Source organism: Arachis hypogaea, chromosome 10 (genome assembly GCF_003086295.3).
Source record: "Arachis hypogaea cultivar Tifrunner chromosome 10, arahy.Tifrunner.gnm2.J5K5, whole genome shotgun sequence".
Lineage (NCBI taxonomy): Eukaryota > Viridiplantae > Streptophyta > Magnoliopsida > Fabales > Fabaceae > Arachis > Arachis hypogaea.
The window spans coordinates 108,995,743-109,067,831 of NC_092045.1; the positions used below are offsets into that span (position 1 = coordinate 108,995,743).

The window sequence follows — 72,089 nt, forward strand, 5'->3', positions numbered from 1 at the left end:
ATTTAAAATATATTTATTCTGTTTCAAAAATTATTATTCATATTTAACTTAGAATTCCAACAAATATGACAAAAAATATTATATTTTTTAGTTAAAAAAATTAAAGTAAAATATCTATAAATATATTTTTGTGCTTTAGCTTTAGATTTTTCAAAAAAAATTGGCAAGTTAATGGAATCAAATCATATTTCTATAACATATATAAGAATGTATATTACACAAAAATAAAAAATATTAGGTATAGTAAGAACAAATACATAAATTAAAATAAAATTTAGAAAAATAAGAACTAATAAAATATTGAAGGAAAGTAATATAAATAGAAGAAAAACAAAGTTATTAGACGGAAGAGAAATAATTTAATAAATTTTATGTGTATATAAAAGAAGAATAAAAGGAAGATATACAGTATCTTATTTAATTTAGCAAGATTTATGGGAATAAATACATAGAATAAGAGAATAAAAAATAATAATAAAAAAAGCTAAACATCTGAATTAATATCAAAAAGAAAAAAATAATAAAATAATAATAATCTATCATAATATTAATCTTTTAATATAATTAATTAATAACAGTATAATTAATCTACCATAATCTTAATCTAATCTTTTAATATAATTAATTTTAATTAAATAATTAAATAAATTAAATATAAATATGTCTAATCTAATCATATAAAAAAATAGTAAATTTTCTACAATTAGACATATTATATATATATTGGGAATAAAATATAATTTTAAAATGAGATTATTATTATTATTAATGACATATAAATATTAAAATTATATTAATACATTAATAGAAATACAATATTATAATAAAAAGTTGTAAGAATTAAAATAATTGAAATTTATTAACTTTAATTAGTTATATTAGCATAAAATAAGAAAGAGATGATTAATCAGATTAAATAAATTAAAAAATATTACTGAACAAAGTAAATGTCACAATAATTATATTACTAATGAAAAAAATCAATTTAATCAATTCAAATTTTTATTGATAATAGATAATTAAAGATTATAATGAATAAAAATAAATAGGATATATTACATTAAAGAATAATTTTAGTAGTATAAATAATAAAATTAAATTATTATATACAATTTTTACTTTTTATCTTATTATGATTGAAGTTAATATTACTGGTAAAAAACTAGTTTTAAATAGTCCAAATTTGTATTTTACAACATAATTAAAGCACAATTCATAATTTTTTATTTTGGGATTAATCAACATTTTTTAAATTTTTTGATTAAGTCTTCTATATTTTATGATTGATAAATTTTTTCTACAAAACACAAATTTATGATGAATTATTACAATCATAATTAATTAAAAGAATCAAGAAAAAATTATAAAAAATCAAATAAAAGATAAAAAATAGAGTAAACATTTATTTTGAAACTAAAAATTTGTTAAATGTGCTAGAAATTCTAAAAGTTTGTATCTTATTATATAATCAATTTTGTTACTCACTTTAACTTTATTATTTATTTATTGTATCTAAATAAGTATATAATGTCGCACTTATTTTAAAAAAGATGAAACTCTTCAAATACACGGTATAATATATAATTTAAGAACAATAAAATAGAAATATCTAGAATTTTATAATAGTATTTGAAATTTTCAATGACGATAATACAAAGTATTTAAATCGACCAAATGAATTCAATAGTTATCCTTTACACATCTTATTTAAATTTGAATTTTAAAATTTAATTTGTATTTTTTTTCTAATATAAATTATTTTTGACAAAAAATAGAGAAAAATATTTATTAGACCAAAAAAATATCCTATCAAAAAATTATTATAAGGAGATTTATAATTAGAGATGAAAAGTATTAATAATAATTAAGAAAAAGAAACGAAGCTTGTATTAAAGAATGTTAGAAAAGAAATAATAAAGTTCATATTAATAATAATAATAATGCTGAGAAATGATGTTGCTGTTTTAGACTTCTAACTTTCGTCTATGGCCATCTTTTTTTCTTTTCTTTGTTTTTTTTTAAATTATCAAGTCATAAAAAAATAAAGAATAATTCAAGAAAACGAAAACAGCAAGATCGAAAACAGTAAGATCAATATAACTATATAAATCAAAATACATAGGAGAAAAGCAAACTATTATATGATAGAATTAACATACATGAGTATATTTCATCATTAAATAAACAAAGTTAATGCACAACAAAATTACATATAAAGAGAAAAAAAGGAAAAAAGAGTTAAAATATCCAAAATAATAAAAAGATTAATTTATAGAAGACTATAAAATAATGAACTTCTAACTAAATTAAATTGCATTTATTATTATTCGAAGGAGTAAGAGAGAGCAGTAGAGAAAAGGTTTGTGTGTATTCAAGTTGCATATAATGATACAATATAGAAGGGTATTTATAGGTGCTAAGATAAATAAAATAATAAAGACATAATATCCTATAATAAATATTCAGATATGTTAAATAATGCTAATTGATCTAATTGATTATAATTATACTCTAACAATTATATTCAATTAATTGATATACATAATATTAAATTGTGTGATACTTAAATATCTAATCAAATCAATTAGTTGATATAATTAATTCACCGTAATGAATTGTATTTAATGAGTTAAAAGAAATAAATCAATAAACATTCTAAGAAGCATGCTACATCAACTTTATCATTAAGTGCAAAAAATTGATTTTTATATAATGAATGATATCTCATTATTCGTTATTTTAACATATCTATTATATATTTTTTTATATTTACCACTCAATATATTAAAATATAATTTATATCTAGATAGAAATTACATAGATATTTAATTAAAAGAGCATTTAATTTTTTAAAATATAATAACAGTTTTAATTTCTTTGATTTTCTTTTTTACATTTTTTTGTGTTTTTTAAATAAAAGACAAGCATATAGCAAAAATAGGAAGAGATGGTAGTATTTATTGAAGAGGAAAAAACAAATATAACAAAAGAATGTGTTTGAACTTTGAAAAATGAGATGAAACATGAGAACACACATACACTTGGCTTCAATGAATCTTTACACCATTTAACTCAATATTCTTTAACTTTTTATTTTTTTCTCTTCTATTTCATATGAATTAATATCAGTGTCAAACATGCATAACATAGAGTGTTTTTTAACTCCATCATAATCCATATATTATCTTTGCTAAACAAAATATAAAAAAAAGACAATAAATAAATTAAATTTATTATTATTTAAAGAGAAAATGATAGATTAGTATTTTTTATTTTAAATTAATTAAGATCTAAATGAAAGATAACGTTAATTTAAAAAAAATTAAATTAAAATTAACTCAAAAATTTATATTTAAATTATAAAAAATTGATTTTCATATTTTATAAAATATCATACTCGCGATAATTGTAAATATGACATTACTTAAAATTAAATAAAGTAACATAGATAAAACAAATAAAAAATAAAAAATAACTTAATCTTGTATAAAATTTATCTATAAAATTCTATACCAAAAATGAATTTAATTTTAGTATATTAATAATATAAAATATTTTATATAATCATTCAATTTAATTAGATTTATCTATTTAGATCATTATTGAAAAATAAATGAGTAAAGTATCGTTTTTGTCCCTAACGTTTAGGGTAAATCCTATTTGTGTCCCTAACGTTTAAATCGTCCTATTTGTGTCCCTAACGTTTATAAAAGTGATTCAATGTTATCCTGCCGTCAATTACTCATCATAAACGCTTTAGTTTGAGTTTTAAAAATCTCTTCTTGAAGTTAGAATACAAATATCTGAGATAGAATCGACGATCCACTTCGAAAAATAACTCATCAAAAGTTGAAACTAATTCCTGCAACATTTACATAATTCACTTTTTTAGGGACATAATTGAATCCAAACACAAATAGTGGGTATAATATTAAAATTGAACACATTCAAGTGAGACCTAATTGAGAATGAATACATCCAAGTAAAAATAATTGAAAAATATAATCTGATTTGTTAGTATAATTGATAGTAGGATAACATTGAATCACTTTTATAAACGTTAGGGATACAAATAGGACGATTTAAACGTTAGGAACACAAATAGGACTTAGCCCAAACGTTGAGAACAAAAAGATACTTTACTCAAAATAAATTTAAGATACCCACATACAGTTACTTTAAATTAAGCAACAATTACCAATACTATACAAGAGACACACTATTCCATATAAATAGTGATTGGCATAAAGAATAATTTTTTAATTTTCTATACTAATATTGGAAAGTTATATAATACTATATAATAATATTTTCATTATCAATATTATATGATATCAAAACAAAAAAAAATCACCATATTAATATAATATTATCATTATATTATATAAATCATCTTTATATTTATTTTTTGTGCGTATATAATATTTAATTAACACATTAAGATATATATAATATTTCGTTAATACATATATAATATAAAGTGATTTAAAAATTACTTTATTGAATATTATAAATTAGAGTGATTTATAAATTATTATTAATTCGTATATAATGTATAATTAAATTTAATGAATTCAATTAGAATAAAAAATAAATTATTTATTTTATTTTAGATCAGACTTTATAAATGAATAAATTAATTAACTAATATAACAAATTACAATTAATGTAGTAAAATTAATTAAATAATATATATTATAATAAATTATATTAATATTTAAATATCTAATCAAATCAATTAGCTGATATAATTAAGTCATGGTAATAAATTGTATTGAATGAGTTAAAATAATTAAATCGAGAAACACTCTCTGGAGCATACCACGTCAGTTCTATCATTAAATGTAGAAATCCAATTTTTATATAATAGAATAGATAGATAAATTAAAAAATTGTACAAGATTATCTTTATTAAATATTTTTATCTTATAATATTTTTCTGTTGTCGCTTATTACGTTGTATTTCTTTAATAAAGTTATTAGTAAAAAATATAACTAATGTTACTTAATTTTCTTAATAAAAACTTATTTTGAATCAAATTAAATTTAAAAAATAGACATTATTTTTCTGTCCGAGATATTTTTACTAAGAAGTAATCTCTTTATTCAAAAAACGTAAATCTTTTTTTTTTTTGCAAAAAGTTAAGTTATACATATTTAAACATTACCAAATCCAAAGTTCAACAATTTTTATGCTAAATAAACCTTTAACTTTCTCACCTCCATTTGGTGCCCATATTAGGTGTACGTGTACTCTAACTAACAAAGAGGGTATACTTAACCAAGTTGGGTTGGTCTAATGGTTAGCTCATTAGTCCGTTTAAGCAAGGTCGGAGGTTCGAATTCTGCCTTATGCATACAGCAACTTATTGGCCAGCGACAAACCCTTAAATAGAACTCAGTACCGCGACGGATTAGTCCTTAGCCTGTCGGGCTGAGGGATACCGTGAAAAACCAAAAAAAAAAGAGGGTATACTTGAAAATATTAAAATATCTTTTAAATCAACTTCAAACAATTTACATTATTTAGAGTTTTAGACACCAAAAAGAAACTTATATTATTTGAAATTAATTTTGAATAAAAAATTAATGAGGTTTTTTTTAGCAGTGCTACGATGATGAACGCAAGTCTCTTTTTCATGTGATGAAAGTGACGTGGCTGCTCCTGCTTCGAGACGCGTGTGAGTTTGGTTGGAAGGAGTACGAACAATATATCTACCATGCTAAAAAGTTAATGTTTGCTTTTTTTTAATTTTAGTGGTACTTAACATTAATATTATGGTGATAATGATAATTAGTTGATTGGGCCGTTTTTAGTAATATTAGCTATTTGTACCGTTTTCTGATTCTAATGTTGGGTTTAAATTTCAACTCTCTATTTGAATCCACCCAGACCAATATTTTTAGAAGAAAGACGTAGTTTTAAGGCAAATAATATATGTTTTGAATCAGGAAAAAATAATAATTATATTTATAGTTAAAAAAGAAAACAATATTAATGAGAAGAATAATATTAAAATGAAATGTAAAAAAAAAAAAAAACACACTTGCTACTTGTTAGTGTTTGAAACAGTGTTGTGAAGATTGAAGAGATAGTTTAGCGTTCTAAGCTTTAAGGTACGTTCTGCATCTTTTTTGGCCAGTAAAATCCAAAAGCAATTAGGTCGTTTGGAAAGCTTTAAAAATAAATTTTTTGAGTTTTTAACTTATGAAAAGTAGTAGTATTAATATTTGGTATAATTATCAAAATTAAATTACAGTTTTCTAAGAAATTATTTAGGAGCTTATAGAGAAGTTAAAAAAATAATTATCTCTTATAATACTACTCATTTTTATCACATATCTATAAAATAAACACTTTTAGAACTAAAAATTCAAACACAAAATAACTTATTTATAAACTACTTTTAATATAATCATTTATTATTCTTAATTAAACTGTTTACCCAAACTGAATCTTAGCCGTCCTTATATTTTTCTTTTTTCTTTTTGCATTAATTTGTATTAATAATATTTATATGTACCAAAATAATTAGAAAAAATATTTATAGTAAAAAAATAATCTGCCCTTTCAAAACACACTCTGGTTTGAATTTATTAAATTATTTATAAATTCTTGAACTTTATGTACTAAAATTTTATTTAACTGATGTTGGTTTAAAATTTTTTAAAGTTGATCTTAGCTTGTGTCCAACTTAATAAAAAATAAAAAATACTTCTTTGAACATGCTTAAAAATACTTAAATATCATCAGGTATCTGTGTGTGATCCTACGCATGCCATACGCTGTGCAACAGCGTACTCCATGCCACTTCTTGACCAGATAAATTTTTTTTAATATTTTTATTTTGAAATTTATAAAATAACGTAAAAATAATAAAATTATAAAATTATATTTTTCATGACTTTTATGTTGTTAATAAAATTTTTAAAATAAAAATATTTTCATAAAATCATACTAAATTATAAACCCTAATCCCTAAATCTTACATCGTAAATCCTAAATTCTCAAGAACATACCCTAGACTCTAACTCCAAATCTAAAATGCATCAATCCTAACTTAATCATAAACCATAAACTCCTAAAATACAAATTCTAAACACTCAATCTATAATAATAATAATAATAATAATAATAATAATAATAATAATAATAATAATAATAATGGTCGTCATATTATAATATCATCGTATTATATTTATATATTATATATTATATAATTTATTTATTTATTTATTGGGTATATTTTTCACTGAATATATAATATTATATTTATTTCTAATTTTTAAATGAATTAATGAAGCATCCTTTAATAAACACTTAGGCGGTCATTGTTTTAGTTTTCAAAATTTTCGTCGAAAATTGGGAAGAGTTGAAAATCTGAAAAGGTGCTTTCTCCATCTCTCGGCTTTTCAAATTCCTAAAAAATTTAACCTGTAAAATCTCTTTCGTGAATGGATCTTCACCTCCGAAAGGGAGTCTTTCCCAATCAATATGAGTTCTCCGACCTCGAAGGTCGGATTCAAGTTTCTCAATTTGTCCTTCTGAATCCCATCATCGTTGTACCTTCCTTTTAGAACTCGTTCGGACTCTCATTGTCGCTCCAGTTCAATCTTGAGCTGCTCCAACCGTCCATGGTGTCCGTGCACCAAGCACATGAGTTTTATTGTAATCTGGTTCACCATGTCCTCAGGTGGGTGGATTTTCGAATTTATCCTTTTGGGTTGAGGATTTCATGAAGTCCTCTTCCATTATGACCGTCTGTTCTATCTTGCGTGGAGGGACTACAAGCGCATGATCGTCATTGTGATATTCTGGCTCAGATTCGGATGCCGTATGTTCGTCTTTAGGATTATCATCCACCATGATTGGGTGTACACTTATGGGTCCCAGGAAGCAGTGCTAACGTTCTGAGGGTTACCTAAAACGGATGGAATGAGCTTCAACGTGAGGTCCAGACTTCTTTGGGGTAGCGTCCGATGTCTTCTGGTGTCGAGGTGCCGCTGTTGGAGTTACTCGTGCAGAGGTTGAAAGTGTTACCTGCAAGGGACTCCGATACTTAAGTTAGCAAGGATTTTTAGGCAGATTTTTAGTAGATTAGGTTTTAAGCATACCTGATGAGGGTGTCAAGATATTTATAAGTGTAAAGGTAGAGTCAGTAACCACCTTTTGAATAGTCCTTTTTGGTAGGGACGTTGTTAAGATCTCCTTTTTAAATGAATAGGAGAGATAATACGGGTTGGTTACTTATTTAGATAAGTAGGACCAAACTCATGTCGGTGTGTTCGATCTTTGAGGTTGGATAGGTGTTGGTCCGGCTGATACCTGTTGATTGGGATTTAGTCATTTTGGGCTTGGTTGAATTATGAGCCAGTGTATGAACACAAAGTATTATGAAAAAATTATTCATCGTATACAAAAAAAATTATTTCTTTCATAAACTGTTAATATTCACTACAACATTTTCAGGTTGAGGCAACATTTAAAAAGTGTTGTCTAAAGACTGACAAAAAGTTACTTTTGATCTATGGCAATATTTTTGGGCCTAAGGCAACATTTTTGGGCCTAAGGCAACGTTTTTTGTCGGCGTCGCATATGCAGCCGTTGCCTTAGATCAAGGCAACACTTTGTTGTTTCAAAAACAACGCTTTTGAGAGCAACACTTGGTAAGTGTTGCCTTTAGTTGAAAAACAATAACACTTTAAAGGTGTGTTTGAGACAACACTTTTGTAGTGTTGTCTCTTCTCTCGTATTTTGGTCACTACTAAAAAGTGTTGCCTATTTGCAATAAAATTCAACCCTTTTATGTGTTGCTTATAAGTTTGAATTTACAATACTTTAAAGTGTTGCCTATTAGTTTTGAATATGAAACTATTTAAAGCATTGCTTTTTCTTTTGAATATGCAACCTATACAAGCGTTGTCTTTTCTTTTGGATATACAACCTATACAAGTGTTGCTTTTTCTTTTGTATATGCAACCATACAAGTGTTGTCTAATATTCAAAATATGCAACTAATAAAAGGGTTGCGTTTTTTATAAAAATAAAAATTACTTTTATAATAAAAATACAAAAAAATAAAATTTATAATAAAATTTTTTGTTCATACATGTGTAATTATTTTAATTAATAAATAAATTTATGCATAATAAAAAAAATTATAAAAAAATTATAAAAGAGACAAAATAACTAATAATAAAATTTTAATTAAAATAGATATTAAAAAATTCAATTAGTATTTCAAATACATGTTCATCAATAATTCTCAACAAAATAATAAAATTATTGTCTAACAATAATTGTCATAACAAAATAGTAATTAATATTTATCAAAAAGATGTCCTAGATTGATCAAATACAAGCTGAAACTAATTAATATCTTGCGATTTCGGATTGATCGCTAAACTTCAATGGCAAGGTGATTTTCATCAATATACGAGATATTAGGGGAAGAATGGTAAGAGAGGTATCTGCAGGTGGCTTCTGTTAATACAACATAGTAACATCAGGAAGGATCAAAGCAGACAAAGGAACAAGCTGAAGCTGACCACAACAAATGCTTCAAATTGCAGTTATGATTATTGTGCAATGTGGCACCTGTACGATGCAGTCCACAATTTAAAACCTTGAATCAAATCACAATCCAGTAAATGTAGGTTTTGGCATAGAAGAGGTAAAAGATAATAGAGAGCACTATAATTAACTAACAACAATAGAGGATACAAACATTTATTCCACCAAATTATTCATAGTGATATTACTATTAAACTAAAAACGATTATCGTCTTAAACATAAGCTAAAAACGATTTTCATTTATCAAAATGGAATCTGAAACTTGCTATATATGCACGGTTGCTTAATATAAAATATATAAAAAAGTACAAAAGAATAACATAAACATATATCAATTAGTATAATAAAAGAATAAAGATATACAACATACTTTAAGAGTGTCGATTAAGCTCTTTATTTATAATATTTGAAAGATAAATTTAAGGAATTCGAATACATATAGAATTCTCCTTAATTTGAATATAATTTATAATCTACATTGAACCGTAATAATTTTAAAATGGGGTCTCTTCATTCTTATTAAAATATAAGAATGAGACCAAAATTAAAAAAAAAACCAATTAAATACAAACTAATCATAATTCTTTTATTATTCTAAAAGAAATATTAATAATTACTTTTGAAAAGATATATTTTAAAATTAAAATGTTTTTATATTTTAATTGTTTAATTAAACAATCAGTATTTTGTTACATAAAGAAGAGGAAAGATGAAAGCACGCCATATATACCTCTTAAAACTAGGAGCTCAGCAAAGAATGAGTAGAGAGGTTCCTTGACTGAAGTTGATCTAAGAGATTTCAAATGAGTTGTAAAATATAATTAAAAATTTAAATAATGAAAAATAAGTATATTCACTTTTTTACCACGCTAAAAAAGTATATGACCGTATATAAAAATTTATTGACTTCTCTGTGGACTAATTCTTAATATATTGAATTATTGATGCATCAAGAACAGCAAGTGGCATATATGTATATATTTATTTGTTTGATTCATCTTGTGATTCTAGAATGAAAAAAATTGGACAATACCTAGAAAATATTTGAAAAAGCTATAACAAAAAGTGATTCACTGACATGGAAAATTTCTCAACTATCCATATAGTACATATTTCCTTAATAGAATCAGTATCATTATCAAGATCGGAAAAAGAATCAAACTTACTTTATGGCCTTTGATGTTCACTACTAACCTGTGAGGCAAGTAAAGTTGATACTGAATTGACAGGATAAACACAGGGATATTCTTCAAAGTTTTCATACCAAATTTGAATTCCTGATTTTTTTAGACAGTATCTGTGTCTAAAAGAAAAATTGTTAACACAAATCTTTCTACTTGATAAAATAAAATATGCATATAGAATAAATTGTGAAATTCCCACTAGCCATTCATGAATGTCAATTCAGAGATTAGGTGCATTTCATTTGAATTCTAATCAGAAGATGACTCATGACTGTATATGACCTTTATGTTTGTGGATTAATCTGCACTCACAATTGAAAATACTTTGTGAGCGCAATCTAGTTCACAGGTCAAAACAAGGGTGTATAATTCCCTTGCATGACAACTTACAAACTTCAGAATCTAATTTAGAGATTTCAACCATAAGAAAATAAAGAGATATCTTTTGGCATGGTAAGATGTGAAGTTTATTGAACTTACTATTGATGAAGTTATTGTTCTCCATGTTGCAGCAAATTAGTTCCATGAGACTGAGCAGCTAAGAGGTCTTCCTTCATTTAACTTGGAACTGCAAATAAAAATGGGTTGTATTTTTTAATATTTATAAAGATATGATAAATGGTGAATATGTTTCTGACCCACTTGTGACAGAGACAAAGGCGATTTACCAATACACGGCATTCAATAGTTATAAAACAATCTTCCCAAGGCTATGACCGATTGCTAGCATAACAAAGTAACCAGCATCTGGTTTGAATCAAGTTTACCCTAAAATTCCAACAGGTTAACCCATTTCTTTCAAGACTAGTTATCTTGGACATACCTAAAGGCATTTCCATATTCCCTCTAACAATAGCACATCCAACCACAAGAGAAAACAACGAGATTTTTTTTTATTTAAATAAAAACCGAAAACAAAGGTAAACACGACATTTATCTAAGCTACATCCCAACACAGAAAGCTAGCAGGGTATACCAAAGGATCTAGAAACAACAGCTATCAGCTGATTAGGCCATAATTCTCAAGTTTTAAGACCCTTCCATAGAAATGGATCTCAAGCAGTTTTAGAAAGTTGACACACACTTAGTATTACAAGTATAAGTATTAGGATTCAAAACTATTGCACACAGTGACAGTATAGTTGCCTCAACACTAATGCACACAACAACAAGTTTCATATAACCAAATAGGATTCAGAACACAAAAATAGAAAAGAAAAACAGAGGAAAAATCATGAGTACCTGCAGAACAATGATCAGCGGTGATGAACCCTAGCTGAAGAACGCTGGCAAATTGGAAGAGATCAGAGATAAACGGCAAGCAAAACCTAGAGAAGCTCAAAACAGCAACATTATTACTAAAAATCCTATAATAGCAACATCAACATTATTAAAATTAGGATTCAAAATGAAAAAGGAAAAGGAATAGGCAGAATCATAGGATTCAAAACAAAGTCACATTTCTCACTATTTTTGCATAAGTAGCTACTTCTCCCAATTTAGAATACGGACGAGTAAAGCAGAACTCAGCGCGAGAGAACGAAGAACAAGGTGCGAGCAAAAGAACATAGCGGAGCAGAGAAAACCTCGGCGTGAGCAGAAGTACATGGCGGAGCAGAGTAGAACTCGACTCGAACAGAAGAACACGGCGGAGCAGAGCAGAACTAGGCGCGAGTAGAAGAACACGACAGAGCAGAGCTAGCAGAATAACACGGCACGAGCAGAAGAACATGGCGGAGCAGAAGAACACGGCGGAGTAGAGCAGAACTCGGCAGAGCAGAGAGAAACGCAGAATGCACGCATCAGTGTTGTGAAATTGGGAAAATTGTGTTAGGGTTGGGGTTAGGGATTTAGGGTTATTCATGATTTTGATTCTGAACGCCGTCTAAGCATTCGTCTGGGAGAGATCGGCGACCAACACGCCTCCGCAATCAACCATGAAACTCACACGCGCCGCCCGAGCAAGCCTCCATGGAGCTAGCGCATCTGCTTGAAAGAACCTTCTAGGACAAACTCGAAGGCTCGATCCCTAAAGGCGGTGAAGAAATCGCTGAATTCGGTAACAAACGAGGTGAATCAAAGCGAGGCACAACATGAGCAAAGCGTATGAGATCGAATTTCGCTCCTCGAACCATAGTAACAACAGCAGCAGTAAAAAGAGAAAACAACAACAACGATAACGGAGAAGAAGACGCTTACCGTGATTTTGATTACGCGCAGGAAGACGAAGACTATCACGATTTAGTAACAGGAGTGAATAAGGTGATGAATATATGCTTTGCTGCTTAAAATATTTAGAGGAAAGAGTAAAATTTTAATAGAAAATATTGAATTATTTTAGGCAACGATTATAATGAGAAGTCTATTTAAAAACTTAAAAGCATCCTTCGTAAAGGGTAATATATGAAACCATAAGCCTTGCTTGATTAATTTACTAAAGTAACGCTTTTTACATGTTTTCTAATTGATCAAAGACAATGCTTATGACACGTTAGTTAATGAAGAGTTACAATAGCCTTATTCTTTTGCAATAAATTTTGAATGTTGTTTTTGATCATTTTAAACAACATTTTTTGAGTATTATCTGTATTACATGTTGCAATAGTTTAAAAATGTTGTAGTGATTAATAAATCCTAACAACAGTAACAAATTTAAAAAATTTTGACAATAGGAGCAAAATATATATAATATAATAATAATTTTTATAATAATAATCTTATGTGTATATAAAAGTCAGCTGTCAAATTATCCATTAATCATTATGTATTTATGTATAAACATATATTGTTTAACTTATTTTTAATGTATATTTTATATTTCAATATATATTTTGTATAGGTAGTTATTTTTTATGTATATATAATATGATTATTGTGATAATTATATTTTGTTATTATAAAATATTATTAGCCTTCAAATGTGTATTTTATAAATTAAAACACTAAAATAGTAATTTAAATAATAACATATATTTTAGAATTCTATTTGTTAGGTTTTATATTTTGAAAAAATTGAGTAATTTTTTTTCAACAATACAATCAAATTATTCCTTTTCTATATATATATATATATATATATATATATATATATATATATATATATATATATATATATATATATATATATATATATATATATATTAGTAAATAATTATTTAGAAATTCACTTCTCATATAATTAAAAACCAATTTTTATTGATATTCATAGTTAAAATAATTTTTTTAATTAATATCGTTGCTACTGGAAAAGCTCAAGCTAATTTTAAAAGAAGTTTTTTTTTCGAGTCAATTTATAACAAACAATACCAATCTCATTTAAACTGAGAATTGATCATTTTAATAAATACCTAATATAAAATTCTTAAATTGATTATTAAGTACCAAAAATTGAGTAACAAATTATTATGAGGTCAAATTCAATAATTTAATGAGAACAAATTAATATTATTATCATATACTACTCAAAAAATTTGAAATTTTAGTAAGAACACTTGTCTCCACAAATTAGTACATAGATATAACCCTGCTTAATAGCATTTATTTAATTTTTTTTCTAAAGTCATCCAACAAAAATCTGTTCCTCCACAAAAATTATCACACTTAAAATACACTCTAAATCTTAAACCAAAAAGCTGAACAATTTGTGATGTTCCTTAAACCTTAAACATAATTCTCTAATTATTATTATTATTATTATTATTATTATTATTATTATTATTATTATTATTATTATTATTATTATTAGTAGTGTTACTCTTCGGAAATTTAATTTGAATATGAAAGTAAAGGAAGGGTTGGACTCGTGTATGGAGAAGAGGGGTGCTTCACCTTGTTGTGGGATCAGAAGAAGCAGAACTCGGACCCTGCGAGTTGTGTCTCTCAAGATGTAAAAAAAAATTACGCTAATAAAAGAAAACGGAGGGTCCGAATTCCACTTTTAGATTTCAAATTCCATTAGCTGCAAATCGGACCATGCGATTTGTGAAGCCAAATTTCATTACCAAAGAACTCGCATGGTCCGAGTTGTGTACTCTGAGTTTTTTCAATTTTTTAACACAAATCGGACCCTCCGATTTGTGTACTCTGAATTGTTTTCAACTTTTTAAACACAAATCGGAGGGTCCGATTTGTGTACTCCCATATTTTTAAAAAACACCAAAAATTACCATGTTAAAGTGTATCACTCATGTTACTTCCATATCAAAATTTTTTAGCCTTACTCTTCCTATAAATGCCACTTTTTTCTAACTCATGTAATTATTGTTATTTTCATCATTATGGTTATTTTTTGGGGACAAGAACACGGGTTTTTTATTTTATTTTTCAGCAACATATTTTTTTTCTTTATTTTTTGTTATCCATAATCTTCTTTTTTGGATTAAAAACTCTACTCATAATACTTTTAATTTTGGATTTAAAAGAAAAAATGAGATCCATAACCACTTTATACAAAAAATTTAGGCCCACCCAAAATGGCCCAAGAATTACATTAATATTAGCATTAACTTCTGCTAATTATTAACGCCCGAAACGACAATTTCATCGTGCCTCTATCTTGGATTTAGTAATTGTCCCCAATTCAGTCAGCTACGCGTATAGAAGCAGTTTCAGCCACGTACGTTCATCACTTATAGAAAATAAAGGCCTTCATCACCGCAATTATTAATGATGTATTACAGGTAGGGAAAAATACTCCGGTGTTTGGAAAATAAATCCTTTCAATTGTTTAAAAAAAATTAAGAGGATAAAGTATGATTTTTAATTTTTTATTATTTTTTTTTATATTTATTTTTGGTTTCACTTATAAAATTAATAGTAAAAGATCACATTTTACTTCTTCAATTGTTAAAAAAATTGAGAAAATCTATTTTTTTTAGTGTTTAACGAGAGTGAATCCTCTCCAATAAAAAAAATTAAATAGTATCAACTATTTAATTTTATTTTTTATTATTTTTTTATATTTATTTTTAGTCCTACTTATAAAATTAATAATAAAATATCACACTTTCTTTTTTTAAGTGTTAAAAAAATTAAAAATATCAATTGTCGTGTTTGACATAATTTGTGTCGACGATTTGATGATGATATGACATGATGTACCTCTCAATTTGGGTGTTTGACATAAATTGTGTCGAATGATTTGATATGATATGACATGATGTTAACAGGTTACTTTTTCTTCAAAAGTTTGAAGGAAAAAATAGAACATGCTATTCCGTACAGAGCTTTTATTCTAATTTGTTTTAAGTTAAATTTTATCAAACAAAAATTGAATTTTCGATTTTTTTATTATAAAATTTGATACCATATTAAAATTATTTTTATTAAAAATTTAAATTAATAAAAATACATAAGTATTTATATTTGTTTGTTTCAATGTGGCATATTATCAATCTTCAAGTCATTAATTAGTATACAATGAAATGCCATCATAATCTTTTTTTCAGGTGTCTAAAATCTAAATGCCATTATAATAATTGAAACATGAAACAGTGGCTGTTGAATAAAATTCTAGTGATCTAAAAGATTGCAACACGCATAGTCGCCGATGTCATTAATGTAGAATGACAGAATTTTTCATATAAAAGAAAATTTCTTTTTGGGGGGACAATTTCCATAAATAATAAATCCTTTCACTTTTAAATGCTTTCAATATTTCCTTTTATTTCAATCATTGATGAAGATATTACCAATAATAGGCTGAAAATTTTTATAAAATTTAGAAAAAATACCTAAATTCCTAAGAAATTTTAGATTTGACACTTGCTTATTAACAAATTTTGATGAGTAAACTATCATTTCTAAACATGAAAGTTGAAAATACTGACATATCTATTCATAGAAGACAAAAATTATCATTTATATCCATAAAAAATTACTTTTGCAAGCAAAATTATTCAAATTCTAAAAAATTAAATAAAATTCTTAAACTACCAGTTTCTCCACCACTACTACCATCGTCTCTTCTCTCTGTCTCAATGTTCTCAGCCACCCAATACCAACATCGATCACATTACCGCTCAGTATCACCGCCTCGCCCTCCTTCAATCGTCACCCTAACCCTTCCGCTTTCCGGGATTTGCCGCCGAAACTTTTGGAAGATAAACACCCTGAGAAAAATCACTAAAGGCAAACAAATTCAACTCAAGGAATCAAAACGAAGCAAAAGAGAAAAGAGGCGAAGTTAGTGTACCCGACGCGGCCGGTCTTCCAAGCTTGGTTGTGCTTGTTGCTGCCTCCAATCTTGGAGATGCTGACGAAATCCTACTCGGTGAAAACAACGTCGTTATAGGCGAGGAGGGCGCGACCCTACCACTGGGCGAGGGTGTCAGAGAGAAGTGAATTGCAGCAGTAGGAGCAGCAGTCGAGGCAAAGGGAGTCAGTAGCGACACCAGCATCATCGGCATTCTGGATTAGCTCCTTGAGGATGGTGTTCCCTTGGAGAAGTTCACAAACACCTCTTTGATTCAGCGCGTGAGATTCACCATATGGCCGAAATCTTCTAGAAAGATGGAATCAGAAGACGTCGTTGCGAGAATCAAATCACACTTCTCCGCCACCCCAACCAACCAAACCTTCCCTCCACCTCCACCACCACCACCACCACCACCACCACCGAGTCAAGATTTCAGAGAAAGATAGGGGGCGGGTAGCGCGTTCTTGAGAAGATTCTAGAAGAAAGCGGAGGGTTAGGAGGATGGGAGGCGGTCGGCGGTGGAGGAGGTCGACATCGGAGATCCGTTGTCGTCAGCAGTGAAGGAGGTCGATGAGTGTTTGAAGGAGGGGAGGCAGTCGAGGCACACGCCGATAGAGAGTTTTAGGACGCGCAACTGGAGGCGCGAGAGATGATTACGGCTGCGGCTACGGCAGTGACGGCGATGCGCAATCGGGTGATTGCGTCGTGGAGGGAGGAGGAAGGGAGGGCTAAGAGAGCGGAGACTGCGTGGATGGATTACGTCTGGAATTTGGGTGGTGGTGGGATTTGAGATTAGAAAAGTGGTGGTGAAAATAAGGGTAACTTAGGGATTTTAGGTGATCTTTTAGTGTTTGGATAATTTTGTTGTACGAAACTCATCTTTTATGAATACAAATGATAATTTACGTTTCTATGAATAGATATGCTAGCGTTTTCAACTTTTATAGGTAGAAATAGTAGTTTACTTAATTTTTATTGTTTAGAAGTTTTTGAAAATAACTTATGCAAAAAGATTGGACTTTTTTGTTTTGAAAGGGATTAATTTATTCTAGAATATATTTTTTAAGACTTAGTTATCTTATAATAAAATTTGTTAAGAATTTATTTATTTAATAATCCTATTAAAAATTTGATTAAAAGTGATAAAAGCACTAATTTATATGACACGAGTAATTTTTGAAAGTAAAATTTTTGTTACATGTTCACTATGAAATTTTTTAAAATCAATTTAAATGTTATTATAAAATTTATAAAACTAATATTATAGAAATCAAAATTATAATTTTTTTAAAATTATGTAGACTTAGTTTTGGCATCGTAAATTAATGTGTATATTTTTATATCTAATTAGATATTATTCTATTAGGTCTATTTTATAAATAAAAATAATTAATTTTTATATTTATTATTTAAATATAATATTTTTTATATATAAAAAATATAGTTAGATATCAATATGAAAAATTTATATTAATAACTATAAAATTAACTTAAAATTATTATTTTATTTTAAAACAAGAATATAATTCTGATAATAGTATGAGGAGAGGTACTGAACTACTGATGGTAAACAAGGAAGAAGGACAGCAGTGGTTCGATTGTAGAGAATTTGAGATTTTCGCGAGATGGAGAGAAAAGAAAAATTGAAATATAATGAAGGTTAAAATTGAAAAGAAAAAAAAATAATTGATAATAAGAATAAAATTGAAATTATTTCTAACGTAAGTACAGCGGTGAAGATACATACATTAGAAGGGGGCAATGAAAACCCCCCAAATTATTAATTCTTAGTTTCTTACTTATTAAGTCTTTAATTTACTACTTTAGCCCTCTTAATTTTATTTTTCTCCCTCCTCTTAACTTATGTTTTTTAAGTTGTTTCTTTCCATGTCAAGTTTTTAGCTCTGCCTTTCAAAATATTAGGAATAAAAAATATATTTTATTTGTAAGTTAATTATTTAAATAATTTAAGTTAATTTTTTTAGAGTCAAATATTTTTTTAAAATTTATTAAAAATTATAAAAATATCTTTAAATTTTATTTTATTTTAATTTTATTCTAAAATTTTTTTTATTTGCATCAACTATATTTTCAGCAGTTAATTTTTCAAAAAATTCAAAACTAATTTAACAATAATTTTATAAGAATAATCTTTAATGTAAAATAAATTAAATATTATTATCATACATTATTATTGAATTAATTCTAAATTTTTTTTAAAAATTTAGTTGTCATTGATATATTTAATGCAAATTCGATACTTTAAAAATAAAATTAAATAAAATACAAAATATTTTTTATATTTTTATTAATCTTTTTTGGATAAATCACACCCAACTAAAATTTGAATCTAGTTTTTCAAGTAAGGAATATTATATATAAGAAAAGTTTTTAAATATATTAGTACATTGGTATTTCAGTAAATCTTAATTATTAATTTTAATTATATATATTTTTTATAATTAAGATCATAATTAAAAATTATTTTTTATATCAATATATCAATATACTTAAAAATGTTCTTTTTAATTTTATAATATATTTTCCTTTTTTTAACAAGAAAATAAAAATAAGAAAGCAATCCTAAAAAACAAAGGTTTCAACAATCTAGAGAGAAGGGCCCAAAATAAGGGGGAAAGTGGTCTCACCTAGCCCAATACCAATAAGAGATAACGAATGTCAAATTTTGAGACTCTGCTCTGCTCTATCTCCAAGTTGCTGCTTCCTCACTCCCATAATCCGATGAAACCTATAATGAAGATTAAGGTGAACCCATATTGGATATGACCAAAATTTTTATTCGATTCATAATAAAATTATTGAGTTGAATCTAATATTCGTATTTTTTAGTTTGGATCCGATCTGATCCGCAAATTTGCGGATTGGATCGGATATTGGATATATTTGCAAAATACAAAAATATTTTTAAAAACTTATTTTTATTAAAAAAATTAATAAAATTTATTTTTATATTCTTTTAAATATGTTTATTCTTAAAATAATATTAAGCATATTTTTAATAATAAATTAAAATAATACAATATATATGATAATTATTAGTTGAAATAAAATATAAAAAAAATAATTACTTATTTATTTTTTTATTTTTGCGGATACGCGGATATACGGATACCAACACAATATCCGCAATCCGATCCGATTAGTATGCGGATCCGATAGCCTTACAGATCAAATTCATATCCACAATTTTTCGATCGGATTCAGATAAACACCGCAGATATGCGGATCGGATCCGATTTATAAACAGCCCTACTGAAGATTGCAACTTGCAACGGGTATCAACTCTATAAATAATTAAATAGAGGAGCTTTACAATAACAACATAATTTACAAAAATATTAGGGGTATATTAAAAATCACCTATTAAATTAATTATTATGTATTTTTATATAAATATATCTATCATTTAATTTATTTTTAATATAAATTTTATATTTTAATAAATATTGTATACTAATGATTAATATTTTTTTAAATATTACGACTAAAATAAATTATATAATATAAATTCAAAAAACAATTCGTGTCATTTTTAATAATAACAATATTCTGAAAACCAGTTCGAATCAGAAACCATTAACAACATGGTTTGGACAGAAAACAAAACTGTCAAATCCAAAAATTAGATTTGGACCGCCGAACCGGTCCAAAATCGATCAATCGAATCGAACCGTGACTCGGCCGATTTTTTGAATTTTGCCAAAAAAGTGAAAAAATGCTACGTTTTGACTTGGCACCAAAAAGGAGCCCTACTCTTTGGCTTTCACCCAGACACCTATAGCACATTCTCGAGCCTCCAGCCCTCCACGCTCACCGGTCACCTCTCGTTCTCTGTTTTCACGTCTCCGGTCTCCACTCCTTATCTCGAGCTTCCGACGCAATCTCTGTCCAACCACCGTCGCCGTCGCAAGGTCCGTGAAAATCACTCACTGTCGCAAGTTCCTTTCAGCCAGCTTTCCGTTCGCGCAACTGGTTTTTCTTTCAGCCGCCGAAATCGTAGCCACCGACAGCGCTAGTTCCATCGCTGCAAGGAGTGGGCTACAGTCGCTGCCCGTCGCACTCAGGGGCTTCTCTCTTCGTCCTTTCGGCGTTCTCCCAGTCCCCAAATCTTGTTCCCTCTCACGCAAGGGGGCAGCTTTTTCCTCGAAGACAATAGCGTAATTTTTTAATTTTCGTTCTCTGTTCTTCATTTTTTTCTCAGAACAATTTTTTTGGGGGGTTGGGGGGAATTTTGCTAGTGCTAGTGCGCTACTCATTTTGAAATCTGTCTCATTGAATGATTAGTTACGCGCATGTGTTTTATTGTTCTCTGCTTTGGATTGAATCATTGATTTGATTGATCAGTTGATTTTAGTTTTTTGGTGAATATTTGTTAAAATTCTGCTAAAAATTTTGTTAATGGCTTCATTATTTTTTTAATTTTCGTTCTCTTTCTTCATTTTTTTTGGATTGTAAAGGAGAATAACTCTTTTGTTTTAAATAATCAAAATGATCAAGAACAAATTTGAGAGAAGTGTAATCAGTTGTATTAGTTGACCTTGTGTAATCTTTAATTTATTCCTCTGTATAATACTCATCTCTTTTATTTTCCTGCAGCATAACTTTCTTTTTTAGTGTTGCTGTCATCCTTTCAGGGATTACTAGTACTAATGTGCTACCCATATTGAAATTTACCTTATGAAATGATTAATTATGCTCATGTGCTGTATTATTCTATGTTTTGAATTGAATCATTGATTTGAATAATTAGTTAATTTTAGTTTACTTGGTTAATATTGGTTAAAATTGTGCTGAAATTTTTGTTAAGTTTTATTAAAATTAAGCTAAAAATTTGTTAAAAAGTTTATTAAAAAAGAAGTAAATTATGCAAAATATGTATTAAAATTATGATCAACCTTTGTTAGGAAAGAAATAAATTGATCATGACTAGCCTTTTAGTTCAATAAAAAAAATATTTAAATTGAATTAGCTCAATTAAATTAATCCGTCTTTTAATTTAATGAGTTTTTATTTAAATTGATGAGCTCAAAGATTTTTAATATATTTTATGATTTAAAACAATTAGCTTGGTTATAATAATGCATATATAGGTAATAATTTGATTGATGTTTTTACATGTAATTAAATTTAAAAGATATTTTATAATTTATATTAAATTATAATTATGTTGTATAGTATGTTTATTTATAATTTTTTATTATTTTATTATAAAACAAATTTTTCAGTTAAACCTAAGTTGAACTGGTTAGATTAATAAACTAATGAACCAATGACTAAAATGATTTGATAACCAATTCGATTTTTAGAATCTTGATAATAACATGTTAGATGATTCATACGAGAAATTATATTATAATTATAAATGACACTAAGTTGACATGCTAAAAAACTGTTTTGACAGTCATCATCAATATTCATGTTGACATGTCACTAATTAATATGTCACCATTTTATTATTTTTGGTCAAATATATAACACTCCGAATTTTTAAAAAAATTAAATAATTAGTTATTCATAATTTATTATTGTATTTAAAAAAAATTATTTTTCTAAAAGTAATTAAATAAATCTTATAATACTTTAAGTTTAAAATCTATTAAAATTTTTAAATAATTTTTATTAATATGAGATATTTCAAAAAAAAAAATTATTATTATTATTATTATTATTATTATTATTATTATTATTATTATTATTATTATTATTATTATTATTATTATTATTATTATTATTATTATTATTATTATTATTATCCGTTGGCCGAAGCTTAAGGAAATTAAAGATTAAGAAAGTAAAAATAAAGAAAGCAAACGTGGTTTGCATGTAAACTTATATATATATAATCATGACACATATTCATATCATTGTATTCATTAATCATCTTTACTTCATTTGCTTCATTGTATCACCGAATCAATACGAGGGAATAAGAGAAAGAAAATTGACCGAGAGAGAAAGAAAGAGAACCGAAGCTCCTTTGATCTTCCGGCCTTGAATTTTTGTTATTTCGTAACTCCAATAAAAAATCTAATCTAATAAAAGTGTTCGTATTCTTCTCTTTTACGTATTTGCGTTATTTTTTATCGATGAAAATTGACGGTGACGTAGCTCTCTTGTCCCTTGAGTTCGGTCAACTGGAGTTCTAAGAGACACAGATGATTTCTGACGCTTTCCTCTTCAGCAGCTCGATCAGAAAGTTTTTCGGAATTTTCATTGATTTTGATTTCATACGGAGGTAGGGAATTTTGTTTTGAAATTAACCGTTTCTTTAAACTATGAATGCCATGGAAGTCTAGTAGGTATTTGTAAATAATTTATGATTGTTTGAAATGACTGAATGATGAATTTGAGTTGTGTTTGTGATTGTATTGTTTGTCTTGTTGTGACTTACTTGTACATTGAATTGAATCTCTTGCTTGCACTATTTGTTTGTGAGTGTATTAAAGTGATTACGAGTTGACATTTGACTGAGGATTAACTATGTGGCTGAGAGACAGAAAATGTGACTAGTTTTATATTTAAAATTTGTTTTGAGTTTAGAAATTTAAAGAAAAGTAATTATTTATCTAAAGTAGAAATAAAAGTATTTCCAAAGGGTTAACAAAATAGTTTTACTAAGTAAGTTAATTATTTGCATTAAATTCATTACTTTTACGGCATTTCCATTCCCTACTGAGAACGTGTGGTTTGTTCTCACCCCAAAATCTTCCACCCTTTCAGTGACACAGGTTCGAAGATTCAGTTAGAAGATGCAGACGACTAGTAGATTTACTTGTGATTCCTGTTTTTATAGAGTTCCCTCGCCCTTGTTGCTTTAAGTTTTATTTTATCCAGAGGGATAGGTATTGTGTTTGAGTTTTATATTGAATTCATTTGTATAGCATTTATTATTATTAATAATTATGTGATTTGAATTACTACAAATAATTTTCTGGTATTTTCTTATAAACTGAAATGCGATATCGACCTAAAGGCTCAATATTAAATAGTAAATAAGGAGAACAGGTTAGTAACTCCTTACTTTTGGTACGATCATGACGTGCTAAAAGTTAGGGTGTTACATTATGGTATCAGAGCAGTTCGTTGCTGTTAGAGTCTTGGGAATGGACTGACTATGCTTCACTGCATACTCTGAGTGTCTATCATGCAGTAGGACTTGTCCTAGTGACAAAAATTTGAGTTTCAGATGCATGATTGTCTATTGACTAATGCTGATTAGTCGACCGTTGCATCTCTCATGGTATTAGGTCTAGCCAACTTAATACTAATGATTTATGTATATGAAAACACTAATGGATTAACATAGACAAAATAGAAATAAATGGTTATGCGAATTACAAGGTTTGGGAATGTTAGAAGTTGCGTTCTAGGGGTTGGATTCGTTTACTCTTTATTCGTGCCATGTGACTTGGTGTCATCTTTTCTTTCACTGTTTATTCATTTATTCTTCATCTCCTCCATCCCTTGTTTTAATTCTTTTCAAAATCAGATTTGATTATCCATCTTTATCATTATTTGTATACTTCTTCGTAAATCCTTACCCTTCGATCTGATTTTGAGTTTGTTTCAATGTAATGCACTCAGTATCTACCTTTGTTTTGTATTCCATTGATTAAACATGAGCTTGTTTATGCCATGAGCAATTTCTAGATGTGACAAGCAAATACGATAGTTTTATGGGATACGGTTGTCACGAAAAATAGACTGTTCTTTTCGTTAAAATGGCCTAAAGGAGATAGATCACTTGCAGATGGATCCTTTCTGAACTTTTATCCTTGGCATTGCTTATATTCTTCTTCAAGCATCTTGTACCCTTTGATCTTGAGCTAGATTTGGAACAATAATCAATCTTTAATTCTTCAAAAACATTGTCATGAACCTTGGTTATTTATATTTGTGAACCTGGTAATCCAGCTTAAATCTGCTTTGATTTATTCTGCTACCTTTTTTTATTGTTTCTGTCCAAGTTCTTTCTCAGATTTCTCCTTAGGGTACAATTTAGTTCTCTTTCTAACGGATTTTTTTTATTTTATGCACTCATGTTTGATTTTGATTCTACTCATCTTTTCAAATTCTTGTAACCATTATCTGTGATGTTCAACCATTTTCTTTCTGGATTTTGAATTTCTTTGTTCACACTTGAGCTTATTTATTAAAATTGCAAGTCTTCGGATTCTAAGTTTAACTTGCATTAAACCTCTCATACAACTTCTGCACCACACTACACTTTTTCAATCATTTTTATGAGAAATTATTTTTCTTATGTTTGAAAACTGAACATGTTAAATTTTTCTGTTTTTCTTTGACATGTTTAAAAAGAAAGATAGTATGAATCTCTTCTATCTTATATCAATTTTCAAGGACGAAAATTTTTATAAGGTGGATAGGATATAACAACCCGAATTTTTAAAAAAATTAAATAATTAATTATTCATAATTTATTATTGTATTTAAAAAAAAATTATTTTTCTAAAAATAATTAAATAAATCTTATAATACTTTAAATTTAAAATCTATTAAAATTTTTAAATAATTTTTATTAATATGAGATATTTCAAAAAAAAAGAAAAAAAGAAAAATTATTATTATTATTATTATTATTATTATTATTATTATCCCTTGGCCGAAGCTTAAGGAAATTAAAGATTAAGAAAGTAAAGATAAAGAAAGCAAACGTGGCTTGCATGTAAACTTATATATATATATATATATATATATATATATATAATCATGACACATATTCATATTATTGTATTCATTAATCATCTTTACTTCATTTGCTTCGTTGTTTCACCGAATCAATATGAGGGAATAAGAGAAAGAAAATTGACCGAGAGAGAAAGAAAGAGAACCGAAGCTCCTTTGATATTCCGGCCTTGAAATTTTGTGATTTCGTAACTCCAATAAAAGATCTAATCCGATAAAAGTGTTTGTATTCTCCTCTTTTACGTATTGGCGTTATTTTTGATCGGTGGAAATCGACGGTGACGTAACTCTCTTGCCCCTTGAGTTCGATCAACTGAAGTTCTAGAAGGCACAGATGATTTCTGACGCTTTCCTCTTCAGCAGCTCGGTCAGAAAGTTTTCCAGAACTTTCGTTGATTTTGATTTCATACGGAGGTATGGGATTTTATTTTGAAATTAACTGTTTTTTTAAACTATGAATTGTTTGTCTTGTTGTGACTTGCTTGTACATTGAATTGAATCTCTTACTTGCACTATTTGTTTGTGAGTGTATTAAAGTGATTACGAGTTGACATTTGACTGAGGATTAACTATGTGGCTGAAAGACAGAAAATGTGACTAGTTTTATATTTAAAATTTGTTTTGAGTTTAGAAATTTAAAGAAAAGTAATTATTTATCTAAAGTAGAAATAAAAGTATTTCCAAAGGGTTAACAAAATAGTTTTACTAAGTAAGTTAATTTTTTTTATTAAATTCATTATTTTTACGGCATTTTCATTCCCTACTGAGAACGTGTGGTTTGTTCTCACCCCAAAATCTTCCACCCTTTCAGTGACACAGGTTCGAAGATTCAGTTAAAAGATGCAGACGACTAGTAGATTTATTTGTGATTCCTGTTATTTTTATAGAGTTCTCTCGCCCTTGTTGCTTTAAGTTTTATTTTATCCAGAGGGATAGGTATTGTATTTGAGTTTTATATTGAATTCATTTGTATAGCATTTATTATTATTAATAATTGTGTGATTTGAATTACTACAAATAATTTTTTGGTATTTTCTTATAAACTGAAACGCGATATCGACCTAAAGGCTCAATATTAAATAGTAAATAAGGAGAACAGATTAGTAACTCTTACTTTTGGTACGATCATGACATACTAAAAGTTAACGTGTTACAAAATATACTAAAAATTATTTTTGATATTAAATTGAAATTAGTATTTTTTTTATTATTATGGACTGCTGAAATATTATGCTTAACACTATGTTTGGTTTAAAAAGAATAGAAAGAAAATTTCATTTTTTTTTATTTGGATGCTAAAAAACACGGGAGGAAAAAAAATTTTTGTGTGGGTTTCACCAAAAAAATTTTCATCCATTACAAACAAAAAATTAAGGAGAGAAAATTTATTTTTTGTGTATTTATAATATTATCCATAGTTATATTATTATTATTAATAATTATTAATATAAATTTAGTTTTAATAATTTTAATATATTATTATAATAGAGATTTATATTTAAAAATTATATATGTATTAGATAAAATTATAATATTTTAAATATTTATGAAATATAAATAAAAATATTTATAATTTATTTAATTATAAGGATATTAATGTAATTTTATATTATTATGATTTTTTTTATTTTTCTTTTCATTCAAATAAAAAAAATTTTTCTCTCTATTTTTTTCCATCCATTTTTTCTTCAATCAAACAACACACAAATAATTCTACTTTTTTTTTGTTTTCTATTTTATTTCTTCTTATTTTTTTTTCCTTCTATTTTCTTTTTTATATTCAAATAAAGCCTAAGTGTGACATAGTTTAAGAATAGAAATGGAATCATTGGATTTGATAAAACAAAATAAACTATGAGATTTAAGAGAACTAAAATTGAAGAGCTTGATTTGTATCAAATTAAAATTTTAAATCTTAAATCCAATTGTTTGATTTACTTTGAAATAATATTTTATTATGAAAAGGCAAAATCTTACCATACAATTTCAATGCGATGAATTTAAAAGAAAATGATAAAATATATCTTTTGTTTTTAAAATTTATTAAAAATTTTAAAAATATTTTTAAATTTTATTTTCTTTTAGTTTTGTCTTAAAAATTTTGTATTTTAATCAAATTTATTCCTAACGATTAATTTGTCAAAAAATGATGACCAATTCAAAAAAAATTCATAGAAATAACTTTTAATACAAGCAAATCAAACATATTTATCATGTATTATTGTTAGATTAATTTTAAATTTTTTTAAAATTTAATTATTAAGAATATATTTAATATAAATAAAAAAATTTTAGAATAAAATCAAAATAAAATAAAACATAAAAATATTTTTAAAATTTTTGACAAATTTTAAAAGCAAAAAATATACCTTATGAAAAAAAAATTAAAATATGCAAATAGAAACTTCAATTAATCTTCGCTCATGTTTTTGTGAAAGTAAAACTCTTTATTGGACAAGATATCTATCATTGGGATTTTTTCTGAAAAAAAAAATTTTTTAAAATTTTATTTTTTAATTTTAATTTTTTAAATACGTTTTTTTAAGATTTAAGGCAAGTTCGCCCACTTGACGAACTCTATAATTTTTATAGAATTTGCTTAATTTCCGCCAAACTTCACCTCAATCTTTTTCAAAACCAAAACTTGCTCTAAATTAAAAAAAAAACATATTTAAAAAATTAAAATTAAAAAATAAAATTTTAAAAAATAATATTTTTTTATTTTATTTCAAAAAAATCCATCTATCATTCTCTCACTTCAACGCTATAAGAAAAAAATTAACCCAAATATGCTCCTGATTATGAAATAAAGGTTTAGAAATTAATTTTAATTAGGGTGTAATTTTAATATATTAATAATATAAAATTATTTAAATAAATTTATATTTAGATAATTTTTTAAATAATAAATTACAAATTAATTATTTTCATCCTATAATAACACATGATTAATTATTTATATAACTTTTTATTCATGATACCATATGAAAATCAACAGTGCTTTTGGTTTATATTTTTATTTTTAATATTTTTTAATTTTTAGAATTTATAAAAAAATAAAAAAATTATTTTTTATAAAATTAAATAACAAAAAATATTAAAAATAAAATAAAATAAAAATATAAACCAAATACAAGCTAATTTTTTTATCAATGATCGAGTGAAAATTTAACAAGCATTTTTAATAAAATAGCACGAATAGCAAGAAGGCAACATCAATCACGCACAGCAGCAAACAGATATTATTTAGCAACACATATCGCATGAAATAGCAACCCGAAACCAACATACAGTACCCAAGGGAGCAAGCAGCAAATATGCACATACGGAGCAATTATCAAGCCTAGAATCCTCTATCCAGCCCTAACTACCTAACCGCAATTATTTCTAACTAACCTAACATACAAAGTTCTAATTCTAACTAACTACGAGCAATTAACAGTAAGTAATAGAAACGGAAAATCAAAACAAGCAGAGTTGGCGCAAAAACCTGGGAGCAGGGGAACGAATAAAGGAAGGAAAAATGGGGGTAGGGCAATAGGACCAGAAGTTGCGCCGCCGTAAACTGCGGCGGTGGTGGCAGAAGAGTAGCGGCGGTGGGGGCTGCTACGGTGGTTGTGACGGACAGCTGTGAGGGTGAGAGGCTGCGAGACGGAGAGAGAGAGTGGATGAAAGAGAGAGAATGGCGAGTGGGTGGAGGAAGAGAGTCGCCGGCGGTGATGATGGAACCGCGGCGGAGCAGAGGTGGCTGCTGCGAACTAGATGGGTGAGACAGAGAGAGATAGGGATTAGTGGTGGTGAGAGATAGGGATTGAGGAAGGTATGGTCGTCCGGTGATGGCCGCCGGCGGAGCTGTGGCGGTTATGGCAGAAGATAGGAGGAAGAAGGAAATGGGGGTTGGGAAAATAGTGTGCGCGACTGTGCAGTGTGCGTCGCGCATTAGGGTTATCTCATTTTTGAATCGACGCGTACGCGTACCTTGCGCGTCCACGTACCTTGCGCGTCCGCGTCCATTAAGAAAACTTGGGACCTACGCGTGCGCGTACAACGCGCTGAAGCGTGGATGAGCAAAATGGGCAAGGACGCGTGCGCGTACTGTGTGCGCACGCGTGCATGGAGTTGGGCTAGGGGCTTAGAGTTGGCCCAACTCAGGCCTAACTTTCTGAAAAATGGCCTGGAAGTTGCGCCACCAGACCTGCGCGCGCGCGGCATGTACGCGTCCGCGCAGTTTGAGTTGGGCCAGGGGCTTAAAGATGGCCCAGAACTGGCTCAACTCTCTGAGGCTTGGCCTAAAAAACTGGCATCAGCGAATCGACGCGGACGCGGCTAGTGCGCGTCCGCGCAAACATCCATGTCCTCATAATTGGCGCGCACGCACGTAGTACGCGTCCGCGTGGGTCATGTTGGGCTCAGGGCATAAGGTTTGCCCAAGAGAGGCCCAACTCTCGGGTATGTGTATGGTGGTGGATCCTCTCAGGGACGCGTGCGCGTACATGTTGCGCGCGCGTCCACCCCCTCTTCTTCTTCTTCTTTTTTTTTTTTTAGAAAAATTTTGCTGGGTGCTCCTCATACTGTTCACAACTCCTTATTGAATCAATCATCAAACAGTTCACAAAAATGCAATTTGATGTTATTCATCTACTACTAAACACAACATACATGTGACTAAGCTAACAATTAAGTTGTACAAACAAATTTATGTGAAACATCTACCTACAATGGTAACTCAAATCACTTATTGAGCAATTTAAAAGAGAGTGGAAAGAGTTTACCATGGTGGGGTATCTCCCACCTAGCACTTTTAGTTTAAGTCCTTAAGTTGGACATTTTGAGATGTTTGTTGTCATGGTGGCTTATGTTTGTACTCATCCTTGAATCTCCAAGGATCTTTGCTCCTCAATTGGTTGACAGAATTTCCAACCGTCTTCATCCAGCTTGGGCAGAGTTCTACCCAAGATATGAGTCCCCATAGTTGGTCTTCACCTAGCGAACCGGGATCCCATATCTTATCCTCACACCCGTCTTCAATTTGCTCTTCACACTTTTGCTTTCCGGGTGGTTGACATATAGAATTCTCTTTAACATACCAAGTCTTCCTTCGACACCCTTGTAAAGTGACATTCTTCCAATCATCGTTCCTATACTTTGAAGCTTTGACCTTAATGAGCTTAATTCCTAACTTGCAACCACTACATAACTCATTTTTGCTTTTAGTTCCACAAAGAGCTCTAAGTTGACCATCATTTTCAATTAAACCATATTCAAGTGAGAAAGTAAAGCTTAGGGATAGAAATTTTACCCACTTGAATGTTGTGTTGTATGGTGACTTGGGAAGGAAGACTTCCCCACACTTAGACAATGCAAGGTCTACTTCTTTAGGCTCTTCTTTAGTTGTTTCCACCTCTTCACAAGCTTCTTCAATTTTAACCTTTTTCCCTTTTTCACTTGGCTTAGTGTTGTCTTCAAGAACTTTGATTTCTTGCCTAATGGGAGGTGATTCAATTTTGGATAGAAATTCATTGATGAATGAATCCATCTCTTGATCAGCCTCTTCATATTCTTCAATTTCAATGTACACCATGCCAATGTTCTCTCCTTGGTAGATCTCTTTTGATTCACTCTCTTCTTCATTGTTCACCAAGGGTATGGGAGGTTGTGCACATTCTTTTATAATTTCAACTTCATGTCCGATGGGAGAGGTTTCCATTGTAAAGAGAAATTCATCCATGATTGAATCCATCTCTTGATAAGCCTCTTCCAAGTCTCCAACGATGACATGCTTTGGAGGTTGTGCACTCTCCTCCTCAACATCAAATTCACTCTCCTCGGAAGGATTTTCTATGATTTTAGCTTCCCAAGGAGGTTCCGCATCTCCTAAGTCTTCAACCGCTTCTTTCTTTTCTTCAATAATCATAGGCTTCTCCAATTGTTCTAATACAAAGTGGCATTCCTCATTTTCCACCGGAGTTTCCAATATCTCCTTCATGCTATGCTCTTCTTTGGACTTTTCACACGTGGTTACGGGAGTACCTTGAATATTCAAACATTGGTGGGCTAAAGTGTGCACCACCGTCGTCAAATTGGTCACAAACTCAAGTGTATCCCGCTTCATGGCTTCTTGTCCTTGAAGTAACAAAGTGAGAGAATCGTCTAATGGGGCTTGTGGTGGGTAGGAAGGTTCATCATTTTGGAGAGGGGGTTCATGGTAGGAAAGTGGTTCCTCTTGGTAAAATTGTGGAGGTGGTGTGCATTGAGGTGGTTCTAAGGGTTCTTGCTCAAAACGGTCATAAAAATATGGTATGGATGATTGGTCATATGGTGGATATGGATTATAGGAAGGTGCTTGATATGGAAAGGCTTGTGAGTATGGTTGAGGTTGATGTTGAGGATATGGTTCATAGGCATATGGTGGTGGTTCTTGAAAGTCACAAGGTGATTCACCATAGCCATTGGATTGATATGCATCATAAAATGGCTCTTCTTCATAGTGTATTGGTGGAGGTTGTTGCCATGAGGATTGGTCATATGCATATGACTTCTCCCACCTTTGATTGTTCCATCCTTGATGCATCTCTTCATTGAAGCTCTCATTACCTACAACATAATTAGAACCAAACTCATAGCCAAAGTGAGAATTCATGGTGGAACGAGAAAATAAAATTCTACACTAGCAAATGAAGCAAAAAGCAAAAATATTTACACTATTCACATATGTACAATAACCAATAACATAACACCATTGCAATTCCCCGGCAACGGCGCCATTTTGATGATTGGATTTTTGACGGTTTAGAATTTCTCAAATAAAATCTCGTCGAAGTATAGTTTCTAAACCAAGCAATAATCCTCTCATACAAAAAGTTGTTTGTCACTAAAACAAACCCCTAAATTTATAAACCGAAGTATTCAAACCTCGGGTCGTTCTCCCTAGGAATTACAATAAAATGTCTTGTTATTGGTTTGGGTTGTTTTGGGGTTTTGATAAGAGGCATGAAAGTAAATGGCAATGAAAATAAACTAACAACTATAAAAGGCTCTTGGCAAGGTATGAAAATTAGAAGTTCTATCCTAGTTATCCTTCTCAATTGTGATGAGAATTGTTCATTACTACCACTTAGTTAACCTCTAACCATGAAGGAAAGTCAAGTGGATGAATCAATTTGATTCCTCAAGTCCTAATCAACTCCTAAGGGAAAGACTAGTTTTAGAGGCATTCAAATCAAGTAGCAACTTCTAATTATCAATCAACAAAGGAATTAGATAACTCAAGAGTCACTAATTACTCTACCTAGGCCAAGAGGAACAAAACCTACACTAAGACCCAACCAAGCATTTCATCAAACACTTGGAAGGCATAAAAGAAAAGCATAATGAATTGATAACAAGAATAGAATCTAACAACAATTATTGCAAAGAATTAATCAACAACAATAAAGGAAATCACAATTATCATGAATTACCTCTAATTGCATTATTGAAAGAAAACAAAGGGGCAACAATCTATCCAAAACAAAATGAAGAATTACAATTATTAAAGCACATTACTAGAAAGAAGGAGAGGAGAATATTAAGAATTGGTGGATGAAAAGTGAATCAAAGCATGAATTAAACCTAGATCTAAGAGGGAGATTAACCTAAACCTAATCCTAATTCTAGAGAGAAGTGAGAGCTTCTCTCTCTAAACTAATCCTAATTGTGCTATATGATTCCCTAGGTTCAACCACATGCCTTTCCCTCAATCCTTGATCCTTTTTATTCCTTTTTCCTAGCAATTGGCGCCAAAAATGGGTTCAGAAACCCTCTCAAATCACCAGGCACGTGTTGCATTAATGAGGTCATGTGCGGTCACTGATGCGTGCGCGCACGGTACGCGTGCGCGTCCCTGGTCGCTTCTGCAATGTGCGCGCGAGCGCCTTGTGCGCGTACGCGTGCATGGCCTAGATCAATTCTTTGGCTTTTTGTGCTTCTCTCCATTTGCATGCTTTCTCCCTTGCTTCTTTGATCCATGCTTAGCCTATTTCAATCCTGGAATTACTAGCAAACACATCAAGGCATCTTATGGAATCAAGGAGAAATTAGAATTCATCAAAATACGGCTTAAAAAGCATGTTTTTACACTTAAGCACAAATATGGGAGAGATAACAAAACCATGCTAATTCATAGGCTAAATGTGGCAAAAGGTTATCAAAATACTCTAAATTCAATACAAAATAAACCGTCAAATTGGGGTTTGTCACCCTCTACAGCTTGCACTTTGAAAAAATAATTTTTAAAGTCATGGAAGGATTCGTCAAAAAGGGTGAAGATTCTCCGACCTTGTATGGCTCGGAAAGACACTCATTGCTGCTTGTTATTTAACCCACTGAAGGGCTTAGTCATGTGGAAAAGATAGAAGAAAATCCTCAAAGAAGTCGGAAAGTCCAAAGCGTGACTTATAAATTGATAAATTTTCAAAAAATTCCAAGAGTTGGGGTGAAGTTGGGTAGGGGCAACACGACAGTGGCGCAAAACAGCCATTTCAAATTCAGAAAATGGAAGAAAAACACCCAAACGGGTAATCATGCTCTCATACATATAAAAAAAATGAGGGACCTCCTCGGAATCCCTCCCAAAACAAACCCGGTCTTCCAGACCCGGGACCACCAACTCATACTTGGGCTCATCCTCCTCAAGAGTACAAAGGCGATGATGAGTGCGAAGATGGGTGATGAACTCGGCATCAACCAAGGGTTCCTCCCCCAGGACCGTAACATCAACCCACTGAGCAAGAACTTCTACAGAAGACATTTTTTCTAAAAATGCGACGAAAACCTACAAAGGAAAAAAGAAAAAGAATAAAAAACGAGAGTCCCTAAGGGGATACGAAACTTAACAGAAGCCTACAACGTCACTTCTCCCTCTCCAAAGAAAACAAAAAACATGCAAGCAAAAGCAATTAACAGAGGGAGAGGAGAAAGAACCAACCTTTGCCGGAAAAAGGTAGGAGAGGATGAAAAGCCTTCAACGAAAAAAGTCCCACAAACCGATATGAAAATGCTTCACGGATGAAAGTGAAAATTTGAAAAATCAAAGAAACGAGACAAGGAAAGAAAGAGAAAGTATTTATAGGCACGTTAGGGGCATAATGGTAAAAGCGGGGCAGCCATTAATGAGAATGCACCGTTACCAAGGCCATCAATCCCTACGCACATCCCTAACGGACACGACGCTTGATTAGACGTAACTGTCAGAACCGAAAGGCTACGAAAAGCCACGTCGGTTTCAGATTATCACGTCGGTCCTCCTACAAGTCGACAACGATCCCGAGTAGAATACTCGAACCCAAATCTTGAAAAGAAAATTGGGCTCGAGTAGGGGCACTGTTCATACCCTGACCCAATAATAAAGGCCCAGGATTAAGCAAAAGGTCTAAACCAAAGGGTTGGGCCTCACCCAGTACCAATCTTCGTCTTATGAAGTCGGTACTCACCACGACTTGCTATAAAGAAGTCGGGTACGAGGGTTAGCTGGCAGATAAACACTCATTCAAAAGAGTAACTGCCCCAAGAATCTCTTTACCTACTTTACAGAGCCATATCTTAACCTCCCTAAGATAAAGGGACGGTTAACACCCTAAAAGGGTGGCACTACTCCAACGGTGGTTATTGGTTCGCCACTATAAATACGCTAACACCCCTCAGGTATCTCTAAGTTCCAATACATTCTAAACCTGCTTAACCCCGTGCTGACTTAGGCATTGGAGTGTCCTTGCAGGTACCACCCCCTTCTCCTTATACGAGCAAGTCGGACGGAGGCCCCGAGGTGCAGACCCACTCGAAGGCTTCTTCTTTCAAGCGATTGGGCCAACCAACACCATCCAATCCATTAATCTCCGGTTACCCACCGTAACAATAATTTTAATATATTATTATAATAGAGATTTATATTTAAAAATTATATATGTATTAGATAAAATTATAATATTTTAAATATTTATGAAATATAAATAAAAATATTTATAGTTTATTTAATTATAAAGATATTAATGTAATTTTATATTATTATGATTTTCTTTTTTTTACTTTTCTTTCCATTCAAATAAACAAAAAATTTTTCTCTATTTTTTTTCCATCTATTTTTTCTTCAATCAAACAACACACAAATAACTCTACTTTTTTTTTTTCATTTTCCATTTTCTTTCTTCTTATTTTTTTTCCTTCTATTTTCTTTCTTATATTCAAATAAAGCCTAAGTGTGACATAGTTTAAGAATAGAAATGGAATCATTCGATTTGATAAAATAAAATAAACTATGAGATTTAAGAGAACTAAAATTGAAGAGCTTGATTTGTATCAAATTAAAATTTTAAAGCTTAAATCCAATTGTTTGATTTACTTTGAAATAATATTTTATTATGAAAAGGCAAAATCTTACCATACAATTTCAATGCGATGAATTTAAAAGAAAATGGTAAAATATATCTTTTGTTTTTAAAATTTATTAAAAATTTTAAAAATATTTTTAAATTTTATTTTTTTTTTAATTTTGTCTTAAAAATTTTTTATTTTAATCAAATTTATTCCTAACGATTAATTTGTCAAAAAAATTATGACCAATTCAAAAAAAAAAAATTCATAGGAATAACTTTTAACACAAGCAAATCAAACATATTTATCATGTATTATTGTTAGATTAATCTTAAATTTTTTTAAAATTTAATTATTAGAAATATATTTAATATAAATAAAAAAATTTTAGAATAAAATCAAAATAAAATAAAACATAAAAATATTTTTAAAATTTTTGACAAATTTTAAAAACAAAAAATATACCTTATAAAAAAAAATTAAAATATGCAAATAGAACCTTCAATTAATCTTCGCTCGTGTTTTTGTGAAAGTAAAACTCTTTATTGGACAAGATATCTATCATTGGGATTTTTTCTGAAATAAAAAAAAAATATTTTTAAAATTTTATTTTTTAATTTTAATTTTTTAAATACGGTTTCTTTTTAAGATTTAAGGCAAGTTTCCCCACTTGACGAACTCTATAATTTTTATAGAATTTGCTTAACTTCCGCTAAACTTCATCTCAATTTTTTCCAAAACCAAAACTTGCTCTAAATTAAAAAAAACATATTTAAAAAATTAAAGTTAAAAAATAAAATTTTAAAAAAAATATTTTTTTTATTTTATTTCAAAAAAATCCATCTATCATTCTCTCACTTCAACGCTATAAGAAAAAAATTAACCCAAATATGCTCCTGATTATGAAATAAAGGTTTAGAAATTAATTTTAATTAGGGTGTAATTTTAATACATTAATAATATAAAATTATTTAAATAAATTTATATTTAGATAATTTTTTAAATAATAAATTACAAATTAATTATTTTCATCCTATAATAACACATGATTAATTATTTATATAACTTTTTATCATGGTACCATATGAAAATCAACAGTGCTTTTGGTTTATATTTTTATTTTTAATATTTTTTAATTTTTAGAATTTATAAAAAAATAAAAATAAAAAATAAAATTTATTTTTTATAAAATTAAATAACAAAAAATATTAAAAATGAAAATAAAAATAAAAATATAAACCAAATACAAGCTAATTTTTTTTATCAATGATCGAGTGAAAATTTAACAAGCATTTTGAATTTTTGATGCTTTGGCGTTTGCTCCGGTTTTCACAGAGAAGCAAAAACCAAAAAGGGTCTCTGGTCCACCGCCACATTCCACAATTTAATATGAAAATATTCCCAATACCTAGATTCTTCTATCCTACACCTTGCATCCATTTTGGAATCTTCCACTTCCCACTTTGCTCTCTCTCTCTCTCTCCCCCTCTCTCCAAATAATTAATATGCAAACCCCAAATCCATTCTTGTTCTTCGAGTTTCAACAATGAAGTTCGGCAAGGAATTCAAGACTCATTTGGAGGACACAATCCCTGAGTGGAGGGACAAATTCTTGTGCTACAAGCCTCTCAAGAAGCTTCTCAAGAACCTTCCTTCTTCCAACCACACCAACAACGCTCCCATCAATCCCTCTTCTTTCACCCACCTTGAAGCCTGGTTCGTCACGATTCTCAACGACGAGCTTGACAAGTTCAATGATTTCTATGTTGATAAGGAGGAGGAGTTTGTTATCCGCTTCCAGGTTCTTAATTTTGTCTTTTGGTTAGGTTTAGAACGATAAATTCAAGAACCCTTAGTTTTGGATGTGTTTATGCAACTTAATCTATAATTGTTGGTTAACAAATTGTGTTTCAAGTTTGAATAATTGAGTGCTCTGAGAACATGTCTTAGCTTTATCGAATTCAGTGACTATTGCAAACACTGAAGGTAGATAGTGTAATTTGATATGTGTTAGCAAAACCAAGTAACAATTAGACCCTGCAATCTTGATTAAGCAACAGTAATTTTCTCTTCCAAGCATGGGTTCCATCTACAAATGCTACACTGAAAAAAAAAAGTACAGTGAGTACCAAGTAATTGTATAAGGAGAATATGCTGTAAATAGCTATAATCTGTGATATGATTTACTACTTTAGGGCTTCAAGCTCAATGGCGTCGTCTGAACTATGTAGTGGGATAAGGCTTTGTTGTGGTTGTTGTTGTTGTACTACTTTAGGGATTCATCGTTCAACCTTCATCCTTGAATTCTATACTAAATCCAACTGTTTAATTGCTGGATTGAAAGTTCGTGTAAAAGAAATTGGTTAAATTGTTAAATCCTCAAGAATATCTTTGTATTATAAATATTATAATACTATCTTTTGCTATAAACTGTTTCTTTCCTGATTTTTGTTTCTAATTGTGAATAGGAGTTGAAAGAAAGAATTGAGAGACTTAAAGAAAAAAGCAGTCAGAGTGAAAGGTACACTTCCGAGTATGAGGATGAGTTCAGTGAAGAAATGATGGGAATCAGGAAGGACTTAGTCACCATCCATGGAGAGATGGTGCTTCTCAAAAACTACAGTTCCTTAAACTTTGCAGGTATATCATCTACTTAAATAATATGTAAGAAAATATTCTTTGGTGGTTATCTTCTCCTATTTTATTTTGAAGTTTTTTGAATATATGCCATATGCAGTTTTAGTTAGGTAATCATTGATTCCGACACCATTAACATGTTTCCACTTCAACAGGACTAATAAAAATTTTGAAGAAGTATGATAAAAGAACTGGTGGCGTCCTGCGCCTTCCCTTTACGCAACTTGTTCTTCGTCAACCTGTTTTCACAACCGAACCTCTAACGAGGCTAGTTCATGAATGTGAAGAAAATCTTGAACGTCTCTTTCCCTTGCAAGAAGAAGTAATTCAATCAAATCCTGCTCCAGAAAATCAGTCTAAATCACTTGAAGATAATACAACAAATGTCTTACCAGATGCATCCTCTACTCTTGGAGAGGAAACAGTGTACATATATCGTAGCACTCTTGCTGCTATGAAAGCAATAAAGGGTCTTCAGAAAGAAAGCTCCACGAGCAATCCATTTTCATTTTCTTCCCTCTTTAACAACCAAGATGCTGATAGTACTGGTGCTGTAACAGCCGAAAACTCTGCAACGAATTCTCCAGCTACCTTACATAATGAGGAAAGCACTGTTAAAGATCCTGACTCTTCGTAAGATGACTTTTTCTTTTGAGGTTGTTTCCTGTATTTTTTTCTTTGGATTGTTGTTTGAGGCTTGTTCATTGAAACTGTATGAAATATGACTTTGCCTCTTTGTTTAAATACAATAAATTAACATAACAAATGAGATATGCATTTACGTCTAAGATACATGTACAAAAAAACAAATGCTGAATTGAAAGTAACAGAAGTTTTTAACTCACTGTTGTAATAAACAATTGTAATGGTTTTGCTTTGTAGCTGTATGTTTTCAGTTAGCTTCCTTTTGCATCTCTGGATCATCTTTTATGCTCTTATATGATTACTCAAGCAAAACAATGCTGACATGTGATGTTATAATGTAATAGTGTTGGCAGTGACAAATTTTCTATGCATTTTCTGTATGTGTGTCAAAGATGTTTAACTTTTATAGTATGTTTGGTTTTTCCTACTTAATTCTACATAAGGCTATGATGTGGAGATTGATGAAAGAGGGAGTTCCAATGAATGGCCAAGAGAAACTTCAGTGTAGGTTGTTCTTAGGTGATGAAAAGGAGTGGTTATTAATAAATAATAAGTAAAGAGAAAGGTGATGAGTAGGGCTGGCAATGGGTACCCTACCCTACCCGCGAGTTGAAAATTTCATTAAAACTCTACCCTATTCTACTCGCGGGTTGCCAATCTCTCAACCCTAACCCTATCCGCACTCTAAAATTCTAAACCCTACCCTATCCTACTCACAGAAATATCAAATTTTTTCAAAGTAAATATAAAATTCAATTATTTCGAATTTTATACGTATTAATAACATAAAAAATAAAAAACTAATGCGCTAAATTACTAAATTAACTAACTAGTTTAGTGGTTGTTCACTTATTATAAGTCATTACATAAGAGAGGTTATGGGTTCAATTTTCACTTCCTTCACTATACAGAGAGATCATTATATGAATTGCCAGCCCTAGTGAGGAGTGGTCGAGTGAAGGCTGTTTGAGAGGTTAAATAGTAAAATTCATAAAGTTCTCTCCCACTGCCTCTCGCATTTTTTTCTGTGCACTCTCAAACATACCTTTATAAAATGGGTGTGAAAGTGAGAATATTTCTAGCATCACTTAACAATTTTACTGTATAAAATATACAGAATCTAATTTTGTTCTATATAGAAATTCAATGGTGTATTTTCATATTAATAAAAATAATTAATTTTTAAATCTATTACTTAAAAAATCATCTAAACACATGACTTGTGAAATTATTTATATTGATAATGCCTCAAAATTAAACTTATATATCCTTTCATTTGTGCAAGTTATACAAGTTCTACTGCGAATTTCCAAATAATGGAATAGTTCGTCACTAATCATTTCATTTTCCTAGTCTAACAACAAAGCCTTGTAACTAGGTTGATTGTTTTACCGTAGCTTCATAATTTGCAAATCATAAGAGAAATTGTGTAGGTCTTATTTTATATTAGATCTAGTAAACTACTTCCTGATTATTCCTTGGTAGGCATATACATCAAAGTAACACTAATGGTTTTGCAGAGGGGGCTACCATTGATCTCTATAGAGGTCATTTTCAAATAGATGCGTTTAGTTGTTGCTGATGGATTTATTTGCACCATTATTTCTTCCACCATTTGGAACTCAAATCGGTAAAATGGCAAAGTCTACACAACTTTTAACAGGCAATTGTACATTTCAAAGGATAGTGAATGCAAAGTTCATTGTTTTTTGTTCAAATCACAATGTAATTCATACTTTAGGACATGTAGCATTTAGGCAAAGTAAACTATTCACAAATTCTTTGATGCTTTCATGAGAAGTTCCACCTTCACTAATTGCTCTTATAGCCAAATTCCTCCATTGAATCATATTATTCTTGATCTCTTTCCCTTGTTCACTCTCAATTATTTCCCTTATACAAAGTCTTAGTGCTTCTTGTCTCACAATCTTGTTCTCATCCATAGGAGCTCTAATTCCCATCTTCCAAAGATCTACAATAAGCTTAGCATTTGTGTTTTGATCTGACCATTGTGGCATTGCAACAATTGGAACACCTAAACACAAAGCTTCCAATGTAGAGTTCCAACCACAATGTGTCACAAAACAAGCAATAGCTTCATGAGCTAAGACTTTTAGTTGGGGGCACCAAGTTACAACTAAGCCCTTCTCAGATTTATTTTCAAAGTCCTTGGGAAGCTTAATTTGCTCAGAGGCCCTTACCACCCATAAGAAGTAGGCATTACTTTCCCTTAAAGCATAGGCTACTTCTTCTATTTGATCCTCTCCAACCATAACCAAACTCCCAAATGATACATAAACAACAGAACCTTTTGGTTTGTTGTCTAGCCATTCCATGCAATCTTCGCTCTCGAATGCTGCAGCACCGTAATCTTGGTCGTTTTCGTGTTGCTTGTTTAAGAACATTGATGGTATGTTTGGTCCTATAGTCCTATATTTCGGCCACAATTTCCTTGTCCAATCATTTACCTGAAAGTAATTTGTTAGTTTATGATTACATACTAAACTTATGAGTATTTTCTGTTAATTACCTCTTTACCAAGGTCATAGAATGTATTGCAAAGAATCCAATCAGCTTTGTGAATGTTGGAGAACTGACCCACCAACAAATCAAGCAAAAACGGCTTTTCCTGATAAGTGAAGAAGAAAGAAGGCATGTCAGCAACATCAAGTTTCGGCAACCCTGGGAAAGAAAACTCTTCCTCCATGAATGGAACTTGAATCTTCCCCAAATGGAAATGATAGTATGTTGTGTTAACCGCCATGTTTTGAGTGAGAAAAGCAGCACCAACAATCCCAAATCTCTTGGCAGTTTCTAGTGCCCATGGGAAGAATGCATCATACACTATGCAATCAACTGGATACCCTTTCCGACCAAGATTCTCTACAAGATTCGCTAGATTCTCTGGCCCAACTCTCCAAAAGTGATCCATATAAGCCCCGTAGTTCTTAGCACCTGTATGTATTGTAAAAGTATAAATACGAATATTGAATAAATTAATCGACTTATACACTAAAAATCAGTTAATAATTCAGTTATTTATATAAAATACATATATTTACTTATAATACATGATTAATTTTTTTATATACATATAATATTTTTAATATTAAACACGAACAAAAAAATGCAGATTTTGAGTATGTTGTCTCATAAATTTCATAAATCTAGTTGTTTACAGTGTGTTTTTATACAATATATAAAATAGATTTTTTTTACACAAATATCTAATTATGTAATATTATTTAAGTAAAAATAATTATTTTTTAAATACATAAATTTACAGAACCTGAAGGGCCAGTGTGGTCAAAGCCATCAGAAATGGTCTCAAGTGAAATTGTTGGAGGCACTTGATGCAAGTTCTTGCAGTAATAAACGGTTGAAACAAAGGTGACTTTGATTCCTTGGTGTTCCAAGAGTTTGGAGAATTGAATCATGGGGTTGATATGACCTTGAGCTGGTAAAGATAGAATTAGACAATGCACCTTTCTGTTATTATTATTGTTCTCCATTTCTATGATAATGAATTAAACACTACTTGTGTTTGTTATATGTATATGTGTGTGTGTATAATAGGGACAAATTATGGGCGGCAAATTCAGGATATGTACATATATATAATACAATAAAACATGTATTCATCATCTTCCACTGAAAAAGTAAATTTTAATTGATTGAGAATGTAAAACAGAACTATACTAACTTATTATTTATGTTATCATCCAGTTTAAGATATTCTATTTCATTAATACAGATTGAGTCTAAAGACATATCTTAATTCACTACAATAATTTTAAATAAGTCCCGACGGCTAAAATTTTTTGTTACATTATTATAGTAGGGTAAACAGTATTAACCTTAAATTCTTTGTTAACAAAAAAATATAAGTTAAATTCCATTTAAACATTTATAAGCTAAGATTAATATTTTCATTTTCTTTGCCTTTTTTTTTCTTCCAATGATTCACATAGTTTGGAAAATCACATGCTTAAATTTCCCAAAATTGTAAGTAATGAAGAAAAGAATATAAAAGATATTGTGGGGAGATATAATATATTTTTTTAGAAACAAATAAGTATAAAAAGGGACAAAATTTTTTACATTAAAACGGAATTTGAACTGCAACATTTATTTGGCCGAATTAATAAGTTAACTACTAAATTAACTCAAATTGATTTTTGTGCACAATGACAAAACTGTGATGTATTGAAATACTTACCAGATATATCAAACAAAAAACATAATGAGCTTACAATCTTGTTATATCCTAACGAAACTTAATTAAATGTCCCAACAAATTAAATTCTACACTTTAGCATATTCCACGTATCCTAAATACTTTTATATCTTCAATGTAAAGTAAGTCCAAAAATTTCTACACTTGAAAAAAAAATCCAGTCAAAGAATATTAGAACATTTTGAATATTCGATTTCAGTTCACATGTCCAATATAATATTATTTTATCAAATATTTAATACAAAAATAAAAAGGATGTCATTTTATCTAGTCTAATGTGAGAAATGTGTCATGTCACTTACAACATGAAAAGTAATTCGACCATAAAAGAGTGGAAAATTAATATGGTATAATATTTTAATTTCAGGCACGTTTATAGTAAAATTAGGATAAGAGAGAGTTTTTCAATATAAGCGGTCAAAGACTATTTTGAAACTTAATTCGAAATTTATTGCTCCAATATTTGGTTTCAATTAATTTTAAATTTTTATACAAAGTGACAAAAATCGTCTGCTTAAAGTAATAGTAACTCCAATAAAATATTTTCGATAGTAAATAAATTAATTTATTTAATACGCAGCTTAAAATAAATACTTTAATCATATATATTTCAGCAAAATTAACTAATATGTAAAGAAGATAAATGCAAAACGTATCTTTTCTAGATTTTAAAATGAGTTAAGAAGGGAATTGAATCAAAGAATCATTTTTTATGTTAAAGAATAATTTATGCAAAAAATAAGTTTTAAGAGATTATTATTGGTGGCTACTCCAATGAAGATTTAATGATTGTCATCATGTGAAGATATATCATTTTGACCATTGGATGATAGATTGTAGGACTTGATTTTATTTGAAGTAAAAGTGTTACCTTTATTTAAAGTGTTGCAAAATAAATAAGTTACACTTTTTAAACAAGGATCATCATGAGAAGATGTTTTTGGCATCTTCATGGGAGTAGCTGCCATTATTATTATTGTTTTTGTCTTGTCTCGTGGTAAGAGACTTATAACGAAACTGGAATTTGCTAATTTTACGAAAGAATAAGAGTAATACTACGATATATTTTGGTTCAACTACAAAGTATAATGTGATTTACATCTAATTTCTACTACAACAATGAAATTTTTACTATAATCAAAACGGATTATAGTCTCCAATTCTATGAGACTTACACTCTTATAACATCCTAAGCTAACTCAATCTTAATTCAACACTTAGGTGTTAACTCAACCTAGTTAAGGAGAACTAAATGTACTCAACTAAACACACTTTCGAATACAACTCTCAAACACCATAGAATATATGTTTTTTGTGTGAACACTCTTTTTTCCTTTTGTTTCTTTCAATAAACTCTCAAGTCTAGACATAAGAAATGATGAACATACTCAAAATATAGTGGTTAAAATATATTTTTTATCAATATGATCTGCACAAAAATGTTGCTTCCATTCTTGATAAACTCTCTATATATAGGTCTTGTTCTTCTTCATAAATGGTATGGAACCAAATCTCCATGACACAAGCTAGCCGTAAATTGATCTAGACTTCATGGCCGATGGTTCTAGATGAGCAAAACTTCCCTTCTTTGTTTCATCATACACGAATATAATTAATTCTTACATTATTCATCATAATAGTTAGTTATAATAGAAAATAGTTAATTATATTTCTCATCATAGAGTAGCAAGTCAATTTTTGATTCAACATGTTCAACTCAGAATTTGAAGCATGCATGGTATTATTGAATATTTAAATTGAGTATAATATAGGCATAGCCATCCACGATATATACTTTATTTTTCAGTGTAGAGCAAGGTGCGAAGCACCCTAAGAAGAAAAGGGTAAATAAAGACGATAGAGCTTGTTGGAGCGTAACAACAATATTGGAGTCTTGCAAATATCGTTCACACGTTGACCAACATTGATTATATCAAATACCATTTTCATATAAACAATACAACTAGTTAACGACCAGCATAATATTCTCTCTCAAAATCTAAGAAAACGATCGCAAGAGCTATTATTATTTCTCAAAAAATTTCTCTTTCATAAATTTAAGAATATGATGAATAATGGAGAATGCAGATCATAATATCCCGAATCTTTTATAATTTTGAGTTTAATGTTGATTATTTAAAAATAGATAATTTAATGTATACAGTAGATGTATATTTTATTTTTTTTAAATTTAGTCACAGTGGTAATAATATAAAAATTTGCCATAAGTAACATATAGTTTATATATACTAACTCCAATAGTAATTTTTTATGAAATCAGTATTTTTGAAATATTTGAAAGACAAATAGAACGAAAAAACATTAAGATAACATTATAACATTAATATTTAGTTATTTACCTAACCCTTGAGACAAAAATAACACTTTACCTGTTAAAACAATTCATCATATTATACTTTTTCATTTAATATTAATCAAGGGTTACACTTGATCCAATAATGGAACTCTATCTACAATTGCTACTTCGTTGGTTAAACTCTTCCGAAGAGCCTTTATCACCTACTTTCCTCTTTGTGAATAATGGTCAAAGTCAAACACTAGTAGAGTTGCATTCAAGGGAGAAATTGCAATGAAGTAAGAAACATGATGATCAACACATGTGAGTATACATAATTTAACAGTTAGAAATGAGATTTATGTACATCTCAATTGGTGTTTTACTTTACTTTACTTATTCTACATTATTAATTAGACTGAATTTTTACTTACCTTTTTATTTCATATTTTTGTCTTTTAAATAAATATTAAAAGTCAGGTGTAGAAATATCATTATCCTTTAATTTTGTTTACATTTTCATTTGTGTGACTAAAACACATTAAGTGTAAAAGGAATTTTAAAAGAAAAGTTAACAAAAATCGTTTTTGCATTTATTATGATAACTTTAATTTAGGAGTGAAACAAGTTTAATCATCCGTGTCATGGACGTGATAAGATTGAAATTATAATTTTAAGTTGTTATATTAAATTTCATTTTAATTATAATAATTTAATTAATAAAAAATAACTTGTATGCATTGTTTTTCTTTTTTTAATATAGTATTAATTGTATTAACTATAAAATAGTTATTTAATCTACTTTTTTCAATAAATCAGATATATATACTCTATATGACCATAAATAATCTAGTAATACTTAAATCTACTAACAAAGTTTTATATGTTGATTTACTATGAAGTAATAAAATATCAAAATCAGCTCAAAATGAAGAACAAATTAATAGAAAATTCTAATACAGAAAATTTTGTAATAAACAATAAATAATTTAAACTTACTGAATAACAATTCAATGCTATCCTTTGATACATGCAAAATATATACATAAAACAACATTGTATCAATGTTTGTATATAAAATTATATAATTAACGTAATTATAAAATTGTTTGTCAAGAGAATAAAATTATACGAATTTTAATGATAATTTTAATATTCTCAAACTATTAATGTACAATAAGAATTCATCTATTAGTTCCTAGAATTTTTAAATTTTTTTAAGTGATAATAATAAATTTTAATAAATAAATAGATTTAGTAAGACATTTTGTTATTACCTTTTTATTATAGGTTTTCAAAAACTTCTCTATATACCACATTCATCGTGCAGTTATCTTCCAAGTGTCCATGATCTTGCAACAGTACTCGCAAACCATCTTTACTCGTTACCCTTGATAACGCAACATACAATTGATCATGGGTGAAAACTGGCATTGGAAGATAAATTTCAACTTTCAATAAAGTTTGCCCTTGGGACTTATTTATTGTCATTGCAAATGACATGATAATTGGGAATTGTCTTCTTTGAAACCTGACCGGTAATGTTTCATTATTTGGAATTAGATTCAGTCTTGGGATAAGAACAATACTTCTAATCTATCCTTGAAATAATTTTCAACGGATAAATTGGATAACATATTTGGATACACGAAATCAATGAGGTCATCGAAAGCTGTTTCAGAGTTCTTAATCAAAATGTCAGATGGTATATGAACGATTGATTAACCATCTGTTATATCACTAGCCAAATCATCACCAATTTTTAGTAGCCATTCTGCAAAATTTCTGAGTTCTTGTATGTTATTGTTTTCACCTAATGACGATCTCATGTTTTTTGTAAGCTTCAAAACCTTACAGTTATGCCACAAATATGAAGAATTAATAGAAGACTGAATTATATCTTGCCTTGAGCCTTTGGAAATCACAAGTAAAATTTGTCTAAAATCTCCTCCGAGAACAACAACTTTACCTCCAAATGACAAATGAGCATTATACGAATCTGAGCACCTTAAGATGTCTCTGAGGCATTTGTCTAAAGTTTCGTAACAATACTTACTTATCATTGGAGCTTCATCCCATGTGATTAATTTGGCCTTGGATATTAACCTTGCAAGAGGACTTTCCTGTTTAATGCTACACAAAGAATCCTCATTTATGGTCAAAGAAATTTTAAACCTTGAATGTGCAGTTCTTCCATTAGGCAACAAAAGTGCAGCAATCCCACTCGAAGCAACATTTAAAACTATACCTCCTTTAGACCTAATTGAGCATGATATAGTTGATCATAAGAATGTTTTTCCACAACCACCTTGACCGTATAAGAAGAAAAGTCCACTCATATTACCGCTAACAGCACCAATTATTTGATCGTATGCAAATTTCTGCTCATTAGTTAGCCTTTCTAAATACCCACTTAGTTCAATCACAAGAGCATTAACGTCAAAATAATTGAAACAATTGACTATTACGACTTATATATATACACTAATTACAAACGATATGAATTTTTAATGGAAATACTTGATACTAATAGAAAAAAATTATATAAATAGAAATTATTTAATTTCAATTTCAATTCCATATAACAAAACAGTAGTTTTTAAAATTATGGAATTTTTTTTTGACATATGTATTATGCCATACGTATAAATTATATGGGTTATTATATAAATTCATATATATGCAAAACAAAATAATTTAATATTATATATTTTATACATTAATTATATGTCAATATTTTAAAAAAAAGAGATAAAAGAAAAAATATATAAATATGTATAATATTATTGCTATATATGAAATAGTTTTATATTGCTTTAATTATAGAGACTTATTATAATTATATAAAATTTAATTTGAAGAAATAATTTTCCTTGCCATAAATAATATACTAAAACTGTTAGTATATTATCTTCTTTATGGTTAATTGAATTTATCAATCATTTTTCCGTGTAAATCGTTATTACCCAGTTTTTAATAATTACTTAATATACAAAATTTGAAATTAGAAATTGTTATTACTAATTCAATTAACTGGTTAATTGAGTAATAATTGTCAAATTATTAAAGTGCAAAATCATTGATTTACTCAATTGATTTTCATATATTATTTATATTTCAAGTAATAATTTGAAATTATATTATTTACCCAGTTAATAATACTATTATTAAAAATTATTTTTTACATTGATTTTTAAATCAATTATTAAATAATTATTTTTGTTAAGATAATTGTTTATAAATTATTTCAAATTATATTTTGTTAAGATATAATTATTTAGATTATTACTCATGACACGAGTATAATTTTATTTTATACCAATTAATCAATTATAATTATATGACACGGGTGTAATTTCAATTTTATCTATGAATTATTTTTTGTAATAATATACAACATATTGTTTACCGTGATAATTTGATTTGATTGATTTCTAATTATTTACGTACATAAATGATTAAAATATATAACATAAATATCGTAATTATTATAATTCTATGATATAATTATAATTAACATATTTTATCATAATTAAATATTGATTTGATATAATTATAATGAAAATACTTTTTCAAAATAATATAATCTACTATTATTCATCCACTAATTATTTGGCAATAAACCTTAATATGATTTTTTACATCTCCACTATAAGAAATAACTACTTAGATATACCAAATAATATGTAACATATTACTACTTGTATAAGTTAAGGCACAAAGATAGGATTTAATTAAGGTGATTAAAACTTTTACCAAACAGAATATGACCTCAATCGAATAAAAAAGGGTACTCGATTTTGCATTAATTAGCTAGTCGAAGAAATAACATACTCATTCATTGTTCATGTTTCATTATATTTTTTAAATAATATATAGAAAATATATATCTTATGTATAAAAATATGACTATTAGTAATTTTATTAATAAACTTTTTTTAAATTATTACTAATTTCAATTTTAATAGAAAATCTGAGGAAATAATTTTGCTTGCCATAAATAATATACTAAAACTGTTAGTATATTATCTTCTATATGGTTAATTGAATTTATCAATGATTTTTCCGTGTAAATCGTTATTACCCAATTTTTAATAACTACTTAATATACAAAATTTGAAATTGAAAATTGTTATTACTAATTCAATTAACTGGTTAATTGAGTAATAATTGTCAAATTATTAAGGTGCAAAATCATTGATTTACTCAATAGATTTTCATATATTATTTATATTTCAAGTAATACTTTGAAATTATATTATTTATACAGTTAATAATACTATTATTAATAATTATTTTTTGCATTGATTTTTAAATCAATTACTAAATAATTACTTTTGTTAAGATAATTGTTTATAAATTATTTCAAATTATATTTTGTTAAGATATAATTATTTAGATTATTACTCATGACACGGATATAATTTCATTTTATACCAATTAATCAATTATAATTATATGACATGTAATTTCTATTTTATCCACCGATTATTGGCAAATAAATTTTATTCCAATTATAAATAAAATCTATTTTTATTGGCAAATAAATTGTCTTTAGGTCAACGATTTAATATATGTGTAGGTTCATTTTTTGTCAAATATAATGAAAATACAAATAAAGAAATAGAGGATAAAAATAAACTTAATAATATCTGACACTACTTTATTTTATTAAATTATTTAAAAATAGCACATCCACAAAAAATAATCATAATATATAAATTGAGGCAATAATTTAAAATTCTATAATTATAATTTAATCAAATACTAATAGTAAAACCAAATTATCTAAACAATATTGAACCTATTCTAGTCCTTAGTTACGTATAGTATAGAATCATTCTTGTAACGACAACCAATTGAAATAACATCGTAAGTTTCAATATTTAGAATTCATGCAAAATCAGACCATCCTCTTGTTAGATAAGCTTCATCATCTGCTATCCATGCAATGCGGCAAGGTATAGAATTGCCACACCAAGAAATCAAACTAACTCTTATTCCCCTCAATGGCATTGCATGCATGCAAAAGAAAGCTGGTAATTTCTGAAAAAAATTAAAATATGTTAAAAAATTATTCTAATAATGAACGGCTTAAACTAAGAAAATTTAAATATATTACCAATCATTGAAATTGCATATCTGGATTTGTCATGAATTTAGCAAAATTGAACGCTTACATCCTTCGATAAAGTAGAGACTATTGCCTCTTATTTGAACGCTTACATCCATGTAGTTGGAACCCGAATCAGTGAAGACAACTCGATGAGGTATTTCATGGATGTGATACATTGTAAATGATTATGGCAAAAGACAATCAAACTGGAACATTAGACGATAAGAATAACGTAGAGTAACAACAAATAAAAAATTATCAAAATAATAATATAATAGAATGAGTATATAAAAAAATATTATAAAAAATTATAAATTGTACCTTAAAAGGATCAACTTCAATAAAAAACGAAAAATACATTCTTATTCTATGAAGTAGTAAAAAAAATACTAAATATAAAATTATGAATTGACTCTCAAATTTAGATTCATGTACCACAGGAAAACACTATATATAGACTTTAGTAAAACAAAAATAAATATGTAAATTACCTATTATTAAGGTAATTTTTTAATAATACATTAAATTTTGATTTGATACAATTATAATGAAGATATGTTTCTAAATTAGTATAATTATATATTATTCATTAAATATTAATTATAATATAATTAATATTAAAGATATTTTTTATAAAATAATTTAGAAAAATTATTTGATATACGTGAATCTGAGTAACAAAGATTTTTTTATTATTATTAATATTATTGATATTATTATTATCATTAAAATTATTAAAAGTATTTTTAATTGATAATTAATAAGTAGTTTAATAGTGCATTAAATATTGATTTGATATAATTATAATGAAGATATGTTGCTAAATTAGTATTATTATATATTATTCATTTAGTATTAATTATAATATAATTATAATAAAATAATTTAGAATAGAAAAAAAATTTTATTCGTTTTGGAGAGAAAACAGAAACATGAGAGATCGACACGTCACCTTTAATAGTTGAGAAAAAACCCAATTTTAGTATATTAAGTAGATTGCACAAGATATTATTAGGCTGACAAACTATACATGGGGAAAACATCATATATAGGGTAAATTACATTTTACCCGTTCTTTTTTCTATTATATATTTTGTTGTGCTAATTTTGTGTAATAATTTGTGCTTTTGCAATTTCTTAGTTCAAAGATGCACCCGTCCACCGCCACCAAAAGAAATATTATTGCTTCCACCCACCAGCCATCATTGATTATGTGGAGCTGAAATATATTTGGTCACCCTTTGTTTATAGCTCTCTTATTGAATGGATTCTTTAGGAATGTATGTTGTTCAATTCTTTATTATAATAATAAAGTGCATACTCTGATATCTATGGTTACTGTAGCTATATAATTTTAGCTAAAATTAAAATAATATTTTTATTATTTAATAGTATTTTTTAATTTAAAAATAAAAATAAAATTGTTACTAAAATTACGAATTTTTGGATCAGAAAGAAAACTTCATTGGATAAGCTGGGAGGTTATTTGCAGGGAGAAAAAGTGTGGCGACATTGGCTTTAAGAATCTCAAGGCTTTCAATTTAGAATGCTTGCTAAACAGAGCCGGAGAATTCTTATGAAGCCAAATTCTCTAATTGGAAGAATCTACAAGGGCAGGAATACAATGAAGTCTGATAGAAGGTAGAAAAGTCATAGAAGCAGGAATACAATGGAGAGTGGGAAGGGAGTCAAGGTACTCTCAGATCAGAATTTATGATGACTCGTGGGTTCAAAATTCTAAGCCCATCTCTAATTATCAATAACAAGACCCTAACTCAGGTATTATGTGGGTAAATCAAATACTCAACAACAACCACCAAAGGAGGGAGGAACTTATCAGAAATACGTTCAGACTAGACATTGCCACAACTATACTGAAGACTGCGATACACGAAAATGAAGAAGATCAAACAGAGGAACGCAATGGACTCTATTCTGTTGCTTCTAGGTATAGAATTGCCTTCAAGATGATCCACCCGCCGGTAGAACAACTTTCAGAGCAGTGCAGAGAGAAAAAGCTTTGGGATTTCGGTGTGAGAACTCCAATGCCCACCCAAAATGAAGGTTTTTCTCTGGAAGGCTTGTCATGAAGGTCTCTCAGTGCGATGCCGACTTCACACCCGTATCCCGGCAATAGTGGATGAATGCCCTAGATGTGGAATAATGGGAGATAATTGACTGTCCACAAGCAACCCAAGTTTGGGAAAAATCAGAATTAGGAGCTTATGGAAGATATGGCATGCAATAAATTTGAAGATTTTTGGGAACAAAGACTCACCGCCGGCAGTAGTCTTGGAGGCTGCCATGAATCTTTCCGCTGAGTTTCAACGAGGAAGAAGAGGATAATAGCTTTCTAGACACAGAGGTGGCTTATTCTTTTTAGTTTGTGGGTATCCCAACTTAAGTGATCCTTGTCCGAATGGAACCCCCTTGTAATTCCATTTCTCTTTTAATGAAATTTCGCTATTTTTGGGGGAAAAAAAAATCTTATATCTCTTCTATCACAGGACGATGACCAAATGCTAACTTATAAGATGACAAGATACAAACAATAACAACTGCCATTTAAGTCACCAAGTTTTCAGATCCAATGGAAAACAATAACCGTTCAAATTATATATTAATCAAGGGAACTCGAGATTCTATCAAATTTGTTTCTAAAATATACCAATTCGGTGTTATATATGCTGAACATGATTCATGATAGGCAGCAACAGCATATTAATATCAATCAATTATAAAAGCCAAAAATAAACTAATCATACATTTGGATACATATGGGTAGAAAATAGAAAAAGGGGAGAGGGGAGGGGAGGGGACTTAGAGGAACTTCTTCCTCTCAAAGAATGTCTTCAAGTGCCATAGTTGAAAACTAGCCACAGACAAGCAAACCACAATTGAAAGGAAACTGAAGGTAAACATCTTGCTGCTAGTCTCTTTGTTAAGTTCTTGCATTTGTTCCTCCCTATTTCAGGCACGTGGTAGAAAAGGTCATCAAAATTGTTAAAAACCCTTCCTTTAGAATAATGACAATAATAATGTGCATGAACATGTTAAACCTAACTTAAAAAACTATAGACACCAAAACTTAAAAAACTCCGTCTATGCTACATAGTTAGTCCCAAGCCCTAATAAAGGAGGAGGGGTGTTAGGCACTCGATAGCCAAAATAAAAGATTTGTCGAAATTTGATGACATGGACCAAACACGTTATTGCAATGACATCATCTAATCTATATAGCCAATTTCACCTAGTGAGATAAGGCTTTGTTGTTATTGTTGTTTTTGTTGTATTTAAAAAAAAAAATTACGGGCATGTGCTTATCTTCACTCTTATAACCACTACAAGGTAAAATATAAGCAAAGGGCATTCATAAGGTGGGAAACAAGAAGGATGTTGGTGGAACAACAATAACAACGACAACAAAGCCTTGTCCCACTAGGTGAGGTCGACTACATAGATCAAACAACGTAATTGAGCTCTATCATGTATCATTTCTACAGAGAGACCGTTTACATGTAGATTTCGTTTAACCACCTCATGGATGGTCTTTCAAGGTCTTCTTCTGCCTCTCACACTTTGTCCATCTTTCATCTCATCAACTCTCCTGATTGGGTGCTTTTTCGGTTTTCTTCTCACATGTCCAAACCACTTGAAACGCAATTCTACCATTTTTTTCACAATAGGTGCTAGTCCAACTCCCTCTCTCTCTTATATCTTCATTCTTTATTCTATTCAATCGCATATGACCACTCATCTATCTCAACATCTTAATCTCTGCCACACTTAACTTATGTTTGTGCTCTCCTTTGACTGCCCAACACTCTGTAACATAAAGCATAACTGGTCTGATAGCAGTACGATAGAAGTGTGATAGAATTTACTTTTAAGTTTTAAAGACACTTTTTTGTCACATAGGAACCAGACGTACTCCGCCATTTTGACGAACCTGCTTGGATTCTATGATTTACATTCTGTTCAATCTCTCCATTATCTTGTATGATGTACCCAAAATACTTAAAACTTTTAACTTTTCGTAGGATGTTTTTTTCAATTTTCACCTCTGTATTAGAATTTTTCCTTCAGCAACCGAACTTATATTTCATATATTCCGTCTTGCTACGACTTATTTAAGTCTTCCACAGCTTCTTTCTATAAATCCAACTTCTTATTTAGTTCTTCCCTTAACTCTCTCATAAGGACGATATCATCGGCAAAAAACATGCACCATGACACAAGCTCTTGGATATGCTTTGTGAGTACTTTCAAGACTAATATGAAAAGATATGGACTTAAGAATAATCTCTGGTATAATCTTATACCAATAGAAAATTCTTCTGTCACACTATCTTAAGTCTTTACACTAGTTGTAATCCCATCATACATGTCTTTAATTGCACGAATATATGTGATCATTACTCTCTTCCTTTCCAAAAACTTTCCATAAGACCTCCCTTGGCACCCTATCGTATGCTTTTTCCAAATTAATAAATATCATATGTAAATCTTTTTTATTACCACGATACCTTTTCATCATCATTCTTAACAGGTATATAGCTTCAGTGGTGGATCTGTCTGGCATAAAACCAAATTGGCTCTCTGTTATTTGTGTCTTTTGTCTCAGCCTTCATTCTATCACCCTTTCCCATAACTTCATGGTATAGGTCATGATCTTGATCTCTCTATAATTTTCACAATTTTATATATCCCCCTTATCCTTGTAGATAGATACCAAAGTGTTCTTTCTCCATTCATCTAGCATCTTCTTTGACCTTTAAACTTTATTTAAAAACTTGGTTAACCAACTAATATCTTTCTCTCCAAGGCCCTTCCGAACTTCAAGCGGAATATTATCGGGTCCTACTGCCCTGTCATTTTTCATCCGCTTTACAGCGTCTTTTATCTTGAAGTCTCAAATCTTCCGATAGTAGTTGAAATTTTGATCTTTTTCCCTCGTGCATAACCGACAAAGACTCAGAATTCATTAAATAACTCATAGAAGTAGCTCTTCCACCTTTCATTGATATTCTCATCTTGAGTCAAAACCTTTCCGTCTTTATTCTTTATGCACTTGACCTGATCCAAGTTTCTTGTTCTTCTTTCACGGCTCTTTGCGATTCTATATATATCTTTTCTCCTTCTTTCGTGTTTAAAGACTAGTAGAGACCTTCATATGCTCTTATTCTTACTTCACTTATAGCCACTTTTGTCTCTTTAAAGCATTCCTTTTTTGCTTTTATCTTTTCTTATCCACTTGCATTCCACCATCAGGACTCATTGTCTCTTAGTCTTATCCCTCTAAATTCACCAAAACTTTTTTTTTATTGTTCTTCTAATAACTTCTGACATCTCCTTCCAAATCTCCTCTGCGCTTCCATCCTCTTCCCACTTTGTCTCTTTTCCTATCCGTCTTAGGAAGCTTCTTTGTTTCTCACCTTTCATCCGTCACCACCTCGTCCTTGGGTTTTTCATATGATGTATTTTCCTCAACTTTTGCTCAACGCAAAAATCCATCACAAACATCTTATGTTGTGTTATTAAACTCTCTCCCGGAATAATTTTATAAGTAATGCAAAATTTTCTGTCAACTCTACTCAACAAGAAAGTCGATTTGAGAGCTTGTCATGCCACTCCTATAGGTTATAAGATGTTCGTCTCTCTTTTTAAAATATGTATTTGCGAGGAGAAGGTCGAAGGTTGAGGAAAAGTCCAAAATAGTTTTACTCTCCGTATTGACCACCCCGAAACCATGGTCTCCGTGAATACTTCCATACCCAACCACTTCTCTTTCAACATAACCATTTAAATCTCCTAGTAAAAAAATCTTATCTCCCAAAATTTTTTTATCTATTCTAAAGCCATCACATGATTATAAAAGTGCATGGAGGAAAAACAAAATTATTTCTGTCATACCATGGTCTATGGGAGCAAAGAAAATCAATAGTTAACCATTTAGTTCAGTGTGAATGTGCAAAAGTTCGGAGCAATATGCACGTTACAAAAATAGAGATCCCTCTAGAAGATTCCAATATCTTCTTACCCATTTAGTAACAAACATGTTTAAATCTTTTCCATAAAAAGAGGAAGAATGAGTTAAGTGAACTTAGCAAAACTTTCTTCCATCAAAAGGTTACATAAACAACCATTATGCACAAAACGAAAGACTTATGGCAGAATTGATTATGTTTACCTTTCACGTAGATAAAACATCTCATCGTGGATAGATTGGACAGTATCATACAGCTTCTTCAACTCAAATTCCATTACCTGGAAGATTAGAAAGAAACATCACATCACATTGCATACAAATTGCAAAATTATATCCAAATGCAAAATAACTTTTTTTTTCCCTGAAAATTAAAGTTGTATAAGTCCCTTTTTTAGAAGCTTATCAAAACAAAAGTACTTCTAAAAATGTATACTCAAATGCAAGATAAATTTTCTAAAATCTAAAGCTCTATTAAAAAGTTTAGAAGAAAAAAGACTTCCTTATTTTGAATACCATATCCGAACACCCCATAGGTTTTCAGAAGCTCCATTGACTGACTACTTTACTTAACTGTCTTTGTCTAATATTGTTACAAAAAATGGCTAAACAAAGGCAATAAGATAAAAAAAATAAATAAATAACAGAAACCATGAACATTTATTGTTCCCACATTAATTACAAGAAATAGCCAATAAAGCCAACACAAATCTCCTTTTAGTGGTGTATAACACAAAAAAGGGAGGACATAATCTCTGGATTAGCTAATAACCCAGCAGTTTCAAGAACCGGTTAGAAGGTACACCCAATGAGTTGATGGCACTATATGAAGTTATACCAGAAAGGAATATCATCAAGGACGTATTTTCAAAAGGACTAGCAAACAGATTCATTAGGCAGACTTGGCTACCTGATTCCGATTTCAAACAAAGACAAAGTCATTTGGATCTCTCGACAACCAGCACGTCCATTGTTCGATAAATCCATTTAGAGCAAGGTCATTTAAATGGTCTCTCCTGAAGTTTAGGTCAACTCTAACAGTGATCAAAGTAATAGCAAATCAACAAATTTTTATGTTGGATATAGATTGAGTTATAACAATGCTAAAACAATAACAAATTACCGATCACAAAAGGCTAGTCAGTTCACATAGGAATGAATACTTCTTTGACTTACTTCAACTTGTCCTTTCTTTGCAACCTTGGACCATTCCTTGGCAGCAACTCCAGTTCTCCATTCAAAATCAATGGTCACAGTTGGGCTTTCCTTGCTATCAGGTATCCAAAAACAAGTCGTGTAGTCACCGGATTCAGCCGCAGAAAAGGCAAAATTACCGGATTCCACGTGATCCCCATAGTGATAACTGTTCCCACTAGGCGAGCTCACCTTACATTCACACATTAAGAAAGCAAGTCAATCCCCAAAACAAGACATAATATCCCATCACCCCCAACAATTCAGACATTGTAAATTCAGAAACCTTAACTTGAAATAGATCATAAACAATTAAGGCACTTAGCGCATAGCTGTCACTTTTAAGATTCAAAGAGGACTTTAAAGAATAATTTTTTTCCACTTGTTAATACTTAGTCAAATAAAGAAGATAAAAAGCACAAATTTGGGGTATATACAAAAAACTAGGGTTTGTGGATTTAATCATGAACTTACTTTGACTACGAGCTTGTAGGTATCAGGAATCGCATAACCTTCATTGGGATTAACGACGCTGTACTTGCCTACGGTCATAGCGTTGCTCTTAATCTCCTCGGCAATGCACTTAGTGTGACCCGATCGAAGCTCAAACCTCATCGAATTGGTGATGCCACACATCAATGCGAGTGTGATGAATGCAAGGAGGGGAGTGGAATCGGACATTGCGGCAATGTGGTGTTCCCAATTTGTCTGAAATTGGGGATCCAAAAGACGAATTAGGGTTTTGTATGGAACGGAGAAAGGGAGAACCAAAACGACAGCGCGAGAGAAACTGAAATTCAAACGAACGGAGCTTTGATTTGGTTCATAATTTCTGGCCTACTGCTACTACAGACAGTATTACTACCATTTATTATTTATTTATTCTCTTTTCAGTGCTTGATCTTGATCTCAGTTAATTATAATTTAATTTAATGTTGAATACAGTTCAACAACATAAAATCGTTTAAAATTGTTTACCGCAAATCTTATAGTAAATATTTGAATGGTAGTTCAAAATTCAACTTCTATTTTGCTATTAGGTATACGTTCAAATAAGTCATTAAAATTAATTATTAATATAAAATATATATTAAAATATAAAATATATATTAAAAATAAATTAAATTATATATATATATATTTAATATATAAATATATAATAGTTGATTTTGTCGGTACAAATATATTTTTATTAAAATTAGACTTAGTTAGAGTTTGAATAAAAAGAGACTAATTTACATAAATATTTAATTATATATTATTATAAAATTTAATCTTGATGTATTATTACTGAAAAATAATTTTATATATATATTTAATTATATAATACCACATCAAAAAAAATAATTACTTTTTATATTGACTACGTAAATAATCATCAATATAATTATATGATTGTGTAAAATATTTAAAAATGTTAATGCATCCAAATTATTATATCAATAAAATTACTTATCTTTAGTATTCATTGTCCAAATGAGGCAGATTTTTTTAGATATGATATTGGGGTGTGAGTTATGCTGGAATATGATGATTATGGGTGATTTACACTGTTATGACGGCGTTGCTTTTTTGGAATTTTGGGGGAAGAAATCGGTGGCACCGATTTGAAGTAGGCGAAATCGGTACCACCGATTTGTGTAAGTGAGAGGTGAAATCGGTCCCACCGATTTGAGGTAGGGGGAGGCTGTTGGGTATTAAATCGGTGCCACCGATTTGTGGGTGCTGGAATTTTATTTTAATCCGGGGTGCACCAATCGGACCCACCGATTTAGGTGTGCAGCGGTCGGTCCGTCCGATTTGCCCTTAGTCAACACAAAAAGTGGATGGTGGTATCACAGAAGCCCCATCTCTTCCTCGTCCGCTAATGTTCATCCTCTTCTCCTCTCTTCTCTTCTCTGATTCTTCTCTTTCATTTTTGTAAAAGAAATTCCTGTGAGGCTGAGAATAGATAGTGTTATGGATGATAGAGTTGTATTGAAGATTTATTATTACGGACAGATCTTATTACAAACATATGAGGGAGTTCAATTTGTGTGTGAAAATCCATTAGATGTTGTTATTCCGTTCACATTGTCATTTGAGGAGTTGAAAGGTGTGATTTGTGAGAAGATAGGCACTCAAAGATGTAGGAGGATATCGTGTATTTTGTACAAGTATCCTTTACCTGTGTTTGGTGGGTTTGTTCAATTTCAGACCAAGTATGTGATGGACGAAGCGAGTATGCAGGAAATGTTTTCAATGTACATGGAAAATCGCCACCGAATGTCGTGCATCGAGTTATATATTGAGTTTGAGCAATCTGAAGCGGACCGTAACATTGAATTGGAAGATTATAATAGTGAAAGCGAAGATGAATTTGAAAGTAACTATGAGATCGTCGGTCCAGGTGAGGACGAAGAAGCAGCTGTTGGCGCCATGAACGCAGATGTGGCGGAAGTTGCAAATGCACTAGCAAACCCGCATCCGTTTCAAGAGCCTTCTTTCATGCGGTCGTTGGATTTGGGGGCTATGCACGCACCGGAGTTTCCGCAATATATGAATCCAGGTGCGTAAACCTAGGTAGCTACATGAATCTCTGAAGTAGCAGATCGATAAGTCAGATGAGTAATGTATGTGATATGTGACCAGGCATTTGTGAGCATAGCGTTTGATTTTTTTATTAATTAATAGTTCTTTGTTGTGAATGATATTTAATTGTTGTTTACGTAGATGGAATAGCGAAAAATAAGACTATAACGATCTTACCTAGTAAAGTATGTTTATTAATTGAGTTGTAATGAAGGACTTCTTACTGAGTACATAATGAAGCATTTATTACTTTTGATGTATGTAGCCCCTCCTGTTGTGGCGGATGGTGAGTTCACAGTGGGGATGGAATTCAGCTCAAGGGAGTCAGTAATCAAGGCAATGAAAGATTATACCATCCGGAGAGGTGTGGACTATCGGGTATATGAGTCGGAACCGACGACATTCTATGCCAAATGTATAGAATATGGGAATGGTTGTGACTGGTTGATCAGGGTAACCAAAATGCAGAAGAAGTACTGTTGGGAGATAAGGAGGTACAATGAAAGTCATACTTGTACCAGGTCTACTATTTCTCAAGACCATTCGAAGCTGGATTCCAAGACAGTTGCAGAAGCAATAAAGCCGTTGGTAGAGGTTGACCCGTCTATAAAGGTGAAATCAGTAATTGCTGATATCCAGTCAAAGTTTAACTACACCATCAGTTATCGCAAGGCTTGGTTAGCAAAGAAGCAGGTGGTCGAATCAATTTTCGGAAGTTGGGAAGCATCGTATGAAGCTTTGCCGATATGGTTTGAGGCCATGTGCCACAAAGAGCCATCAGCAGTGGTTCACTTTGAAACAATGTACAGATCTTACTTTTTTTTTCTTTCATGTATTATTTTTTTTTCAAACATTTCTTTTTTCTTTTTTTTTTTAAATAATATACATAAAAAAAACCCAGGCCTTCATCTTCATCACCGGTACAAACAAACAAACATTCATCTCTATACATACATACATACAAGGTTTATTCCTATTTTTATTTCTATTTCTAACCACCTAATAATAAAATACATACATACATGTTTAATTTCTAATTTTTACTTAGTGTCATTACAATATATACTGTTAATAAAATCTAAAATTATCACTATTATTATCATTAAATAAAATTATTAAAAAATAAAAACTTACATGATTTGGATCTCCAAGATAATTAACAATATGAAGCTCCGGTTGATTTACTTCCTTGGTTTTCCTTTTTTTTGGCATTTTTATTTAATTTTTTCCCTGAGATAAGGTGGTCCAACAATGGTGAAATAGTGGGGTTGAGAAGGGAAAGTTGAGAGTGAAAGAGAGAGTGTTGGAGAGTGAAAGAGATAGGGGTATCCGGTTGAGTGGGTGAAATACAGATAAGGGGTCACGGGCCACCCAGAAGCCAGCTGCATGCGCGACGTGTGGCAAGGGAGTCACCAATCGGTGCCACCGATTTGCGCACCTCCCCCTCCCGGAAATCGGTCCCACCGATTTCCTTCCCCCCCATCGGTGCCACCGATTTCTTTAACAACGCCGTCACATCTCCGTCAAACACCCCAAACCCCCATAACGTTGGAAAACACCAACACCTTCCCCATATCAAAATTAAAAAACTCTCCAAATGATTCTTTATATATATATATATATATATATATATATATATATATATATATATATATATATATATATATATATATATATATATATATATATATATTATCTACAGTATCCTCTAGTCTAATAGGCTAATGACTAATCCGTCGCAGATCTAAGTTTTATTTAACGGTATGTTGCTAACCAATAAATTATTACATACACAAAACGAAATTTAAACCCCAATATTTATTAAAGTGGACGAGTGAAAAATATTAGATATTATCATAAAATATTAACACTTTGTCACTCTTTTTATAATTTGTCTTATATCAGAGTCAATATTAACAAATTTCATATTTTTTTATTAAAAATATTAACCTCTTACTATTTTTTAGTAAATAAAACATAGATTTTAAAATTATCAGTTATCATTAGAGTTTATAATATTAAATTTGCTTATATTTTTTCTTACAAATATTGTAAATCATACTTTTATTTCTTTAAAAAAAAATAGTTCCAATGTCAAAAAATTTTAAAATAATGGGCTTTAAAATATATATCTACTATATTTATTTATCAATTATATATAATAGGCATTGAAAAAAAAAATTGGTGTAAGAAAAAACATTTTTCTATTTGTAATATCCAGAAAATATTTTTATACCATTATAATACGAAAAATTTTATGGGCGTTGTTGAAAAGATACGACAAGATAACACAAACGAATCTCTCTCACGCTCCTCTTCAAGGTACTAGGTGGATATCTCAACTATTATCCTCTTCGACAACGGTTAGCATGGTTCCGTTGACAAAAGTTATGAAGCTTCACCTCTTCAAGATCGCGACTCCTCTACTTGACTTGTCCGATTTTCAAATCGTCGGTGCCACTGTGTTTTGCACTCTTCCAAGAAGAGAATAAAAGTTTCGATTAATGGAAGATGTGACGCTCTCACCGGTTGCTGACTTTCTTACTCTTGCATAGAAATTCTCTTCTCTGTCGCTCATTCCTTCTCAGTTGTAGAACAACTCAGAATTTCACTCTCTCGCTCCATGTCATTGGCAGAATCAGTTATAGAAGAACAGAATATTGAAGTAAGCAGTTCTTCCCTCTTCTAATTTCATGATTTTTGTAATGACTTTAATATTGCAACAATAAACACAATAATGATTATGATTATGAATTTCTGAGCTCGCAAAGTATATTGTAATTGTTTTTCATAATAGAATTTAAATTGAATGTACAAAATCCAAATTATACATTATTCGATTTTGATTTTCATAATACAACAATGCACAGTTAACGTAAACCAACTGTTTGATGAAATGACTAAGACAGAAAATATAAAAAATGTTAGTATTTGTTGTTTGTTGAAGCATCAAACATACTAAAAATTTACATCTATTGAACCATAATCCAAAATTTCTATGTTAAAAATGAGACATGCAATTATGATTTATACATTAACCCTCAGACAATGTTTCACCTAGTTTGGCCTCTTAACGACATAATAATTTATTAATTTATATGAAATAAGTATAGAAATAAATAAAAAAGGAAAAAAGATAATAAGACAAGATGCATTCTCAATAAAACTGATCTAACCTTAGCTACTAAGAACTCGAAGTAGAAGTAGAACCATCAAATTTGTAATTATTTGTAACAATTCAATGAATGTACAAATTGAAAGCAACTTCTCTCTCTGTTTTAATTTGTTTTGTGTTACTTCTTCTTCTTCTGTTTACACCTCACTAGTTCCCTCCACTTGTTGGCACAAATATTTTTCAATATAATTACTATACTATTGAATTCTCCCAAATTATGAAATTCAAATCTTCAGAACTAGATAGATTTAGTCTTGAAGGAATATTTGTTAACAGACAATTTCATGTACATACATTCAAATCTTCACCTTTTTTAAGTTCCAATGTCATTTGTTAAAAGGATTGATATAGTATACATCCTTACACATTGTGTTCTCTATATGTATCTATATGTATCTGCATTGTGTCCTTTACCATTGTGGCACTTGATACCCATCCTACAGGCTATGATAAGAAAGTTGATATTTCTATTATTGGTTTTGTTTAGCTATTTTTGGATTTATGTTGATCATCTCATTCTTTTTTCTTATTTTTTATGGAGAAGCATTCAACACTTTGATGTTGGCCTTATATTTTAAATAAAAAAAATTCAATGATGCTATACTAGATCATAGAAGTCTTAATAATAAATACATTTTTAATTGGCTTAAATATTTGGTTATGTTAGATCATAGAAATTTGGGATTTTCTATTTTAATAAATTAAATAAATATAATAATTATCGAAATAAATAATTTAAAAAATTATTACCGAAATTCATTCCACTGACTTATCTTGTTTACACTGTAAACGATATAATTTTGCACGTATTTCGTTTACACTGTAAACGAGATACATGTATTTATAAATATAAAAATATATTTTTCTGAAAATAATAAAAATATTAATAATATCAATAATCCAAACTTTTAGCATGCAATTAATACTTAAAAATGTTAGTAGAAGAGATTAAAATGGATATGTTTGATCAATTAGTTCTCAAAAAGAGTACATAAAAAATTTTAGATTGATTTAAATTTGAAAAATAAAAAATTAAAGTTCCATGATGAGAATAAATACGATAACTGCCTAAAAATTGAAAGATGAGAAAGGTGAAATTGATGCACGATAATGGAGATAATCGAGTTTTTTATTTTTTAAATTTAAATCAATCTAATTAAATCTATAATTTAATCTAAAATTTTTTATGTACTCTGTTTGAGTACTAATTGATCAAATATATCCATTTTAATCTCTTCTACCAATATTTTTAAGTACTAATTGCATGCAAAAAGTTTGGATTATTGATATTATTAATATTTTTTATTATTTTCAGAAAATATATTTTTATTTTTATAAATACATATATCTCGTTTACAGTGTAAACAAGATATACACGTGTCGCATCCACCTATCTTATCTCGTTTACACACTGTAAACTAGATATGTACAAAATTATCTCGTTTACAGTGTAAACGAGATAAAACAGGAGAACATATTTCGGTAATAATTTTTTACATTATTTATTTTGGTAATTATTACATTTATTTAATGATTCTTATTTATGCAAAAGGGTTTTGTTGATTCAATACGTAAGAGTAGTTGAGATACTTTACTCATTATATTTTGCACCTACTTTAATGAGATTTTACACACTTTACTCACTACACTTTGCACCCATCTTAATGAAATTTTGCACATATGAATCAAATTGTTTGCACCCACTTTAATGAGATTTTGCACACCTTACTCAGTACAGTTTGTACCCAATGTAATGAATTTTTTGCACACATGAATCAGATTATTTGCACCTACTTTAATGAGATTTTACACATCTTGCTCATCAAAGTTTGCACCCAATGTAATAAGATTTTGTACACATGTATCAGACAGTTTGCACCCGATTTAATGAGATTTTGCACACCTCACTCGGCACAATTTGTATCCACCTTAATGAGATATTGCACACATAAATCAGACAGTTTGCACCCACTTGAATGAGATTTTGTTTTACCATCTGATGTATGCTTACTTTTTTACAGGATGTACCCAAGGTTGGCATGTATTTTGAAACCCTTGATGATACAAATCAGTTTTATCAGAATTATGCCAAGCACATTGGTTTTGTTACTAAGATAAGATTTACCTGAAGAGTTCGTAAAGATAAGGTTCCCAAGAATCAAATGGCCACTTGCAATAGAGAGAGAAAACGCAAGTCTAGAGTTTCACTAATAGAAAAGACTAACCCTAGAACAAACTACAATTTTCCCGCAAGGATTTCTATTAGGTTGAATAAGGAGTGTCTTTGGGTTATATTAAAGGTGTGTTTAGATCATTCGCATCCTTTTGATCCGGAGATGGCAAAATTGTTGACACGTAACAGGGAGATGAGAATGCACATGTGTCGAGTCATTGAGAGGAATGATGAAGCAGACGTGAGACCAAGCAAAACATATTAAGTGTTGGTGGGTGAAACGGGGGATTTCTCTAAGATAAGCTTAATGAAAAAAGATGTTAGGAACTATTTCAGCAGAAAGATATGCAATGTTATGGAAGAAATGGATGTTAGGGAGATGTTGAAGTATTTTACAGGGATGAAGGATATGAACTCTGATTTTTATTTTGATGTTGAAGTTGATCAAAATAAATGTCTCAAAACTATATTTTGGGCTGATGCTCGAAGTAAAGCTGTATACGAATACTTCGGTGATGTAGTTTTGAAGTAAACCAATCGTTACAATATGCCATTTGGTTCCTTTGGAGAGGTTAATCACTATGGTAACTTAGTGCTTCTTGGGTGTGGTTTATTGGCTACGAAAAATTTAAGCTCGTATACTTGGTTATTTAATGCTTGGCTTAGATGTATACATGAAAAGGCTCTTAAAGGCATTATAACAACCAATGCCTCGGAATGCCAGCTGAAATTGAGAATGTGATGCTAGAGACACATCATAGGTTATGCATTTGGCACACTTTGAAAAAAGTTCCAGAAAAATTCAATAGATACAAGAGATATGAAGAGTTACAAAGTAATTTAAATAATATTGTCTGGAAGTCTACTTCAGAAGATGATTTTCAAAATCACTGGGAGGATTTTCTGATTGAATATAGTCTAGAAGATAACAAGTGGCTATCAAATATTTCTCTACATATGAATTTCTATATTTTGCACATAGGAATTAGTATATTAGTATTTTGAAAGTATCAAGTGGCTATCATGTTCTATTTGCTAGAATTCTAACATGTGTTTGAATATGCCTCTAGTACAATTTTTTTATTTTAATATTTTCTAAACTTTAATGTGTTATTAACATGTTTATGGCAACGTTTACATTCACTTTTATTAAGTTTGCTCACAAATTTTTTTTATGTATATTTGTTTACTATGATACATAGATATCTATGAAAAAAGACGTCGATGGATTTCAATTTATTTTGACCACTTTTTTTTGGCTGGTATGTGATCCACACAACAAAGTGAGAGTTTGTATTCATATTTTAATAAATAGTTAAATAACAAGAGCTTGTTGATTTAATTTATCAAATAATATGACAATTATTTTGGATAGAAGGAGCAACAGAAAAGAGAGACTGATGTTAAAGAATAAAAATCAATAATACTTTGTGCCACTAATTCCTTAATAGAGAAGCAATTTAAGGTGCCTATACTAATGCAAAGTTTAAGGAAGTACAAAGGCAATTTAGAAAGAAAGTAAATTGTATTTTGCACCTTATGAAAGTAGTTTCTACATCTAAAGTCTATCCTATTTGGAGAATGTATCTACTTATAAAGAGAGGGTTTATGAAGTTAATTACAATGCAAAAATGAAGGATATTAAATGCAAGTATCAAATGTTTGTATCAAGAGACATATTATGCCATCATAGCTTGGTTGTCTCTTAGGGCATGAATGTTTGAGAAAAATTTTAAGGAGATATATTTTGGAGCATTGGAGCAAACTTGTGAAGCGAAGACATAATGATATTAAGGATAGCCATGATCCAAGTTTGTTGAACCCAAAAACAGAGAGGTTTGATGATTTATACTCCAATTTGAACAATGTTGCTCAATTTGCAACCCAATCAAAGGAAACAAGTGATATCCTACATCGTTATCTTGATATGGCTATGGCGGAATGTCAAAAGCATGTTGGTAACTCATTATCTAATGCCAATGAGTTAGATAATTTGCTTACATTAGAAGATGGTGATAAATATAGTGGTAAAGATGCATTGTCCATTTTTGTAAGAGGTTGTACAATAAACATTCAAGATATTGAAAGCCCTCCTTATATGCATGTCCACTAAGGGTCATCCAATGAATAGGCTAGGATTTAAAAAAGACAAGATGATAAAAAAGAAGACCAAGACAAAGAAGAAAAAAGTGAGATAACTGAAAAAGAGGTAAAATATTATTTTATATTATCAATGTATAAGTTCGTCAATGTTGAATTGAAGCCGACGATTTTCACTAAGCTATCTAATTGAAAAAGAATTCTTCAATCTTCTTTTTTTGATAAAGGTAGTGTATATTTGATGATAGTAATGATGTGTGCAGTACTTTTGAGGTACCTTTTATTTTTGGATGAAATAATTATAATAGAAATTTTATTTTACCATTTTCTTATTGATGAGTAGTGCATGCATGACACTTCTTGCTGCAGTAACATAAAATAATGACTACTTTTTTAACATCTAAAAGGTGAATCAAATACATGTCAAGACACTCTTTGTGTGAAGGACAATTCAATCAAGAAGAGAATAAACATTATGGAAATAGAAGTAAAAGAGACACATGGATATACTATTTTTCATGAATTTATTTTTGCCAGCCATGCTATTTTTTTATAATTATTTAAATAGACTTTAGATGTAAAAATTACTTTCTTAAGGTATATATAAAGGATAATCAGTTGTACTTCATAGTTAACTGATGCAGCTTCTCTTGTAAGATACATTTGAGTGTTGAATAGAACCTTACCAAAATGTTAGGTGCTACTAAAAAAATTTCTAACACCAAGAAATAGGGTGTGATCAGAACATGAAATATGATATTTTTTCCTACCAAATTCCAAACTGTTAATACTGTTATGACTCTAATTACTTTAATTTGAGCATGCGTGCATATGCATATAACCTAAAATATTTTAGGCCAAGTTATACATGAAATATTTTTATAGCGTACCTTTCTTGTTTTGGGCCAGCAGATTTTTAAATTTTGGGCCCGCAAACAATCAGTTGGTATTTTTCTACACCAAAGAAAAAAAAAGCTCAAATGCATATAGAGAGCATGAGTAAATGCTCTTCACCTCACACGCTCTTCTTCTTCACAAAATTCCACTCTCTCTCTCTCTCGACACTCTTGCAGCGTACCCTCTTTCTTGCTCTCAACGCTAATGAGCACTCTCAACGCGAATCAGCCTTCTTAAGCTCGCTGTCCATCGCCAGTAGCATATCCAATAGAAGCGGTGTTACTCTCTGCGACAGCATCTCTCAACTCTATATACATTCCCTTTCGTTTCTACTGATACGTTATGCTTCTGTAAGGTTAAAATTTGTATTATTAAAAAATTTTAATGTGAAGGTTAATTAGTTTTTATTTCTGTTCATTTATTGCTTTCTGCAACATTTTGCTTCTCACTTTCATTTCTTGTGTATCTGAGCTTTGGTATATGTTTTGTATGCAGTGAACCAACTGGAAAAAACTGCATCAGGAAGTCGGACTCTGCAACTAAAATAGATTGGCTTAGCATTATTGTAATATTGATCTCTTTGTTTAACTCAAATTTGAATTGTCATATAACTGCTCTTTAAACTTGGTAGCTGTAAACTAACATATATATACTTCTTTTGTTATTTGACCCTGAGTTTCTATCCTAGCTAATCTATTCATTAATGGTGTCATAATTCTGTATCCATTCAAAATATGCGAGAAAAACTCATAATGGCACCCAAAAATATGACTCAATGTTTCCTGTCTAGTCATGAAAATCTTTAAGCTCTCTATAATAAAAATATCTATTGATTTGATTTTGATTCATTATATCTTATTTATGAAACTTAGGTACTTTTAATGTATAAATCTTTGAAAAAATTCATTATGTCATTATCTCAGTTACTTAACTGGTAATTGACTTTTGACAATGGCTATTGTTGGCAGAGCTTTGTTGTGGCAATACTAGCAATCGTTACTGATGCATTATGCTTCTAGTAGGAAATGTACAATTGATTTGTAATGTGGCTAGGTTTTTTATTTGTGTTTGTGTTAATATGTTTTATTGGTTAACCAAATAATATATCAATTGACTATTAATCTGTTTTGCACTCAATCAATTGACTTATGTGCTTTTATAAAACATGATTAATATGTAGTGATTATTTGAAATGGAAAAAGATCCAGATATTAAGAAATCTTAAACAGGAACAAGAAGAAAAATACAGCAGAAAATTCTTGAAGAACAAACATCTCAGATATATTGTGTGTTTATTACTTGCAAAGTTATTATTTTAGCACCTACTAAATTTTATCTATCTGATTTTATAATAGTTCTTTACTTCTTTGTTCTCTTCAATAGTTCAGTTTGTACTTATCTATCAGACAATTTATAACAATGAAGCTTTGGTGCATGATATGAAAACCACTCTTAGACTTATTTAGGTGCGCTTGCTTTTGATTATTCGAAAAGTAATTTTACAATAAATTTGGGTCCTTAAAAATGCTTAGATTTCTCAGAATTAAGATCTTGATTATTGGTTGTAGTTCAGTTTCATTGTTTCTGCTACTGCTGGCTCAAGTTGTCTTGCTACTTATAAAATTTACACAAAAATATGAGAAGTGAGAATTGATTTTTTTTTTGTCATTTAAAACAAAAAAGAAAGTTGAGTTTTCGTGAAAAGAAGCAAACCAAATGCCCCCTTAATCTATGTCTGGTGTGATTGAGTACAATCTTGAGTTACATAAAAAATTAGATAGATAAATTCGTTGGTTTAAGTTTCAATTATTTGGTTTTTACATGTAATTATATGTATGCTGGATAGTGTGTATGTGGAATTCATCCGTGCATGTGATTTTCATAACTTTTAAAGTAGTTCATTGCTCATACTTTTCCACCCACTTTAACGAGATTTTGCATATCTTATTCAGCACACTTGGCATCCTTCTTAATGAAATTTTGCACACATGAATAAGACAGTTTGCACACATGAATCAAATAGTTTGCACTCACTTTAATTAGATTTTACACACATGAATAAGAAGGTTTTTACCTACTTTAATGAGATTTTGCACACCTTATTCGTCACAGTTTGCACCCAATGTAATGAGATTTTGCACACATGTATCAGACAGTTTGTATCCAGTTTATTGAAATTTTGCACACATGACTTAACATAATTTGCACCCATCTGCATCTGTATTTGAATGCGAACTGTTATTATGATTATGATTATTATTATTATTGTTATTGTTATTATTTTTCAAACAAGCCATGGTTAAATTCGGTGAAGAATTTTTACTTTATGTTTGCAGAAATTGATAGAATGTCGTTGTTCTCCCAATTTATTTTTTGCAACGATAAATTCACTTACAAAAGAACAAAACTTGAAGTTGATAAATGAGATTCTCATCCTTGAAGACTATTCAAAATTAGAAAGTTTATAGGCGGTTATTCCTTGTACTTGCTAAAGCATATAACATAACAACAAGCAAACTGGAATTAGTAGTGGGGGGATATCGATGTGACAATAGACGAAATTAGAGCAGCTCTAAGATTACTTTCAATTGGTAAAAGCTTTCCAAAAGAAGAAGAATAGACATCAGACATTTTGCAATGAGATTTTGCACACCTCACTTAGAACATTAAAGTGGAAAATATCATTAAAGTGTGTGCAAAATGTCTGATTTACGTGTGCAAAATTCTATTAAATTGGGTACAAACTACGTTGAGTAACGTGTACAAAATTTCATTAAAATAGTTGCAAAATCTCATATATAATCACATAAATCATCGCCAAAATAGTGTGGAATGCTCATAATAACAAATAGTATTACATAACAAAAGTTACATTGAAAAATCAAAACAAGAAACAACAAACACTAAGAACTATAAATTATACCCATATTGCTAGGCGTCATTAATTTGTTTGGTTCAGCTTCTTCCACTAATTTTATTGGCGATCTCGTGTTGTTTTCATCTTTTTCCTCTTCCCTGTTAAATTAATACAAA

At 29.8% G+C, this 72,089-nt stretch overlaps 3 protein-coding genes and 1 long non-coding RNA gene across 7 annotated transcripts; 1 reads left to right on the top strand and 3 right to left on the bottom strand.

The window, feature by feature from the left end:
- Nucleotides 1-9,187: 9,187 nt before the first annotated feature.
- Nucleotides 9,188-13,106, bottom strand: LOC112716421 (uncharacterized). 4 transcript variants are annotated; one of them, XR_011866910.1, is made up of 6 exons: nucleotides 12,959-13,106; nucleotides 12,002-12,087; nucleotides 11,240-11,327; nucleotides 10,770-10,878; nucleotides 10,306-10,364; nucleotides 9,188-9,598 (listed from the first exon to the last, which is right to left on the bottom strand). It is a non-coding gene; the product is annotated as an uncharacterized lncRNA (long non-coding RNA). The 4 variants fall into 4 exon arrangements; XR_011866909.1 differs by having other exon boundaries at nucleotides 10,306-10,878; XR_003812095.2 differs by adding an exon at nucleotides 12,228-12,809 and having other exon boundaries at nucleotides 10,306-11,327; nucleotides 12,959-13,103.
- A 24,195-nt stretch (nucleotides 13,107-37,301) lies between these two features.
- LOC112716424 (SPX domain-containing protein 4) lies at nucleotides 37,302-39,547 on the top strand. The gene is made up of 3 exons (XM_025768332.3): nucleotides 37,302-37,830; nucleotides 38,498-38,669; nucleotides 38,822-39,547. The coding sequence occupies exons 1-3, from the start codon at nucleotides 37,576-37,578 to the stop codon at nucleotides 39,301-39,303; spliced, it is 909 nt and encodes a 302-aa protein (XP_025624117.1). The 5' UTR covers nucleotides 37,302-37,575; the 3' UTR covers nucleotides 39,304-39,547.
- A 1,409-nt stretch (nucleotides 39,548-40,956) lies between these two features.
- Nucleotides 40,957-42,823, bottom strand: LOC112716425 (UDP-glycosyltransferase 74G1-like). Its single transcript, XM_025768333.3, has 3 exons — nucleotides 42,601-42,823; nucleotides 41,842-42,266; nucleotides 40,957-41,779 (listed from the first exon to the last, which is right to left on the bottom strand). The coding sequence occupies exons 1-3, from the start codon at nucleotides 42,821-42,823 to the stop codon at nucleotides 41,042-41,044; spliced, it is 1,386 nt and encodes a 461-aa protein (XP_025624118.1). The 3' UTR covers nucleotides 40,957-41,041.
- Nucleotides 42,824-53,553: 10,730 nt separating this feature from the next.
- On the bottom strand, nucleotides 53,554-59,145 carry LOC112716426 (transmembrane emp24 domain-containing protein p24delta7). Its single transcript, XM_025768334.2, has 4 exons — nucleotides 58,615-59,145; nucleotides 58,123-58,332; nucleotides 57,151-57,227; nucleotides 53,554-53,925 (listed from the first exon to the last, which is right to left on the bottom strand). The coding sequence occupies exons 1-4, from the start codon at nucleotides 58,819-58,821 to the stop codon at nucleotides 53,781-53,783; spliced, it is 639 nt and encodes a 212-aa protein (XP_025624119.1). The 5' UTR covers nucleotides 58,822-59,145; the 3' UTR covers nucleotides 53,554-53,780.
- Nucleotides 59,146-72,089: the final 12,944 nt, after the last annotated feature.

Coding starts and splice junctions, on each gene's coding strand:
- LOC112716424 (XM_025768332.3), top strand. CDS start 37,576: ATGAAGTTCGGCAAGGAATTCAAGACTCATTTGGAGGACACAATCCCT. Junction 37,831..38,497: donor AGTTTGTTATCCGCTTCCAG/GTTCTTAATTTT, acceptor AATTGTGAATAG/GAGTTGAAAGAAAGAATTGA. Junction 38,670..38,821: donor CAGTTCCTTAAACTTTGCAG/GTATATCATCTA, acceptor CCACTTCAACAG/GACTAATAAAAATTTTGAAG.
- LOC112716426 (XM_025768334.2), bottom strand. CDS start 58,821: ATGTCCGATTCCACTCCCCTCCTTGCATTCATCACACTCGCATTGATG. Junction 58,333..58,614: donor CCTACAAGCTCGTAGTCAAA/GTAAGTTCATGA, acceptor TGTGAATGTAAG/GTGAGCTCGCCTAGTGGGAA. Junction 53,926..57,150: donor ATGTTTTATCTACGTGAAAG/GTAAACATAATC, acceptor TGCCTGAAATAG/GGAGGAACAAATGCAAGAAC.
- LOC112716425 (XM_025768333.3), bottom strand. CDS start 42,823: ATGGAGAACAATAATAATAACAGAAAGGTGCATTGTCTAATTCTATCT. Junction 42,267..42,600: donor TGACCACACTGGCCCTTCAG/GTTCTGTAAATT, acceptor CAATACATACAG/GTGCTAAGAACTACGGGGCT. Junction 41,780..41,841: donor TCTATGACCTTGGTAAAGAG/GTAATTAACAGA, acceptor AATTACTTTCAG/GTAAATGATTGGACAAGGAA.